This window comes from Rhea americana, unplaced genomic scaffold (assembly GCF_003343005.1).
Source record: "Rhea americana isolate MKP2758 unplaced genomic scaffold, rheAme1 scaffold_231, whole genome shotgun sequence".
NCBI lineage: Eukaryota > Metazoa > Chordata > Aves > Rheiformes > Rheidae > Rhea > Rhea americana.
Window position 1 is genome coordinate 175,927 of NW_028186348.1, and position 70,463 is coordinate 246,389.

Below are 70,463 nucleotides of genomic sequence, written 5' to 3' on the forward strand. Positions count from 1 at the left end.
ATGTGTCACTTGAAGGAAGGTCTTCTCAAAGGGAGTTGGACTGTAAGCCCAAAGGGAGGAGAAGAAAAGTGAGGATGTGGCTCTGAGCTCTATAAAAACCAAGAGACTGTCCATCCCAAGCAGGAAGGGCTGTGCAGTACTCACAGCCTGGGCTGGGAGCTCCTCACCACCCTCCAAGCACATCCACACAGGCTCTCAAAGCAAAGAGGTTCCCTGGCAAGAGGTAGTAGCACGACTAATTTTCAAGTTACAAACAGTGGTAGAAAAATCTGTCCTTACAGCCTGCTCACCCAGCTCACTCTTACTCTTCCTCCCCCCCCCCCAAACCAAAGCAGCAAAGAGAAATGCCCCCGAACACTTAGAAAGGGAAATGCTCAGACCAGGCCTGCCTACTTCTTCAGTCCGCGAAGTTATCCTTCCACCTGCACAGTGCACCATAGAAGCGGTCTGACTCATGCTTCCTGGTATACCACACCCCTGCGAAGGGGACTCTCCCCTCCAGGGCCTGCCCACATCACTTTGGAGGGATGTTTCGGGGCTCCTGTCAAAAAGCACAGAGCAGCCTGGTACTGCGCACTGTCCAGCACCACTCTCCCTACCTGTATGAAGTGCCCCATTGGCACTTGATTTCCCAGCACAGCACACGAGAGCTTAGTTTGAAGAGCTGGAGCACCAGTTGATGTCAACTGGTATCACTCCACTGACTCCAATGCAGTGATGCTAACTAGCCCCAGCCCAGGGTCTCACTGATCACTGGTTATTTACTGTGGAGGCAACATCTTTCATAGTAACTCTTTTACACCTATATTTGAACATGATTTTTCTGCCTTTCGCTGGATAGCCACCAACCGCAGATCCGTGAGCTTCACAACAGGAGTTATTCCTGAGCTACCTCAGCCCACACCTCCTGCACTTCTCCTTTTTGAAGGCGCACGACCTAAATGGGATGCAACCTGAAAGCTGCTTGTATAACACTGTGTGAAGGGAAAGATGTGAATTAAGAAAAGATCCAAAGGAAATGAGATTTACAACGGAAGATTGTTTCCTGTGTTACTGTAGTTAATATAGAAGCAAAAGAGTCAGTATTAGGTAAGAACAGTAGATAACTTCATTTTCTCAGCGGTCAACTGAGCTATAAAAGTCTCTCACCACTTCCTGTTTTCAGTATTAAGTGATTCATCTTCTACTTTCTTTTGATAACAGATTCAATCCTCGTTTTTAGAGAATAGCAGTGGTGAAGTTGAATATTGTCAAGTGAAGGATGTCAGGTCGCTTGCCTTTGCCATGCGGCACAGGGAGGAAAGTAACAGAGCGCCCTCAACACATTTGTTTGGGAAGAGGGGAACTGTCCTTGACAGCAGCTTCCTCGAAGAGAAAAGCTTGACTTTCCTAACTGTCCTTTGAGTGCATTGGCAAAAGGCCATCTGTAGTCATTGGCCTTATTTCCTCATGCACATGCATTTACCCGCAGGAATACTGTAAAACAGCCAAGGTCAGCAAAGACCCACATGAACGTATTTATAGAACGGGGCTGTTGTCTGCAGCCCCATACGCAAGGGGTTTTGGATTGCAAATACTGCGCGGCTGCAGCTGAAAGGTGGTTTGGGTTTAGAGCAGCTGCTGTTGTTTTAGTGGGAGCAGCCTTACAGAAACACACAGATCTTCCCATCTTCTCCTACACTGTATTAATGACTCATTCTTTTCAGACTCCCAGGTTCTTCCTGGTCAGGTGATACTGTGTGGTACCAAAGGCGAAGGCGTAAGCACGGAAGAGCCTGTCTTGACACGGATGGGGAGAAGCAGAGGTGGCAGGTGCACAGCACTGGAAGGTAGCTATGAAGGACCATCTACCTCAGACTCTTAAGTACTGTTGGCAGCTGGGAAAGATTCAAGCAAGAGCTTCAGCTTTTTAAGGAGACAGATGGAATCTGAAAGGGAAGATGTATAAAAGCTACATTTTTGATTTAATACTTCTGAATCAGAGGGAGCAGATCCATTCAGTATTTAAGTGGAAGGCAGTAAGCAAGTTACCTTACTGTGCTACATGGATTTTAGGAGTATTGCATTCATAGGTGGAATTAAACTTGAAAACTGATGGATTTTAAGAGAAACACAAAAGAAGAAAAAAGAAAACTTCGTTCAGAGTTCCTATAACTGTACCCAGGCACAGTTGAACTAAACATGCTCTTTTGGAGGACACAGAAATCCTTCCGACTGTAATGGGCTCAGAAACCCGAAACTGAGGCAACAATTGCTAGAACATTCCTCTTTGAGCATAAAAAATACAGCAAGAATCAAGGAGAATCTGCAGAACATAGATGAGACAGGCTGCAAGGTTTGGGTAGGAAAACAGGGAGCTATCACAGCAGACCAGTAGAGAAACCACAGGCCACAGCAACATGCCAAAACAAGACAGAAATCAGAGCTCCACAGAAGCAACTGCAAAATCCAAACCAAGCAGAGAGCAGGAAACAGTATGAAGGCATGCACAGATTGGGGGGAGTGGGGGGAAGAAGGGGAGGGAGAAAGAAACGGGGGGGGGAAGCACAGATCCAACCCAGCATCCTACCTGTGAAAACACTTGCTGAAATTGCATGAATAAAAATCCATTTGCAGAGGTACAAGAAGAGACAAAGACTTTTTCTGCAGAGAAATAAAGTACATGTACTTTGCACAGTGGAGTTCAGCAGTACTCTGTACAGAGAGGGCCAAATGAATAAAGTTGTCTTAACAACAGCAAGAGACATTTCCATATGAAATTCACTCAAGGGATAGTTGCTTCCTTCAACTAGATTTCTGCCCTGACCAACACAACAGCATGAAGCTACAGCAAGGTGTAGGAGAAAATGCCAGTGAGTAATCCTCAGACTGTGTAGTGGGGAAATAATTTGTATTGAGGCCATATGATAGCAGAGGGTGAGCTGAGCTTGAGTAAAGAGTAACTTCTGAGAAGAAGGTTTGATGCTGAGGAAGTGCTTTAACCCTGATGGAAACCCCTGCCTCACTGCTATCCCAGCTGGAAATCAGGTGGTGCAGCTTTCAAATCCAAGGTATCTTTAGTAAAGCAGCAAGCTGCAAAGTCCTAACCACTGTCACACATGCACCAGAAGATATCCTGCTGGCACTTGGACATATTGTGAAGTTAAAGTGCACAGCTAAAGGAAAATGAGAGACAACAGACAAGGTTCATTTTCTACAGAATAATTTCCCATCTCCAAGCCCAGAAGAGCTAAACAAGCATACAAGTATACAAAGAGAGAGAAGGGAAAAAAAAAAAAAAAGAAAAAGAAAAAAACCACTTTCCTCATGTTTGAAAAAAAATTTATCTTTAATGAAGGGACAGATGCCAGACCATTTCTCACACTAGGGTCTTCAGCTGTCCTCCTCCAATGATGGAAGCAAACTTTAGCTCTCCAGTCTTTGCAAGTATTGCCTTGCCTTTCTGACTGCACCTGAAACAGGTCATAGAAGGATGAACACCAGAAGCCTTAAGATTTGAAATGGTGATAAACAGTAGAAGAACCAAACCAAGACTTCAACAGACTTATGGAACACCTCTTCTAGTTTAAAACTCACACAGAAGTTTATCAGCTTTCCTAGAAAAATAAAAGAACTGACAAATGACTACAGATAAATTCCAGCCTGTTACAAGGAGTTACTGATAGTTCTTCACCTACAAGGACAAGCTTACTGGGAGCATTAAGTTTTACTATAAGACGCAAAATGCACAGTCTCTCTACTAAAACTGCTAACTTATGGCTTCCATGCATAAAACAAGATAACAATAGAAAATACCATTAGCTTCTCCCACAAGAGAAAAGAAACAGAAATCAGATTCTTGAACTCTGAAACAGAAGAGGCTGTGAAGGAGCCATGAGTCAGACAGCAAGAGTGGAACAAACTAAGCTGAGCAAATATTGAGATTAAAATCTACCATAAGCAATAGAAACTAACTCACAGACTGACTTGGGAAGCTTCCTGAAACACCACAGCTTGCAACCCCTCTTTCAAGAAAAGGGCAAGAGACTTCCTAAGCCCAAAATTGGGCTGGCATACAGCTCTAATGTAGGCAAGATGCTCTAATGTAGATGAGCTACAGCTGAGACAGTTTCCCCACATATTCCTTTACCACTTGTTTTCACTAGTGTTTTCTAACCCACCTGTCAATTAAATCTCATCATACGTAGAGTCTTCGACCACAGACCTACTGGTAGCTGTAACAGCTAATTGATGTTGTCCTCCAACATCAGCAGTGGAAAACATCCCAAAATGTTTCTGGAATCATGTTTGGCTTAGGACAGACAGAAAATGAGAAACTATGAATATATAGAAGATGGAAAAAACAACAAACATGAGATGAACCATGTAGGACATGACAAGAAGAATGACAAACACATTTGGAGAAGCTGTATCATAGAGCTGAAAGAAGATGTCTTCTGGGCAATGCAACACAGTCAGTTCTCCTTTGAAAAGGATGCAAGAAATCTCCCTAAAGATAACAGAGCCACTCTAGGAAACAGCAGAGCCAGCCTCCATTAGCCTGCACTGTAAAGGGACCTATACATCCTGCCTGAAATGTGAGGGGTTTACTGAAGGAAGAGAGAAAAAGAGAGCCATTTTGGTTAATGGTAATCTCAGTCTTAGAGAAATGCTTATGCTGAGCAATATCACTGGGGATACTCTTTTTCTTCCTCTAAATTTCAGAAAGTTAGAAACATTCTGCATTTTAAAGTTACCAGTAATGCAGCCTGAGCACATGGACCCAAAGGACAGGGAAGACTGCTAAATGTTGCCTCCTGAATTACAAAATACTGTCGAGGTAGAAAACATCTTGTGGGAATGGTGGCAGGGTCTGCTGGGGAAACATCATAACATTTTTAATTGAACCATAAAGCAACACATCATAAAAGCCACAATCACTAACAAACACATGCTGAGGCATGCACAGCTTAAGATACTGATTTTCTACATTTCAAAAATTAGCATAAAAATGATAGAGGCATAAAGTCAATTATCTTCTGGGGTATTAAAAAGGCACCATGCAGTGAGAGGAGGGTGGGGGCCCTGGTGACAAAGGATACAGAGAAGGCAGAGTTACTGAATGCCTTCTTTGCTTCAGTCTTCACTGATAAGATTGGCCCTGAGGAATCCCAGAGTTTGGAGATGAGAGAGAAAGTCTGGAGAAGGGAAGACTTTCCTTTGGTCGAGGAGGACTGAGCTAGAGATCTTTTAGGCAGGCTTGACACCCACAGATCCATGGGCACTGATGGGATGCACCCATGAGTGCTGAGGGAGCTGGCAGATGTTATTGCTAGGCCGCTATCCCTCATCTTTGAAAAGTCATGGAGAACAGGAGAGGTGTCTGAGGACTGGGAGAAAGCCAGTGTCACTCCAGTCTCCAAAAGGGTCAAGAAGGAGGACCCAGGCAACTACAGGCTGGTCAGCTTCACCTCCATCCCTGGAAAGCTGGAGGACTGAGCTCATTCTGAGCTCATTCTGGATGTCATCTCCAAGAATATGGAGGAAAAGAAGGTGATCAGGAGTAGTCAGCATGGATTCACCAAGGGGAAATCCTGCTTGACCAATCTGAGAGCCTTCTGTGATGGAATGACTGGTTGGGTGGATGAGGGGAGAGTAGTGGGTGTTGTCTACCTTGACCCTAGCAAGGCTTTCGACACTGTCTCCCTTAACATCCTTATAAGTAAGCTCAGAAAGTGGAGCTGGAGGTGGATTGAGAACTGGTTGAAAGGCAGAGCTCAGAGGGTTGTGATCAGTGGTGCAGAGTCTAGTTAGATGCCTGTAGCTAGTGATGTCCCCCCGGGAGTCAGTACTGGGTTCAGTCTTCAACTTATTCATCACTGACCTGGATGAAGGGACAGGGTGCACACTCAGCAAGTTTGCTGATGACACCAAGCTGGGAGGAGTGGCTGACACACCAGAGGGCTGTGCTGCCATTCAGAGAGACCTGCACAGGCTGGAGAGCTGGGTGGAGAGGAACCTCCTGAGGTTCAACAAGGGCAAGTGTGGAGTCCTGCACCTGGGGAGGAATAACCCCATGCACCAGTACAGGCTGGGGGTTGACCTATCAGAAGAAGCTCTGCAGAGAAGGGCCTGGGAGTGCTGGTGGACAAGTTAACCAGGAGTCAGCAATGTGCCCTTGGAGCCAAGAAAGCCAATGGTATCTTGGGATGCGTTAGGAAGAGTGTTGCCAGGAGGTTGAGGGAGGTGATTCTGCCCCTGTACTGAGCTCTGGTGAGGCCTCATCTCGTACTGTGTCCAGTTCTGGGCTCCCCAGTACAAGAAAGACATGCAGAGAGTCCAGCGTACAGCTACGAAGATGATTAGAGGATGGAAACATCTCTCTTATGAGGAAAGACTGCAAGAGCTGGACCTATTTAGCCCGCAGAAGAGTAGGAGACAAAGCAAGCCCAGGAACAAAAGGAGGAGGAGAGTGAGAGATGACAAAGCCACTAAGCACAAAAGCTGCCTGATTATCTCCGATAAACATATGTTGACATTTGCAGGCTCATCACAAACTAAAATGGCAAAGCTGCAAGAAATTATTTATGGTTCAGTCTAATGAAAATATTTGCAGAGACAAAGCTGAGTGAAAACAAACAGAAAGGCTATAGTCTGGGGCCAGATCCTGCCCCGTGTACTGCTCAGGCCGGCATATGGCCCGCACGGATCATTCCTGTGTCCTGCAGCTGCTGTGGAAGAGCAGAACCCGCTGGGAACCAGCAATTCCCATGCCCGCAGCGGTGCTGCCCTTCCTTCCCCACTTGCTCTGCTACGAGGATGGTCCAACCCGGTGGTTTCTGCAGCTTTCCTCCAGTTAGGCAGTGCAGGATGCCGCGGAGTGAGGGGTTCAGACAGCAGAGACATCACGGACCTCAGGGCAAAACCACACAGCTGAGAAGTTTGCTGGATGGTTTCCCTGCTGAGAGAGGTGATGGGCTGAGAAAGAGCCCAGCTGTTGGCATGCCCTCCCCAAAATAACGTAATGATGCAAATACTGATTTCTCCCTAGGATCAGCAGTCTTGGTCAGACACACGAACTGGTTTTTGCCCTGACTCGCATTGAATTACAAATTTACATTGAATTATACGTTTTATCCGGGGCCATTTCTGTTCCCAGACTAAAGGTATTTGGGTGTTTTTCATGCTGAATGCACATGTCACACCTTAGTTTGATTTTTGGAATTTCCTTCATTTTTCCTCTTTGGTTGTGCAAAAGGCCCCCTCTTCTCCTTGCCTCCTTTTTTTTTTTTTTTTTTCTTTTTTTTTTCCTATCAGAAAGATTCTCTATACCCATCTCAAGCAATGAGCCAGCAGCACGCTTCACTGACAGAGTCTTAAGGATGCAAACATATACAAAGTCAAAAAAGAGAAGCATTTGGGGGAATTTTCAGTAAAGCAGCTATGTGTAGCTATTGCAGAAAGAAGCAGCTGAGATTCTTTTTGTGTGTGTGTTTTTCTCCTTGCTATTCAGAGGACCTCTGTGTTATCTGAGAAGAGAGACAGCAGGGAGCTGGTACTAGCTTGCCAAAGCAACAGGAAGGAATAATCTCTGCTAAAGACACCAGTCTCATAGCGATTATAAACGTAAAAAGAGATGAATTTATACAGTTGAACCCAATCCATAGAAAACATTGCAAAGAGGAGCAGGAGAGCAAGCCGGATGGCTAGCTGTAGGCAATTGGCCAGGTGGTGACATATGAATCACGTTAAAAACCTACAGAGGAGCACCAGAAAAGGCCTTTTAATGCAGAAGTGCTTGCTTTCTGGGCTGTCCAGCTCCACAGCTTTTGTCGAGGGCCTTTCTCATCGCCTCGGGACTGAGGGCAGGGAGGCCCACAGCTGCCAGCCGGCCCTGGTGTTCACAGCACCGTCCCCATCCCTGTGTTGTCCTCCCCAGCAAGCGCCTCTTGCAAACACTCCTTTCTCGACAGCGGCCAAGGCGAGAGCGAGGCAGCTCATCCTTGCAGAGTTTGCACCTCTGTGGCAATGCAGTTAAAGTGACGAGGCCCTAATACTACTCCCTGGCACCTTTGGGACCGTACAGCATCACAGCTGCTCACACATACGCTTGTTTCCTGAGCTCTGTATCCTGCTTGTCTCTTCATCCCTTTATTTGGGGAGAGGAGGAAAAAAAATTATCCATACCTACAGTCCAGGTTAAGCTCTTCTACTTAGGAAAATCTACATACTCGTTTGCCAACAGCAGCCTTCAGGAATAATTTTGAGGTGGTCTTCCTAACTTTCAAAAGTTACAAAAGGTGCGGGTGCAGTAGTTAACACATACAACCAGATGTTCATGGCACCCACTTTTACCCAGCCTACACCAGCAGATAACTGGTCTTTTAGCATGGGCTTGGGTCTCTGCAAACACAAAAAGCTGCATGTTTTGCACGTGCATTTGCAGAGGCTTTTCGAAACAAGGCTTTTTAAAACATGAGGTATTGTAGCAGCAAGAAGCATGGTCTCTGCTGAGGGCTTGAGTTGCAAACACCCAGGAGAAGCCCACGAGGGCTCTGCTTGTAGCTGAGGCTGCTAAGTGTAGCTCACTCCGGCAAATGCATGCTTTGAATGCAGCACTCGTTATATTCGACGCAAGTTGTTCGGCATTTCTGCGGTGACACTGCACGAGGACCCAAGCCTGCTCTCGTCTGCCACACCGCGTCCTCCATCTGGTGCTTGAGCATCTTGGCAGAGGCAGCGCAAGACGCTGCAATGCAGCCGAAAACAAGCCCTGCCATGGTGACCTGCCTCTGGGGCTGGGAGACTGGAAGATGGTTTCCAAAGCTGGAAAAATATAAAATATTGTGATAGCTAAAAATGAACTGTCATGGGCTTTCAAATGAAAGGGAGGCAAAGCGCATAGCAGAGGCAAAGTAATTTAATTCCAGAAAAAAACAATTTACTGCTAAAACCAGTCACAGTGTGGTTTTGGCCGTTACATCAGAAGAACAAGCACTTATGATGTCTTTAATTACTCATTTTTTAAGACTTGTACTAGCTCTGCAACAACCATAAATGCATTCTACTAAATATAAGCAAACACCCATTGAAAGGGCCATCGACGTATCATTCTGTGCAACTTCCCAAAGAGCATTTTGTGCTCATTTACACTCCGACAGGCCCAAAGGAAAAAACATATAGTAATCACTTTTGGTCAAGTTTACAGTTTCTTGATGAAATATGCATTATTCATACTCCACAATAATATTTCATTTTATGGAGAACGTAACATACATAGTAGCTTTAATTAATCACGTCCTTGCTTTCAAGTGATTCAATTTTGTAAATGATGGGAGAAACAGAAGCTGTTACCCTTTAGCACTTTACTTGTATTTTGAAGTAAAAGACTATTGGAATTTCTTAAATTACTAGGCTGGAGTGGAGACGTATGTTACAAAGGAGTTAGTGGCACATGCCAGCTTTGCAGTGGTGGTCTCCTGGCATATCCATATGCCCAACTAGATATGTACGTTCATCATAGTGCTAAATTAGCCACATCACTCACAAAACACAGGTCATCTGCAAGGAAGCGGCAGCTGAGCGAGCCTGGGAGCCCTGGAGGTGCCACCTCGGGTGGCCGTGGTGGGCCTTTGCTCACAGCGGCGCGCAGCAGCCCCCGCGTCTCGTGGAAGGACGAGCAGGTGAGGGTCTGCTTTCCCTCGTCAAGCCCGGGCTGCCGCCCTTCCAAGAGCTCTCCCGGAGGCAGCAGCGCCTCCTGGGGAGAGCTGGGCAGCCGGCACATCTCGCCTCCTGGAAGCCAGGCGTTCGCATCGGTTCCCGCAAGGGCTGCTTCGCAGGCTCCTTGCCTTCCAGGAGGCTTTCAGAGCTGCCCCAGGGCTGCGCCCGGGCAGACCTGCAAGAACCGGCATCGTAAAAGCTCCATCGATCGCTCTGCAAAAAGCAGGGAGCCAGCTGCTTCCAGGCAGAGCTTACTGGGAACTGCTCGCTTTGGATCAATACTAGAGTCAACGGAGGACCCACGACGGAGGACCCACGACGGAGGACCCACGTCTCCCGGGACGCTCGTGCAGGTCAGCGTAGCCTCCCGTGCTCGCGCTAATTCTGAGCTGCCTTGGGGCGGTTTTTGCATCCAAGGCACTTCCTCAGCTTGCGGATCCTCCTCCTGCGCATACCTTGCCCCATCGCCGGGGCCCCGCCAAAGCTATTTTCGTCACAGGCCGTTTGTCCGCCCCGGCCGCGCTCCGAGCGGGCGGCAGCGCGCCAACTCGGACACGGACAAGGGGCGTTTCGGAGCTCGCCTAACCCGGCGCCGCCGAAGCGCTGCGGCGCCCCGGCGGGCACGGGCCCAGGGGGCCGGCTCACGCCAGGAGCACGGTCCCGCTGGCTGTGAAGCCAGCAGCCCCCGGCACTTCGGGGGGCCGGTGGGTTTCTTGCTTTCGAGTTTCCGTTTCCTGACGCGGCACGGCCAAATATTGGATTTGGCTGCAGTTCTTTCATCTGCGTTTTGCAATTTAGGAAGGGTGTCCGCTCCCCTTTCCCGTCAGACCTCGGCAAGCGCAGCCTCTCGGCACACGCTGCTCTTCCCGGCAACACCTCCGCCCCGAGCCGGGAGCACCGCGCAGGGGCTCTAGGAGCCGAGCGCCTCGCGGGGAAGCGGTGACGAGGCCGCGCGGCCAGCGCGGGACCTGCCGCTTCCGTCCCCCAGCGGCTCGGCCGCGAAAGACGGGCCACCGGCTCCCACGTGTTTCTGTCCCTCAGTCACGCTGCACCAAGGCAGCAAAGGCCCCACCAAAACCCTACCTGCTTATTTTCCTTTGTATTTTAGGCTTCATCAAATCTCCGCTCCTGCGCACAGCACAGTGCCACAAACAGACGGGGAAAGGGACACGGCAGGACCGAGCAGGCGGAAAACGCAGGAGACCTTCTGCCAACGCTGCCATCGAAAGCCGACTACGTTCCCGATGTCTCGAGACCCCAGCAGGAAACCAGCATGCAAACGCCCGCTGCTCCGCTGAGTACGCCGCTCTTCCAGGGGGAGGATGGCTGCAAAATAGATCCGAACGTACAAAAAGAGGTTTCTGGTAGAGAAACGCTCGTTAGAGAAGCGGTAAGCTCAGGGCTGAACGAGCCGAGAGGCCCAGGGCCTCGCTCAGCGCCGAGGCGGGCTCTCGGGAAAGCGGCAGCGGCCGCAGCCGCGGCGGGGACGCCGTTAGCACCATCTATCGTCGGGACCCGCTGAGCCGGCTAGCGTGGGAACTCACTGGCGCAAAGAGGCCAGCTGTTCTCCACGTTTAAATTACTCAGACGCGCTCTCTCGATCAATAACGCGCTTACTTTTGAGGACGCTTTTCAGTGCACGCAGACAGACCTCAGGCGACCGCGCGGTTACCTGCCGCTCCGGCCGCGGCACCCGAAGCGGCCCCGCCGGGCGCCCGGGGATGGCTGGGGAACCGCCTCTCGCGGCTCCCACGGGAAAGGCGAGCTCGCCCGGAGAAGCGGCGGCTGGCGACGGAGCTCCCACCAGGGCTGTTTGGGGGGAGTTCTCCGCACACCAGGTCCTCGAGGTTTTCGCCCTCTTCCCCGCCCCGTCCCCCCCTATGCCGAACCCCCCGCAACACGCCGGCTCCTCGGCCCGCCTGTCTGTGGGAAACGGGCTGAGAAATCAGTAACTTGGCTCAAAAGCACCAAAACCGCACGGCCAGCCCGACCTGGGCAACCGCACAGCCTCCCCGGGAACAGCACGCTCCCGCCGCCTCGGGCCAGCGCGGAGCGCGCCGGCGCTCGTAGAGCACAGCCCGGGCAGCCAGCGGCTCCTGCTTTACTTTAATCCTGTTTATAGACAGCTAAATGCAATGTTCTGCTTATTTTTATTCACAGTGAAAACCGGGATCCATCTTTGCATTTGGATGAGGCCCAGGAGAGAAAACCAGGTCAGGCTCACCCAGGGATTTCTGGCACCGCTTCCCGCGCTGTCGGCCTGCTGCGTGCAGTGTAAAGAGGAAAAGGCATTTCAGGAATTAATAATCATCGTTTAGGTGGCCGCTTTCCATGCCGAAAAGACCCCCAGCCCTGGTCAGAGCACCCACCTCGGAGAAGCACCGCGTGGGCGGATACCGCGGGCCTCGTCCCAGTCCGGGACGACTTTTTGAAAAGAAAAAAAAAAAGTTCAAATTTCAGCTGCAGGCGCCCACTCCCCCGCCGGTTCCTCCGGAGACAGCACGCCGCGGCACGGGAGAGGAGCGAGAGGCGGTTTTGGCGGCGCGCCGCGGGCTCTGCCCCGGCAGCGGGGCCCCGGGGAGGCCGCGCGGAGCTGGGCCGGCAGCGGGGCGGGCGGCCGGCCCCGGCGCGCCCCGGGAGCGGGGCCGGCGAAGCCGCTGCTCTGCACGCCGCAGTCGTCTCGTGCTAGCGGGCCGAGCACGCTGCGCAAGCTGCAGCGCGCTACGCTTACAAGAAAACCGCAGGTCCGGCTAGATCCCCATCCCCTTCTACCGGGGCTCCACGAGGGAGCTTTAAGTCTCAGTATTGCCTGGAAAAAACACTGTCAAGAGGCAGGTGCGGGGTGGGGGGGCAGAAAGAAAAAGCAGCAAATTCTCCAAATGCTGGACTAACAGCTTGACCAAAATAAGGGGGGGAAAGCAGCTATTTTACTGCTCCTCCCTTTCTCATTCTCCTCCTCCACACTTTATAAATCTACCCTTGCTGACTCCCAGCTGAACCTAGAGGAAACTATTTATGCATTTATTTAAACTTCATTTTATTCCTTCTGGATAGCCAGTTCTTTACGACACTTCAGTAGTTCGGGACACTGTCCCGTTAACTGGATGAATTTCTGCCACTCCCGAGGACTGCCCCTCGGGTCAGCATTAACTCACGCTGGTGCAGAAGCGCCCCCACATCCCTTCCTGCACAGAGTAACTGCTCTCATCCAATTTTAACGTGAGAGGTTTGTCTAGGGTTCATCTGGTTAACTCGGACCTGCGCTGGAACGATCAGAGAGGAAAGCCTAGGAAAACCTCCTCTAGGTTAGGTTTAGGTTCAACATCCTGCAGCTTCCAGTTTGGAAGGCAAGATGCCCAGCAAAAAAGGAAAAAAAAAAAAAAAAAAAAAAGAATTACTTAGACTTACTTTGTTTTGGCCTAAAGCCAGAATTTGTGATAGGTTGAAAACCGTCCCTGGGCTAAAATTACTCTGAACATTTACCATAGCAGGCACACGCGCCAGTCGCTCACAAGCACAAAGCTGTCTGGCTTGTTTAAAGCGAAATTCTCGGCCCCAGCAGCACTGCCCCTTTCCGCGGGCAATTCCCTTCTTTGGTGGCGGGGCCGGGAGCCGCTGCGCGCTCCTCCGCGCTGCAACGGCTCGCGCTGTTAAGAGAGAAGCAAAAGCGTCTCACACAATAATTCATTTACCGACACACTGGGGGGGGGGGACACCCACACTCAAACGCATTAGTGCAAATCTGCAGACACTTTCTCCAGCCACTGCTAACAAAGTTTCCCAATTTACACTGAGCTGCAGCTTGTTCAGAGGGGATTGCCAAAGTCAAGCCCTAGACAACCCAGCTTTCAAACGCAGACTCTTCTAACATCCCATTTCTGCCTTGGTTCGTTTCAGATTTCCAAACCACTATTTTCTTCCCCTTTAAGGATATCTTTCAAGCTCTCACTTTGTGACTGGATTTTACATAAATGGTCCTAAACTAAATGAGGGCCAGGAAAAATTAATGGGAAATCCCAACTTTTAAATCGGCATGCGCAATAGCAAATGGAAAACGCAGGGTCTTAGCTGACGGTCCTCGTGCCCTTAGGGACAGCGATGCAGTAGCAGGACTTCATTTCCAAAGAGACTGCAGCAAGCCAACTAGGACTGCAAACAGCTGGTAAGCATGACTTTTTTTTCCCTTAAGTTCTGTTTTCTCTTCTTTTGGGCTGAATCATACAGACTTTTCTGTTCACAGGAAGTTTTCTTTATCAGAGTTATTCTCAGAATAGCTAGCAACTATTTTAAACCAAGAGCAGCAGATCTTGTTTAGGTTTATACTCCTGCTTAGAGATCAAAATACCTAAATCAAAAGCAGTCAGGAACACATGGCATTTACTGTAAATAGCAGAGTGCGACCTTTGGATTCACTTCTTCCCTAGAAGAATCCCAGGACGATCAGTTTGGGTCCAGATCTCACGGAATTGGCTCCGCTCATAGCCAGAACCTTGTGCTCCACAGGTTGCAGTTGGGAGCCCCGTGGAGCAAGTCACCTCTGCAGCTCCAGCAGAAAGCGTGCTACTAACGACGTAGAAACGATTGCAGAGAGGAGAGAGATCACTGTGATCCAAGCCCCTGGTTAGTTCCCTTTGCCAGGGAGCACCGGAGTAGGAAAACAGCTTGATTTTTTTGCTGCGCTTTGTGGAAAGCGCTCTCTCATATATATGCATGTATGTACAGTGTTATACGAAATTTTAATTCTGAATCACAAGCTGAGTCACCATGTAGCACTTCATTAACAGTTTTGCTCTTACGGATGATACTGCTGCTGATAAATAAACAAATTTATATAATGCACGGGAGCTTTTATGCCCTTGGTAGCTTCTATATCGACTGAAGTGCACGGGAAGTGCTTAGTTTATCTATCCCTTGTCCAAAAAGATACAACCGACATTCAGACATAACCACATCTGCAGACCATTTCATATTACGTTAATGTGCATCAGACTGAAGCACAGACAGAAACAGCAAAGGCTTTGTAATGGGTTATTATGGCTATAGTTACGTTCTAACCCAGCCCTAGCAAACACAGCCTAAAACTTCTCTTAGGTGAGACACGCTTACACCAGAGAATTTAGTTTCTCAAGTAAGCACACCGCTTACGATTAGAGTCAAGTACAGCAGTTTCTCCTGGAAATCACTCTGCATTTGCGTATCACTGGTCTTCGTATTAGAAGGGAGAGAAACAGATAGCGTAGCCTGACCACAGCGAGAAACCGCGGAGGGACGGCACGGCGCGGGCCGGGCGCCGGCGCGGAGGGGGCGGCGGGCGCTGCCGGCGCGGAGACCACCGCCCGCGCGGAGACCACCGCCGGCGCGGAGACCACGGCCCGCGGCCGGGCAGAAGGCTCCGCGGCACCCTCGCCCCGGAGGAACGAAGGGCTTTCGCCGATTGCCAAAGCCCCAAGACACCACGGCAACGCTGACGCGCCGCGGGCTGCAGCGGCCAGCCCGGCCTGCGAGCGCCCAGGCATCGCGCCCCTCGGCCCCGACACCGCCTGCAGGCAGGGGCGACGGCCCCGGCGCCGCAGCACCGGGGTGGCTACCAGAGGGCAGAGCCCAGCTGGACCGGCTTGGCGTTAGGACTCCCCGTTTCCATCGGTTTGTTACTGCCTGCCGGAGCCTTAGCATGCAGAGCACCCCCCACACCCTGCACAAACCCAAACGGTGTCAGCCTCTGTTATTTAACTTCCTTGGAAGCCTGCATGCCAGAGCTAATAACACACTATTTAAAATACGACATTTAAATAGCTTTCATAAGGAAAATCAACCCATCGAAGGAGTTATTCTGAAATGCTGCTTTTCTTGGAAATTACAAAGCTAAGGGACTCTCGTGGCCACGCTTTTACTCCCTCCTTCATCGCCCATTATACCCCTCAGCCCCGCAGCAGGGCACCCTTCTGCTCCCGGGTACAGTCTCTGCCCAGGGAGCGGTATCACGCAGCAGTAGTCATTTTAAAGTACCTGCTTCCTAAAAGCCTCATCCAAACCCCACAGAAGGTCCCGCTAACCTCTGCGAGCCTTAAAGCAAAGCCTCAAGCTGGCCATCGCGTATTGCCAAGCAGCCCGTTTCCAGAAGCTGCCTCGATTGCTTTGGGTAGCAAAGCAACTGGTTCGAAGGGAGAGCGAGACTCTACAGGTCCAGGGCGCTTTGCAAATTGTGTCGTTTTAGCCCCCAAACGTAACTCCAGTGGAAAAAAAGGTATTTTTACCACTCAGAAGTGATTTGAAACCGAGCGTACTTTCTGCTAACGCTAAACAGAGCGAGGTTAGCAAACTCTGAACGTAGCAGGAAAGCACCCGCTCAGCACAGAGGCGGTGGGACGCGACCCGCGTGCCGCAGGCCCGGACCTCCGACCGGCCGGCGCGGAGGAGCTCTGCGAGCGCCGGGGGAGCAGGCACCTCGGGCCCGCTCCTCCCCGCGCCGGCCTTCCTCCAGGGCCGAGGTCAGCCGCTGCTCCCGCGGCCCCATCCCGACCTCGCGCGCTGGAGCTCGCAGCAGAAGAGCGCTGAACGCGGAGGGCTGTGCCGGCACACAGAATTGCTCTCCGTCGGGCACGTCGATTCAGACCTCAGCCTCTCTGTTTATTATTACGTGTCTCTTCGTTATTCCATTGCCTCTCTTCTCTCTCTCTCTCAAAAAAAAACCTTTAAAGGTAAGGAAGCCGTTGTGCCTTTCGGGACCCACGATGCGGGGTGCAGCCCACATCCTCCTGTGCTCGCTGCTGCTGGTGGCCCTCCGCAGCAGAGAGACAGCCGCGCAGGAGGGCCAGCCCGACCCCAAAGCACCGTGCGCCAACTGGATGGGGGGAGCACCCGGCTACCCCGGCCACAACGGGCTCCCCGGCCGGGACGGGAAGGACGGCAAAGACGGACAAAAGGGAGAGAAAGGCGAGCAAGGTTGGTGAGGAGCTTTGGCAATGTCACCACTGGAGCCCACGACAGTCTCGAGCCTCGTGCCCCCCACGAGCCGGGAGCCCCGAGCAGGTGGTCACAGCGTGTCCCCCTCCCCAAAACCTAACCACGGGAAAACACAGGAGGAGAGGCTCGAGACGTGAAGCACCTCAAGCACTGGGCTCAGCCCTGTCCTCCTTTTTCAGGGAAATGCCCATCTACCCCAAACTTGAAACCCAGCCTCCAAAAGCCTCTCCTGAGCTTCAGGGTAGAAAGACACCTTAATAGAAACCAGATGAAATATTTATGGGGGTCAACAGAAAGACTACCACTGATTTCCCTGAGTGCCCAGTAAACTCCGTATCTCTCAGCTGTCTTCAGATAAACAACATATTTCTTATTAAACAAGGGAGAGCACAAGACAGCAAAGAAAGAGGCCAAAGAACAAACACACGCTGTGGCTGGGAGTAACCAAGCACTCTTCTCAAGAACGGCATGGGGGAAGAAATGCCTTCTTTGCTGCACAGTCTGTGCTTCGGCTGCTCTCAGCAAGTCAAAGGGTTTAGTTGGTTGGTTTGGTTGTTTTTAATTAACAAGGTTTTCCAAATGCTTGCTCTCAGCAGCTCTGCACACACAAAACACAGTAGTGTCTGCAGAAGTGCTTGCCACACCATCCCAGAGAGGATCCACGGTGTAGAGCAGGTTTTAAACGTGCTGTCTCTGGTCCTGGGGATATTGAACTTATCTGGCCTCTCCTAAACAGTCCTACAAAATTCCTGCCTGCAGGTAACTCTGCCATTTGCCCCCTCTTCCTGCCAAGCATCAGGCACACACTCCTGACATCTCAGCAGATACAACGTCCCTATGCCTCCTCACGCAACTGCGCCCTCCCGTAGGGGACGCAGCCCTCATTTCACAAAGTTGAGCTGTTCCTTCAGTATTTTGGGGCAGTGCGTAGCAGCTGCCAGCACAGTGCAAACAACCTCATCAACTACCACTCTGTCCCCCAGGTGAGCAAGGCCCCAAAGGTGACAAGGGCGAAATAGGAAGCCATGGAATCGAAGGCCCAAGAGGATTTCCAGGAAACCCAGGGATGAAAGGGGAGAAGGGAGAAGGTGCCTACATTTACCGCTCCGCCTTCAGCGTAGGGCTCGCGGGGAGAGCTCCTCACCCCAACGTCCCCATCCGATTCAGCAAGATCTTCTACAACGAGCAGAGCCACTACGACGCGAGCACAGGCAAGTTCCACTGCAGCATCCCCGGCATGTATTATTTCGCCTACCACCTCACAGTGTACCTGTCGGATGTCAAGGTCAGCCTGTACAAGAAGGACAAGGCGGTGCTCTTCACCTACGACCAGTTCCAGAAGAACAACGTTGACCAAGCCAGCGGCTCTGTGCTGCTCCATCTCAGTGCTGGGGAAGAAGTCTGGCTTCAAGTGTACGGGGAAGGGGAAAACAACGGTGTCTACGCTGACAACATCAACGATTCCACTTTCATGGGATTCCTCCTTTACCCAGATTTGGATGTCCATTAAAGCAGGAGGCTGTACTCGGTAGAGGACACAGTGGCTTAACCCCAGAACTGAGTTCTGGGGCACTATACGTATAGAATATTTCTTGGAAAACTCTTTCGCGTGTACTACAATTGCCAGGGGTGGAATTCTATCTCCCGAGAAAGCAGTAATTTTATACAAATGACTTCAGTGGGACCAAGAGTTCACTCACACCCTGCTCTTGTTCTCCTTGCAAAAACCTGGGCCCAAGTTAAACACCTTTCACCTTTCCTTCACGAAACAGTAACTCCTGAGATAAATTGGCTTAAAAAAATGTAAAACAACTGTCACTTTTATATTTAAAATTTAAAACAGCCACTTAAAAATTCATTCAAAAAATCACATAATTCAGCCAACATTTTACAATTTGAGTAGAACAGGGAGAAAGCTACTCCTGAAAACTGTATCTGTTCTTGTTCTCAAGTGGCAACAGATGGCTTGCTTTTGCTACTGAAACCCCCATCTTATTAGGGTCTTCGACTTCCACCCATGGTTTGTTGTTACCCTTCTTCAGCTCAGATCCCTCCATGTATTCAGATTTTTACCTCTCACTGATTTTAATGCTTTGTTTTTCCTTTTATGTTTATCCCCCAACATTATCTCTAATTCATACAGCATACTCAGGGCAGGGATCTTCTCTTTCAGTTTGTCTGAAAAGCCTTCCGAACACCCATGAGGCTACATAACAAACATTACCCTGTGACTACATGGCTTTGGGCATCCTGAAGGGGTTACAGATGTGTTGGTCTCAGAGATGACAACAGCTGGAAATGAGAGCAGTTCCCCTACAAACATCATGCCCGAACCAGAGACAGAAGGCCCCTCGAGGTTCGCAGGCAGATAAGGCATCAGTGTGGAGGTGGCCCTTCCAAAATCACTGTCCTGGCTCTGGAAGCAATGTCATCCCATTCAGCCTAGAGGCTGTATGGAGCAAGATAGAAGAGATCTTGTTCCATCTCCTACCTGAATAGCTCCCAAGCGCAGTCAAAAGTTGAGGACAAACTGTCCTCACTAAGCATGTCGTTAGTAAAGGTTAGCATGTCAGTTGGGCACAACTTCAGGTGGTGCAGCCTCACACACTGAAACGGCTGCCAGGATCAACAGCTGGGATCTGCCCCGGCTCTCTGCAAGGTTAGCTCAACACTGTGTACTAAGGCTGGGACTAGTGACAGTACTGCCACAAACTCCTTTCCCAAGGAGGTTTGTCAACTTTAAGCTAAAAGATGATTTGATACCTTCTCAGATATGTACAAAGAAGAGTCCTGTTAAGCTTCAGAACATGCTAACGCACATCTGACAATGTATTATTACAAGCACAGAACAGCACGAAGAGCTTCAGATGGAAGTATTTCCAACAGCAGCACGTTCTACACTCCAGTGAATTAACACATTACAAATAGTAACAATAAAAAAAAAAAAACACACAGTAACAATGTCGTATTTTATACGCGTCGTTGGGAAGGGTTTAAAGAAAAGGACAATTTTCTAGCTTCACCAGGCAGCTCGGGGGGGGGGGGGGGGGGATTCTAGTAGGGAAACCAGAAAAATCATCTGTTCACTGAAAAAGTAACAGAAGAACTAAAACTTTCCCAAATGCATTGGGCTCCCATGGACTCCAGACTCAGCAACAGAGAAATGTGCAGCCACAAAGTTCGGTCCATTGTGGCCAAATTCACAAAAGAAAGTGTTTAAGAGAAAGCTTTACTGACAGCACTGGCCAGGTTTCCATGCACTCAGTTTTAAGATACATATCCTCCCTCCTGATGAGAAATTTTCTCCTTTCTCACGAGAAGTTTTCTCTAGGCGGAATTTGGAAACTTTCGGCATTTGTACAGATTTGGAAACATGGCAGAAGCAGAAGGAAGCTCTGCAGAGTCCTGGAGGCACATGTGGGATATCAGCCCTGCATCCCAAAGCTAGGAAGCGTGACATGTCCCAGAAGCACAGAGACATGTCTGGAAGCCTCAGAGAAACAGGACAGCCCGAGAAAAGCAGCTTATTTGATTTATGTGAACTAATACAAAGATTTTGTGGAAATAATTGTAGTATCTAAACACACTTTGACTACCTTCGGAATGTGCTCCACAACATCTCCCTCACAGAATTATCCTTTCCTTCAGGTGACTGAATCCTCATTAAGCAAGTCAAGACAGTTTGTGTGTTTCAGCAAAAGTACTGAACTTAAGGTGGGTTTCTCTTTTTTTTTTAAAAAAAAAAAAGCTTTGAATTTTGATATTTCTATCATCAGCCAGCCACATACTGACTAGAACATTTTGAGGAATGCAGTTCGCCTGTCTCTGGCCAGATGCAGCAATAAACAAGGTTATCCAGCAATACATTTGCAAGCATTAGCTTTGCAAATGGATCTCAAAATTCACTCCTATCCTCAGATTACATAAAGACTAAATCCAGAGTCTTTATCCAGATAAAGGTTTTCATGCCTATTTTACTGCTCCAGATTTACAAAATATATCTGCACAATGTGCATGAATAACTCAGCTGCTTGCACAGAGTAATAAATTCTAATTTAAGACTAAACCTCTCCTAGCAGAGACTCATGACAGCAGCTGCCCAAGCCCCGGGAGAGCCCCAGCACTGCAGTGGGAGCCGGCAGACTAAAGCACAGTGCCCACCCAGATGACAAGGCAGTGGCACCCTGAGGTAGTAGGCACACAGATAGTTCCCTCTGGCTTTCCTCAGAAACTGCTCATCTTCCTAGCTTTCACTGAGGCTTTACCGTCTCACCACCTTATGCTGTACTGCCTCCTACTTGAATAAGATGAACTCTGGTTTCCAGACTGTTTACTCAAAAATGTCTAGTCTGAATTCATCATGACTGGTCAGCCAAAGATGACCTGTAGCCCAGGAGACACTGAATATCAAAATGCCCATACTAGATTTAGCAAGGACTAAACAAACGCTTAAGCCGATCGTGTTGAATTCAGACAACTGCGAAAACCTCAGCCTCTATTGTGTGAAATAACGGCGGTAGTGGTGGGGGAACTAATCCACAAACAAAAGGTGATTTAACAATGCAGCAATTCCTGGATCAAATGCCGTAAGAGGCTTAAATCTAAAGGAGCAAGTTAGAGCTTTTGCAGTGGTTTTTTGAATGTATTTAGATAGATTTTCTGAAATGACCAAAGAATGGCCAAAGCACTAAAAGACATTCAGGATAAACACTAGGAAAACACTAGTTTAAAGACTGGTTCCTAAAGAAGCAGCCAAAATGAATTTTTGCTTTCCTGGCCACCACACAGCAGGAGCATATATGCTTACAGCTTTATTCCATGCACTAAGATTTGAGACTTAAATACAGCTTTTCACACTGCCACATACATCTGATGTTGCATATTTGTACGTTTAAAGCTAGAGAAACCAGGATCTCTCATCCATGCTGTCCAACAGCTCCATCATCTGTGTGATGTCTATCAATACAACTTCCACTCACACCAACACCCTCTCCCACCTGAAATTATCATGGCCATAGTGTCACGAGTGCAGTAGGAACTCAGGACCGGGTCTATACCATCCCTCAGAGCAGTCCCTCCAAATCCCAGAGCGTTGCTTGCCCTCTGCATCATCCCACTCCAGCAGCCAGAATTTGCCCCACCTGGGATGTTTGCAGATGTCATTGGATCTTGCATGATGATCCACCACGTGGAAGAGGTCTGGAGTCACCACTGTCCCCCAGTCAGCCTCCTTGCCACCGTGACAGCAGGACAGCCAGGGGCTGCACAACGAACTGCAGCACTGGCCTCAGGGCTACTAAGCCCTGCAGGAGGGCCTCAGCCTGTGCATCCTTGTTTCAAAGTCTGGCTCTGGTTTGGGTTCCAGGTTTAGCACCATCCTGGTTCCAGTGTCCCAGCTGTAGATGTGCTCAGAGGCTGTGTATCCAGAAATAGTCATAAAGATGTCATAAGTGATGGCAATACGTTTATAAGACATACACTCTATTGTGTGTGTATGTATGTGTGTGTGTATATATATATATATATATATACACACACACACACATACATACACACACACACACACGAAATCATGGATACAATAAAGCCCCACAATAACACTGAATATTCATACATGTAACGTGTTATCTATTTCATTAAGTGTTTAGCCTCTTTATGGCCCTGTGGTTGTTTTTTTCCAAACTGTTCTATAAACTGCAGCCTCCCATGCAGGATTGCCTCCTTGCAGGCTGCCTGGGGACATCAGAACGAAGGTCCCCATGATCTGCATCGCTCTGCTCACAGAGAGCAACCAAGCATGAATTCAGGACCTGAGAGACTAGGGAACTTTGAGTCCAGAGCAGGGAACCACAGGGCTGACAAACTTGCCATCAGGAGAGGTGACCATCAGAGCCAATCTTCAGCCGTTTCCAGACGGGGAGAGTGAAGCAGCAAGGCAGCCATACCCAAAGCACATCAGCCTGCTCAGTGGTACTGCTGCCACACAGGGCCACCAGCAGACCCGGGCTGTGGGGCTGACCAAGGGACACTGGCCAGCTGTGGCAGGAGCCCAGGCTGGTACCCCTTGGCCCAGGCTTGAGCTTGGCCACAAAGCATCTGCAGAGACCTTCATCCCCACTGAAGTGTGAGGCGAGTTGCCAGGACGAGGGCAGCACCAGCGAGAGCGAGGGCCGGGTGCTGCTCACGCTGGCTGCCGTACACCCCGTGCCAGCTCACAGGCTGGGCTCACCAGCAGCCAGCGTGGCTAGCATTGCGCCAGGTCTCACCCTTTCTCCTCTTGCTTCTGACTTGCACCGCTTTCTCCTCTTAACTGGGCTTCCTCCATACATGAGGCCAGGTCACTGTTGCTTTCCCAAAAGCAAATACCAAACGAAAGGCACACAATTCCCCTGCCTTAGCAATACCCCAGCTCCTCGCAAGCTGTGCTTACGCTGCTCTGCAGCACCCCTGCAGTCACGAGCAGCCCTATACTCCCAGGCTGTCCACACTGTTGATTCCTGCCAGAGACACCTTAATTCCCCTCATACTTCTCCCAATTTCTCATACAGCATATTGTTTCCAATTTGCAGCAGGGCTCTCCTGTAGTTACGCTTAACCAGCAAACTCTCCCAAGTGCAGCATGGCACTCCAAACATAACGGTGCTTACGCGCAAAGAGTGCGTAAAATACACACAATTACAAGCACAAACACTGTTGCCTCTGTAAGCAGTAAGCATGCATAAAAAAAAAAAGAGGGCAGTGCTAAAGACAGAGCTGGGTTAATGCACAGTCTGCCTTCTAAAAGTATTTACCTATTCAGTAATCCAGGGCACAGCGGTAACAGGGCAGCAGGACAGCAAAGCAATTCTGTTACAAGCCTTCTCTCAGCTTCCTTCTTGAAGCACAGATCCATCTTTACAGGACATTTTCCAAAGCATTTGACAGAATTAAACCTCAAGGTTTAAGTTGCAGGCTAAAATCCTGAACGAGTATGGACCTTCCAGTTCCATTTAAAGAGAGAATAGTAGAGTTGCTATGTTAACTGTATGTTTTATCAAGAAAGAAAACACTAAATACAGTCAAGATGAAACACTTCAGATCTAAGGTGTAAGCGAAAGACATTAAAAGTACTGGTGTTTTTTATATTGAGTTTTCCACATTGTTAAACTGTAAATACACAGATATGATTTCACCAGAATACTTGCCCTTTGGCATGTCAGCAGAGATGTGTGTTTCACCCACACCCCCAGAAACAACTGCTTGCTCTCTGCTGCGTGACAGGGATGTGCCATGCAGGCTGTGCCACCCCTTGTCACCCCTCCAGGCACCTCGGAAACCAGCACCAAACTGACGTGCCCGAAAGCCCCTCTGCGCCTCCAGAAGGGGCAGCCACCCCGTCCCAGCTCTCCTGCCAGGGGCTCACCCCATCAAGCAGGGCAAACCCAGCCACAGCCTGCACTGAGCAGGGCAGGTGCAGAAACACCTCTGCTCCACCGCAGCTGGAGTCAAGCCCTACAGCTGCCCTTAGCCCCGCCGCTACCACGTCCTGGTGCAGGGCCAGGAGGGGCCCGTGGGACGCTGGGTGCAGAGGCAGCTCTTGTGGGCACTCAGCCGGGCTGACAGCAGCAGGGACAGGGAGCTGCCCCCAGCCCCATGCTGCACTTGGGGGAGAGCTGCCCATGGGATTTGGGAGGATAACGATGTTACGGTCAAAGAGCTCTGGGTTGTGGGTTTTTCTTTGTTTTGTTTTTAAATGAAGTCAATCTTTTCCATTACTAAGGCAGTGTGTACGTATATTCACCCTCCATAATCCTGTATGGTGTCAAACCTGGCCAAAACAAGTACTGTCATCCCCAGCACAGGCTGGCTCCTCTGGACTGTCGTGCTTTGAACAGCTGATTAAAATATAACAAAACAGCTGAGAATGACATTAGCATATGGAAAGAACCATCTGCTCCCTGACAACATTTTCTTACAAAAAACAAAACAAAACAAAAAACTACAAACTCCTACAATAGATGAAAAGCACAAAATTAGGTCTCACTATTTTGCCATTCTAGCTGTAGCAGATTTAAACAGCAGGTTTTGTCTTGGAAATTAATGTATTGCTACAGGAACACAAACCAGACTGTTCTTGGTGTAAATGCTGCCAGCAGCTCCTATTAGATCACAAATAATATGACTAAGACACCAAGAATGACATCTTATATGTCAGTTGTAAAGAGGGCAGGTTATAAAAAGCGCACTCAGATCCTTTGATCATAATGTTTCTGTTTGACCCTTTCCTCTCTGCCTTGCTGCTCGGAACCAGCACTGTACTGCAAGTCCATGAACAGCACGACCCTACGGACCACAGAGAGAAGGAGCAGGATTAGAAAATTCTTGCAAGAACACTAATAAAAGTTGCCGCGCTAGCAGCCAGTGAGAAGTAACATGTTTACAGCTGGCATGAAAAAGGAGAGTCTGGCTAGGAGTCTCTCATTCCAGCAGGGAAACCATCTGTGAAAACATCCATGCCCCCTTCAGACATAATTATAAGCTGATCATAATTGTGCCTCAACCCCGTGTAATCACTTGTGCCAGTAATTACTAGGAATACAAACAGGCACGGCACATGTAACCTTTCACGGAACCGTGAACAGCTACAAGAGACATAAATGTTTTTTTTCTAAGACTGCATCGTACTTACTTGCCAAACGTAAACTCACTAGAGGCACTTAGGCATGGCAGAAGACAAAGCAACTAGAATAAAGTCCTACATTAACCTAATCAATCATTGCACTTTCATGCCATCAAACTTAAGTTTACTCTTTGAATACTTAGGATGAAATCAATCCTCAGTGCACCCCGATCAGGAGCAAGACTGCCACATTTTTATGGCATGTGTTTGTGTTAGATGTAGGTATATGACGAAAAGATTTTTCAGTCTGATAACTGCTGAGACTGTAAGTCAGCAGATCCCATCATCAGTTCATCCTTAGGCTCATGCCAGGATACCAGTTCTACGTAACACAGTTGCTTTTTCAGGACAGCTGTGCAATTTTCTTACACATATGACAGGACTGCAGGATCAGCTTTTTAAATCTTCCACCATTCCAGTGGGGAGGAAAAAAGGTTTATCCCAAATGAAAAGGAAGCATTAAACAGAACCAACCCACCACTTGGCATCTCCTCTGTGTGGTGTACCAGACAATTCCCTCCCCAAACGAATTCCGTGGGATCCTTCCCATACAGCCATAAAAGGGCACCAGGGAGGGAAGAAAAGGGGTAGATCCCACTTGAAGTCTATCTCTAAATCCCCTTATAGAATCAGGAATGGGAAAGAAAAGGGGCTATGAACCAACACACATCTGTTCTTAGGCCAGCAAAACTTTCTCCGCTTCCTTGAAAAGCCATTGTTCAGAGACGCTATTTTAAATGTGCACCATATGTTGTTAAACTGTAAGGCAAAGGCAAATCTGTCGTCATGAGAACAGAGAGACATTCCCACACCACAGGACCTGTACCACAGCGATGCAGAAACCATTGCAAAGCAGTAAGAGACCACATATAGTCAGCTTAGGAGTGTCATCCGTAACACCCAGAGGGGAAAAGTAATCAACTTGAAGGTGAGTGCATGGAGAGTCCTTCCAGGTTTCAAGGGCAAGTTTCAAGGCAAGGCCAGATATCTCTTGCCCCTCAGCACAGAGGGGCAGGAGACAGATCCCACAGACAGAACATGCTAGCTGAAAGACTACAGCAGCATGTTGCTAAACAAGCTGTGTTGGGATTTGCGAATCAGGCGCACACTGATGAGAAAGCTCTCGAACAGGACAGCTAGTGTCCACGGCCTGGATCCCCCCGGCAAGCACCCTCACGGCAGTATCTTTGGCTGGGTCAGGGAGACTCCCCAGACACTGCTGCAGGCAACTCCTCTCTGTACCAGGAACGCTTTGTACATCATTATCTGCTTGGTCAAAGCTTTGATACATTTCTTGACACAGTCCCTCACCTGCAGTCACCCAACCTGTATGTAACACTGAACTGTATGACTGTTTACTCACAGTGATATACAAACCAGGGTCTTTTTCTCTCAAAAAAACCCTCACACAGTTACACAAAGTTCATACATGCATGCCACAACTGCAGATTAACTACGGTGACCACCGCTAAAACTACAGGTGACCGAAAACTTGCTACATGCAAACTGAAGCTTCCATAAACAGGAAAAAAATATTCACAAAAAGAAGTTCCTATTTGCTGGTTTAAGAAGCTTTAGAAGGCACGATCTTGCTCTCCTTGTGCTCTGAAATCCCTGTAGTACCTTAAGAGCCCTAATTTGTATTGCAGTTCTGACTCTACTGCTTAGCAAAGACAGACATCTGAGAGAATAAAAAAGCAGCTGGTAAGAGAGGAAAGAAGCTAGAAGTAGTAGTATAGAAGCACATCCTTTCCCTCAAACCCATCCCTCCTGCCAAGGACTTCAACTTGTGCTGTGCTAGTGCTTTTTCAGAAGGGCCTTGACATTAGGGTCACATTCCTCTTCACTGCAAAGGGTGGGGGCTTGCAGAGAACAGTGCTACACTGTCATCTAGGAAGCTTGTTTTGACACGTGGAACAACTGCGCATTTAGAAGAGGAAGATGACTGCCAGCCTCCCAGCTGACTCTGTTCAAAGAACTAAACTTACTCATCTTAAATCAATTCCTTCTTTACTGAGAAAAATATTTACTACTGTTATTCAAGTAAAATATTGAAAGGAAATCCTTTTCCTTCCCTAGAAGTTAACTACAAAAAGCCCCAAACAAAGCAACTCGGAAAACCCAGTATCACACTAGGTCTGAGCTTGTCTGTTCTTCTCAGAACACACGAAGAACACTTAAGCTTCAGGTTCTCCTGATAGTCTGGCAGCTAGTTCAGGAAAAACACTACACAAATAGAATTCACAGAGCCTTTAACCATATAACTCTCTTAAAAACAACCCTCACAATGACTTGATTATTTTCAGTTGGAGGTGAACTGCACGTTAAGTATAACACTTAGCAGTCACCCGCAAATGGAGAATCAGTTTTGTGAGACTATCAAAAAAAAAAAAATGTTTCACAGCCATTTCTCTCATCTGTGCTGCAAAACTAGCTGTGCCCATTCTGAAGTATTTTATCACTTAGGGCTTCATCCTGCCAAGATTCATGCAGACCCTCAGCTTCACACACTGCAAGCTGTCCCACAGGAGTCAGCGGCACAACTCATGACACTAAACTCACTACCCCCACAAACCTTTTCAGTCTAGATTTACTGAGCACCCAGCAGCCTGTGAAGTAACAAACACCAGACTACATGTGTGTTGAATGCTGTTAAGTCAGATTCATTCTCCTACTCAAACACATACGATAAGGGTTGGCAATCACTAAAAGCATAGCAACAAAAGCGCAATAACTGAAACGCTTAAGGCAGACAAATACCCTTTAAATCAATTTTTATTGGAGATTCTGACACCTTGTAATTATTTCCTGACAACAGGCTAACTGCATGCAGGCTAATTAGACTGAAAGACTTGACAAATGATAACTGAGAAGCAATTCAATGCTCAAGGGCATTCTGTTCTTTAGATTGGGTACTTCTTGGAGTCCTGTTAAAATGGAATGGCCAAACAAATCACACTTCCTAATGAAAATTCTTACAAATGTACAATCTTTTTTAGAAAAAGGAAACTATTTACACACACACTGCACTCACCCATTCTCACTGAAAGGGAGAGTGCTTTAGCATACGAAGAGAGCTAGAAACACAAAACAACACACTTTTCTCAAAGGGCCAGTAGAGGTGCTCACAGTATACCCTGCACGTGCTTTCCCTGCTTGCCTCCTGGCGTTTCACTGACAGCCAGTGCCTCGGCCAACCCTTGGTATTAGGCTGTTCTGACTTTGAAGAACGTTCACACTCATTTCACTTCGTGCTGACAGAGGGGAAGTAAGGTATGCGACCTTAAGTGTGAGCTCAGTATCTGTGGTATGATGTGAAAGAATTAACTAGAATTCACAGTATCTACAGTGCTATCAGTGCACACTAGAACAGCTCATGAAATTCAGCAGCATTCTTCCTAAGAGATTTTACTACTCTAGAACTTTAACACATGGTATAGAATTTCCTTCCCTACAGAGAGCGTACATCCCAGGTCCTAAGTGCCAGCAGTACTTCTTACACTGTTTTTAGCACGACAGACAGATTCTGGAGGCAGAGGGAACAAAGTAGCAGGGAGTTATAGATACAAAAACCTACTTGGAACAAAAACTCTTCAGTTTAGATTGTGCTGGACCCACAAGGATTACTTGCATACTATCCAGATTCATAAGGATAGGTCCCATGTTTTGATCAAGCAAAACCAGTATTAGCACTTTCAAATCAGTTCTCTGCTGAAGTTTTCAACTTCTCTAAGAAGATGATAGAATAAAATGAAAAACGGTTCATGAATGAATTGACTATTCAGGATGGATTGATATAATGCCAACTGTGAGCAAACTTATAGCTTGGGCTTCTCACAGTTTAACAAATATAAATGAAAAAAAGTATAAATATATGTTAACCTAGGACAAGGAAGTGTTCTAAAACAAAAACAGTATCTATCTTGAAGAAACTGGGCATCAGCAAAAGTAAGCAACTAAAAAAGAGAGAGAGGCAACATTTGTTTCATAATTAAAACTTTTTCATCTTTGGTGCCTGCTCCCGCCTCCATTTACTGGTAATGGCTCATTTCTCCAAACCTAGTTTCAAGGTGTAAAACCGGAACAGTCCAAATGAAGCTGTTACCACTCAACAAAAACGTTTACATAGGCTTTGACACAGAAAGTTCAACTCGTCAAGCAACCATGCACTCAAAATGAAGACGACTGCATCAGCAACAGTATTCCAGAGCGACACGCAGTAATGTCACACACTAAGCTGCCTTTAGCATCATCTGAATGATGAAACGAGACATTAAGAAATCCACAGGAACAGACTAAGACAACTTCCTGCGCAACAACACAGTTCTACTAAACAAAGCACAGTAAAACTAGTTTTGTCATGTTTGGATTTTTAAGTCTACAGGTCAGCATACTATTAAAGTTTTTTTAAGGGGATACATAGCTTTAAATAAAAGAACAAGCAAAGAAAGTACGTGAAAAGCTTTGGAAGGGAAAGGCTTCATTGTTGATTTTTTAAATTGTTTAGTACAGAGAGCTACCAGCGATCCAGGTAAAAAGTGTGAAGTTCAACAGTTTGAAAGGGCACAACCTAAAGAGAAGTCAAACTGCAGAGGAAATGGAGTTTTTTTTTAAAAAAAAAAAAAAAAAAAAGAAGAAGAAGAAAAAAAGAAAGAAAGAAAGAAAACTTCCCTATTCCTTTCCCTCCCTCAAATTCAGATGCAAAATTCAGATAAACAGCTAAAGCTAACACTGACAAACTGACAACTGTTTTTCTTATCGAAAAGGAGGATCTAAGAATTACTTAAACTTGCTGATGACTTATATTATTTAAGAATTATCTGAATTTGAGTAATTTATATACTCTACTCAAATAAGGATAAACTCAGTGGGCTAAGTCTGCTAAAACAGTCAACAGCATTTTGGTACACTATCCACTTAAAAAGGACAACCTTGGACGTTAAATATAGATCCTAAGAAAGATCAGCCATAAGGGTCATTTCTCTGATGGAACGGTATGGAATATAGTGCTAACTTAAGACAAAATAGGATAAAGTTCTTCAGTATGAAACAAAACATTAAGAACTCCCTTGTTCCTTTCATTCTGAAAGTCACTAGTCACTGAAGGGTGCAATATCAAACACGTGCTTTTCTTCTACAAATGAAAACCTGCGTCAAAGCATGCAGAACAAAATTCATCTGATACAAAGATTCATAGACACTGCAGACCTGAATACAAATACAATTACATTACCTGCTGTCTGAAAGAGGAATTCGAAAATGCATACTCTGCAGAATGAAGAAAAGAATCAATTTCAAGAATTAAACTAGATGTTTAAATCCAATGCATTTCCATTGTCCAGGGTCATAACATTTTTTACTCCTTAAAAAGTCATGACAAAATTACTACTGTTTATTCTTGTACTTCCTAGGTGGAGCTGGAGTATCTACACTCAATGAATATCTAACTTGAAACTGGAGAAAACACACAGTCTTCTTAGCAGTGTTGGTAAATATATGAATCAAAGACACTACTCAGAAAAAGCAACGTTCTTAGTCCTAGATAATGCTATACTGTGGGACGAATAAGACTTTTCTAAGCAGTGATATGTCTTGCCACGTATCTTTGTATAATATGTAAAAGCACCACTGAATGATTTCATAAAAGTAACAATCTTGTATCGAAGTTCAGAACACAGCAATATCCACTACTTTCACAGTACACTCCAGAAGGAGATTTTGTCAAGATTTTATTAAATGAGCACATTAGCAAATAAAGTTAAAAAGAAACAAACTCAAAAAAAACCCACCACCACCAACAAAAAAAACCTTACACAGTTTCCTAGAGGTAGCAGTCCACAATTCCTTTTATAGTTATCTTTAACAATCTGTTTTTCATATTACCGAGAAGCTTACATGTTTTTTTTCCTCTCTGTGGTTTTTCAGTTTTGACTATTTTAATAAATAATGGACACCATAGGTGATCCTAGAGCAGAATTCCACACCTCAGCGCCACATAGCTGGAAGACTAAGTTCACTGGATGTCATCATCATCAAAGAGATCTTCAAAATCTAGTCAGAAAAATAAAATAAGGTAAATTAATCTTAAAAAATATATAAACTGCTTTATATATACACACCATATACATATTATTCAAGTACATTTTTTCCCTTATTGGGATTAAAGACAGAAAAAAGTGTGAATTGAGTATGTAACAGTTACCGCACCATCAGTTACCAGAAGTGTTCCATCGGGATAGGGGAAGAGACCCAAGTACATAATCTGTACCCCAAATCAAACAAACAAGCTACTTCGCTTCTACCATAAAAGCTTTGGAATTAAATTCATGAAAGCAAAGTAAAACTTGAAAAACTTTGTTTGTTTGTTTGTTTGAACTAGATGCATTAAGTAGCTATCACATTCAGAATGGTTTAGCCATGAAACCTAGACTCCAGAACTAAACAAGTGTCAACTGCATGGGACAGGTCTCAGATGCATGCACTTTTGCAGAATTTTGGCTTTAGTTCATAGCATCTCAGTGTACATGCTTATGAACTTCACAGATAGATAGTTTCTGGTTTCATATTTATGATTTATTATTAAAAAAAAAACACTTTCTTAAAAAAATTATTTAAGAGAGCATCAAACTGGAAAAGCATTGGGATATAATCTGCCAACCTTAAAGCAAAACTTCAAGAAAGTACTTGTTCCTGAATATGCTGGCTCTTACAAAAAGAGAGGTGCCTCTCAATTGTATAAACTATATCAAAACTAAAGTCATTTTTTTGGTGTAATTTTTTGGCTGTGTTTTTCCACCCGTATTCTAAGCTATTTAATCTCAGAAGGAACACCACTGTTTGTGATATCATCACCACAACAGTAAACATTTAATAACATACCTCAGTCAGACACTCAGTCTTGAGCTGCGAAAGAGTACTTTTTTAAAGCTTTTATTGACCAGACACAAGATGACCTACATGGCTGGATGGCTGCTTCCATCTACAACTGAACCCAGCTGAACAACTACAGGAGTATGCATGCATGAGCGTGAGCAGGGCTGACTTTCAATTGCAGAAAACATAGCAAAGCCAAAGTTTCATTAGACCTTAAACGCACAGAAACATGCACACGTCCTGCGAGATACCCGTTTACCCACAAAGCATCCACACCTGAAGCCAGTGCAAAGCCCTATCGTGCGCGTAACAGATTTTGCTCGTAGGAACAGCTCGTTCGCCAGGCCGCGAGAGAAGAGGCGAGGCGAGGCGAGGCGGGCAGCACTTCCCCCCGCGCGCAGGCGGGGCCGCGGGGAGGCCCGGTACGAGCAGCGCCCACGAGCGGCGCCGGGCGGCCTGCACCGCCGAAGAAGTCGGCGCGCACCGCGGCGCCGGGCGGCCCTTACCGTTGAAGAAGTCGGCGTGCACCGCTTTCTCGTTGGCGGCGAGGTCCATCAGCAGGCCCGTGCTTCCCCCTGCCTGGAAACGCAGCCGCTGAGGACCCGCCACAGCGCGGCGCGGCGCGGCCCCGCGGCCCCCCCGGCCCCGCTCCCCTCCCCGCTCGCGCCCGCACCTCGTCGAGGTCCACGTACGGCCCGGCGCCCTCCGGGAACATCTCGTCCACGGCCGGCTTCATGGCGCAGCCGCCCTCCTCCTCCTGCTCGCCCCCACGGCCCCGCTTCCGGCCGCCCGCCGCTCAGCTTCCGCTTTACGGCGCCGTCGAGCAGCTGCGTGGCCGCTCTACACGCGGGGCGAGGCCTCCTCTCTATGGTGTCCCCCGTCACCCGCGGCGGGCCGCGGCCATCTTGGCGGCTGGCGGGTGGGTGCGGCGGGGCAGCGCGGGCTGCCCGGCGGCGCTGGAGCGCGGGCTGCCCGGCGGGGCAGCGCGGCCCGCAGCGCTCAGGAGGCAGGAAGCCTCCCTCGCTGCTGGGCGGTGGCTGGCGTGGCGTGAGGCTGCTCGGAGCGGAGGACGGCTGTCGCCGCGTGGCAGCAGCCCCGTGGGCGCGCAGCGCGGGAGAGGCAGGCGCGCCCTTGGCAGCCGCTGGAGACGGGGCAGGAAGGGCTGCGGCCCCCTCTTGCTGGCGGGGGGAGGAAGAGAAGGGGGGAAACGCGAGCAGGACACAGGGAACGTCCTCTGATTTATTTTTGTCCTGACAGAAGAGCCCCAGGAAGAGCAGCGGGCAGAGGTGTTGCTGTGCCGAACCCCCCCGGTGAGGGGCCTGTCGTGGCGGCAGGGCCAGCAGCAGAAATAGCAGACAAACCGAGCGCGGCGGGGCGCAGCCTGCGTTTGGAGGCGCTGGCACTAAGGGCAAGAGATCTGGCCGCACACCATCAGAGCTCAGCATCTTCAGACACGTCTGCAAGAGCACTCTGCATTTAACGATCTCAAAAAACTCACAAAAATCAAAAATCAGTTTATTGGCTTTGCACAAAAGCAAAAAACAGAAAGCTAATTTTGTCTGTGGTTATATCTACTTCCTGCTTTATAAGACTAACACGGGATTTAAAGAGCACTGAAAATAATGCAAGCATCTGAACTGGCCGCGCAGGTGGGTTCAGTGGCAGCCACAGATTCCCTTAAAATCTCGGCAGCAGCTTCAGCAGAGATGAGCAAAGTGATTAATGCTCATGGCTTGGGACGTTATAACCAAAATGACTTCCAAAAGGGAATTGAGCAAACAAGGTTTTGGCCATTTCATTGATCCTGTTGTAGGCTCCCAGGGTCCGGAAATACTCCACATATGACCAGAAGTCACTGGCTGAGAAAGGCCAGTATGGCATGGCTACAGATTCCTGGTAGAAATCTACAATGAAAAATTGCAGAATCAGATTAATAAAACACAAAGCATTTCTGTTAAAGCTCAGGCCTCGGAGCCGACATGGTTTAGGGATCTCAGACTTACTGGGAGGCTAGTGACTTCCTCAGGCCTGTGCTCTTTTACATGCTTCAGCCCTTAGTGCCCCCTCTCAAAAAATTGTTCTGATGGAGCTGTTATCCTCTGCTCCAGCTGCAACAGGAATGACAGACACTGCAGAGAGCAGTGACGTGAATGAGACACTAGACCCTTACATATGGCTCTCAGCAACTGGAGCAATTGAGTAATTCCTGAGGCTTCCCAATTTCCAGCAAGGCACCTGACTGTTGAAAAGAAGCAATTGCAATTTAAAGTCACTTCCCGCCGACCACCACCATTCCTCCTCTACTATATTTCTTCTGCCACCAAAAATAGGAGGCAAGAAGAAGAGGTTATCATCAATGCTCTGCAGCTGCCTGCAGGCAGGTCGTCCCTCTGACCGCAGAGGGAGAGCACGGAGCCAGGGAGCTGTTCCCCATCCGTCTCAATGCAAAGGCAGCCGGCAGACTGCGGTGCCAGCTGGGGCTGCCCAGGGCTCAGGTCTGCGCTGCCCTGCATCACCTGGGACTTCAGATTGTTCTCAGCAGACAGCAAATGAAGGGCATTGCCACTTTGAAGACTGCCACATGCGTGCCTATTCTAGGAATATCTGAGGCAAACTGAGATACTCTTTGAAATCAGATTTCAAATTCAGTAGGAAAAGGAAAGCAAAACAATTCCAAAAAACACCAAGAGCTGGGTCCCGATCCCGCCAAGCACAGAAGCATATTCAAAATGTAAATAATGGCTGAAACCATAGTTATAAATGTCTGTTACAAAACTTATCCCATTATTCTGATTTAAATTAAAGTCTATTTAAATAAATGGGAGTCATTTCGTTAATTAGACTCCCCTTTGGACCAAGGTCCCTAGTGGGAATTAAGACCCTTCAACAATCCTATCAGACCTTAATTTCGTAGAAGTAAAATTTGCAGTGCACAAGCACAGATGGCATATAACAAATCAAATGAACCAGTCAAATGCTGTCTGCAGAGCAGAATTCACTGTTTGTGTCAGCTGACCTTAAATTCACTTTGCAGTCTGCTGACTGACCCAGTATGAAAGAAAAACTGTAAATGATGATAATGAGTAACAGAATACTACCTGGAGGTTTTATTTTTTGATTGACCTGTGACTTGGTAACCACAAGAAATATTTGCTGTACAAAAAATATAATAGTGCCCTCTGTGTCTTGTATTTGTGAAAACACAAGTGATATATTCAACAGATGTTTAGAGATATAAGGAAAGACAATGGAGCAGACGAAAAATGTTTTTTTGAAAGTAATCAAATTAAGATTCTACTCTGCTGTTCTACATACATTTCTGTTTTACGTATCTGTTACGATACTCTTGACATTTATATCTATGTACTCAGGATGCTACTGGCTATCATGCCATTTATGTGGAGATGCACACCAGCAATAGGACTTCACTGCATTGTCACTGCTGCATCTGTGCAACTTTGAGGGAATTATTCCAATATTTTTTGGTTGGATTTGCAGCAACTTGTAATTTTTAACATTTTTGTTGTGGAACTTCTGGCCAATAAGCAAACACACATCTAGCATTAAGGTTCAGGACAGTGCAGCTAGAAATCTAGTGGTTTTTGAAGTGACACTTGCATAAAGCAGATAATGACTTCACCCTAACCTCCTTGAGGATTTGCCTTTGAAGAATCACATTTGCTGCAAGTTTCTTCATTTTAAGATTGCAAATACATTAGCTCTATCATTATGCCTACTAATACAGTAGCTTTTAAGTGATTTTCTAAAGAAATTTCTTAGAATTCCCTCTCCTCTTTCTCTAGCAGAACTAGATGAGAACACTGAGAGTCTGAATCTCAGCCCACGGAGGTTAGTAAGCCTTCCTGCCAAAATCACTGGTAGGGATCAGGTTTGGGAGTTACAAATGACTCTAATTGTTAGTGAAACAAAGGAAAAAAACATTAAGAATTACCATCGTCATCCTGGATTGACTGGGCATCTGTAAACAAAAGGAAAACTCATCAGCACCACTTCTCATCCAGAAGTATTTTCTGGTTACAAAAGGTTTGCTGCATAGCTAGAAGCTGGCGAGTTCTTTAAAGCACAAGTAGGTCCCTACTTGTAGCCAAACCTTTCGTTTCTTGAAACAGCTGAATAAAGAATTCCTTGTTTGCAGTCATTCACTAGCGTAAACCAAACACTGTTCAATACACAAGCAATATTTGATACTAATTATTTTTCTATTTAGTAACAAATTATTTCTGGCTTCTTGAAAAAACAAACAAGAGTTAACACAGCAGTAGTCTTACCTGTTGGCATGTTCATCAGCATACAGAAGAAAAATAAGCCAATAAACTTCATCTTTTTGTCAGTTACTATTTGTTTCTGGCAAATAAGCTGAAATAACAGATTTATTGTAGAAGATCAGTATTTATTCAAAGCATATTATTTATTTATTAGAAGAATCCATTCTAGAATAGATTCTAATTAACAGCTTTGGCATAACAAGATCCAATTACATTTCCTTACAGTTTCTTAAATGCAAAATAAAATGTTAGAAGAGCTACGCTAATGAGCTATGTACTGTATTTTATTTTTAGGCAGAATAAATCCAGAAAGGTCCTCTGAACTGAGAAGAAAATAAGTTTCTTGGAAATATTTCATTTTGTGGCTAATTTAATTTTACTTTATAAATTACCTATCCCCTTTTCTTCTTAGAGTAGTAAAGGTCTGTAGCTCTGAGTCAGCTACAAAACTCCAGAAGGATTTCTATTGCTGTAAAATAGCAGCACCATTTAAGGAAAAAGGAAAGAAACGTCACCAAGTTACTACCCTAATCTCATTTTGTCACCTTCATCTGAAAACATTTTAACTGCTCACATCTGCGTTATATCGTAAGCCCATCCATATCAAGAGACTACAGAATAAACTTGGGCAGTATTTCTATATTTTGAAGACGGAAGAAAGATCAGAATTAAGTTCAGCAGCAAGTTCAGCCATTACTTTTATCTCCCCATTTTCTTCTCTTCAGACAGACTTTTATGAATTGTTATTTGAGCAAATTGCTAACAGCAGGAAGTTCCTTCCTTAGCTGAAGCACCGAACCATAAATGTTTTACAGTGATTTTGCATTCTTACGTGGAATTGTTAAAATCAAGGTCTTAAGATGTACATAGGGACCAAATGCCCATAGAAATCAATTAGCTTACATTAAATAAGGCCCTAATGAGCTCAGCTATGATGGTGAGCACACCGCAGCCTTCAAGGAGGGTTGATAAGGCATTGTCCTATTATATTGATTTTTCCCCAAAGACAAGCAGGTGCTTTGGGCTCCACCCTTTGCAGGTTGCTTCATGTATTCAGCACTTCAAGAAGCTTGGAGCAGACAAGCAGTTTGGAGGATATTCCAGCAACGTGCACCTCTTGGTTTTCTTTTGTCATGAAACTCCGGACGGCAGCAGCACTACCCGAGGAACAAGGTGCAGCCAGAAGAGCTCTCGCATTCGTGCAGCTGTGGCCAGTTCAGGTCACGTTGTGAAAGTTCGCAGCTGTTGTTCCAGGCAGCTCTGCTCTGGGCAAGGAAAGCGTGAAACACCAGTGCAGAACTAACCACTCACGTTCACCCTACGATGAGCTGATCGCACAGTGCACTCTTTGCTTCCACTGCAGTCACTAAGCCTACGTGTCCCTGCAAGCTGGGAGTTTTCGATTGCCTTTCCTCTAAGTCCACAAAAATAAAAATCACTCTTCTGTCTTGGTCTTAGAGATTTAATACTTGCCCCCAACACGCAGTGTGCTTGTGGGATGGGACATTGCCCCCATGCTCTATTTCACATCCACTTGTCTGTCACCAGAATATCATGCAAGGAAAGTCTGCGTACTCGCAGAAAGGCTGGGAGCAGACAGACCCAAGCAAGTGGCCTGGCAGGAGGCCCCAGCTTTGCTGGAGTTTATTCCTATCCACTTGCAGAATTAAGACAGTCCTGCCAAGAATTAAAGATGTCCCGGGCAAGGGGGGGGGGGRGGGGGAGGAAGAAGTGCTTTGTAGCATACCAAGCTGTGCCAACTCCTGTGGAGACAGGAAAGAAAAATATTATGAAAGCAGAACCTATTCCATCTCTAAAAGGCTTTAATTCCCTCTGTCCATTTTTTTTAAGGCCTGCAGGAGTGGTTCCTGTAGCACCCATGTACAGCCAGCACCCTTGCCCCAATTGCCTGATCTACGGCATCTACCCCAGGAACGAGGTATCCCCTCACTCTGGTGTCCTTCGGTGCAGCCATGCGTTCAGCAAGCTGTGAAGCCAAACCGCGCTTTCCCTTTCACTGCCTAATCCTCAGATAAGCCATGGGAAGCACTGACATATGCTAGGACACACACAAAGTTGTTAGCCATAATTATCATACAGCTGCTTCTGTGTGCATCCATCAGTACTTTTTTTTTTTTATTATTATTATGGCTCTCAATAAGGTAGGCATAATTCCAAATGGGTGGTAAGATAATGTGTTTTGGATGATGACAAAGGAAAATAACATTACTGACCTAGGTGCATCCTGCAACTGTCCCCTTGAGGAATTACTGCTGCTGTAGGAGGATGCAGTACTGAGGTTACCGGGGTCAAGATCACTCAGATCACAACGTGGTCTGCTACAGCTCTGATCTTACTAGGAGAATTCATCTAACTAACTACTGAGCCTCAAGATGACATACATTGGTAGAGTGCCCCACCTCTGCCTCCTTTAGTTTCTTATTTTGTCTTGTGAGACTTGGAATCACCCACTTTCAGTGCTAGGAAGGATCACAGATCTGATGTAGTGTGACAGTTATCTAGCAATTACAGGCTTTCAATAACCGAGTTTTCCATTTATTAAAGCAAAGGTTAGAATTTCAAATAAATTCTTGGATTTTCTATGCTAAAAGCAGCCTAGGAAATAAGCGAATCAGAATTAATATTTATAACAGTTACATCAGGGGATTAAGCCAAGAAATAGTTACTTTAAATGTTAATTTTAATCCCTTTTCTATCAAAGATTCTGTTGCTTTACACGACTATTCCCCACCGGGTCACTGTCTTAAGCACAGCATTGTACTAGGCAGGAAGTAATGAGCCGGGCTGGCTTTTTATTTTAGAAGCTGTTGAAAAGGAGAGCAACTCCAGTTGTTCAGTTGCTTAGTTAAAATACACGTGCATGGCAAGGTCAGCACGTCAAGCAGAGCATCACGTCTTCTGGGGGCTACCAACACGCACGCTGTGCACTAGCATGCTGCATTTTTAATAAGCAGCAACCACGTTCACTCAAAACCCTTCTTCATTCCAGATAGCCTTTCCCCTTTCCAGACTTCATCCAGCAGAAGGCAAGTGAAACACGTCCTAAATAAGTGTCGGCAGAGCCCTTCCTTAGCAGGCGCTGCCTTGCAGGCTCTCGCCCTGCTGAGCAGTGATTGAGAACTTTATAGTGCCCACAAATGCCATTTTAGTGTAGCAGCAATCACATGTTCTGGTAGATACTATAACATTTAACAAAGTAGCTACTAAAAGAGTCCAGTAGTTTTGTTCTGCTTGTTTTGAAAAACTATTGCTTTTTCCAGTAGGTATTTTTGCTCTCTTCTCAGAGCACCTCATTAATTCAAAACACTTACTGGCTGACAGCAAGTTCTTCAGGAACTTATTCCAAAGTTCACAATAAGTGTTTTTTTTTGTTTGTTTTTTTAAGACGAGAGGGCCATTGATTCATAAAAGCTTTGTTACATGAAAAAGGGGCCTATGGTAATGAGTTTATCCCACCAGTCTATCCCAAGACAATCCAATCAATATGTACGTTTTGTAGATGGCTTTCAAAAGCCCGAACTCACACCCATTAGTCAGCTCTGTCAGACAGAAATCAATAGGAGCATTCAGGAAGCTCCCTGGGGAAGAGGGGAATGCGGTTTGGGCAGCGTAGTTGTTTGTGTGACTTGCCCCCTGATGGGGAACAGTCCTGAAATTGCCAATGCTGGAAACCTGCCGTTACGTGGACCCATTTCTAATGGGCTGTTCTGCACACAGCCAGCCACTGTGTAGCAAAGTCAGCTCTCCTCGACTAACTACAAGGATAAAAGAAAAATAAAAGGCAAGTTTAGGGATACCTTTGCTTCCATATAGCTATATTAGACTGCTATTACATGACACATCCCATAAACCTGCATAATTCCCCAGAGTTTGAAAGGAACTGTATTTTGTTTCGAAGAAACAATATTTATTTACTTATTAGCCAAAAGTGCATGCATAGCTCTAGGAATCTCTTATTTAAATAAATGGCACTTTACAGTTGCATCTGAAGCATTTGGCCTTTGGTATGAGCAGACAAAAATGTCCTCTGCAGGGTTATATCACTTTGGTACCATAGATGAAGTCCATGAAGATGATAATAAAATATTGGTTTCTTGAGAAAACAAATTATCTATTTCCTCCAGTTATTTGGTCCCAAACCTGCTGTGATGTGATCCTGTCTAACGTGCTCTAGGTGACCCTGCTTGACCAGGGAGGTTGGACTAGATGATCTCCAGAGGCCCCTTCCAACCTCAACCATTCTGTGATTCTGTAAAATGAGACAGGCCGAAGAAATTCATGTGGATAAAATAGCCTCTGCTTACAGATCTGAACTGGCCTAGAGCTTTCAGGCATTGACAACCTAATTTTCTTCCCTTTGACTCTGCTTCTTTTTCCAAATACTGGGGCAACAAAGTCTGATGATGATACTGCATTATTGAGAACAATGAAGACCAAGGCTGATGAGGAGGAATTGCATGAGGACCTCATGCAACAGAACTATGTACCTGGGGAAATATCCGTTCAAATTTAAACGCCCACATTAACCGACTGTTCCTAGTCAGAACTGAGATTAGGGGCTACAATACATAGTTCTCAAAATGTTGTTTAGCATTCAGCCAAAGAGGCAAATTAAATAGGGAAGATGGTGAGAAATTCAATCATTGTATGTTTTTTTTTGATCACTCCCATTTTGTATATTATATATACACGCACATTTTGCTTTCTTCATCAGAGGAGGATGTTATGGAACTAAAAAGGTACAGACAAGGGAAGGAAGGGGGTTCAAGCCATGAACCACCTAAAGCAGACTGAGACTCTTCAGCCTGGCAAGGAGATGAAGACACTGATCTCTATGAATAGAAGCAAATTGAACTAGCAAAGCTGGTTCAAAACAAAAGGTAGTGGCTTGATACAGTTAACACCAGAGGAACACCTTGCCACAGGACATTGGGGACACTGAATTAGTCCATCATGTGTTATTAACTTCATGATACCTATCTGGCTCAGAAAGGTGGAACTTGAGCTGCAAGAGTAGTCTGACAAAGCAGCACCGTATGCTTGCCCTGTGCCTTATTCTCCTCTTTCAAGCATCCTGTTGCTAGAGGTTGGATGAACTCCTTGGCTGACTCTATGGCTGTTAGGGTCTGCTTTAGAAAAATACTGCACGTTTCCACTTCTTGAAGAGACATGTTTCCTGCTGGCAAGTGACTTTCAATACTTACAAGACAACAGAATAACCACAGTGGAATTAGAAATAGCCAGGTTAGAAAGAACTACTTCCATATGCATTAGGGCTGATAGTTGTCAAAGTAAAGGTCAGGATTTACAAACTGTATGGTTGAGGAGTAGCTTTATGCTTATCATGCAAGTTAGACAATAGAGCAAGGAAGAGCATATCCACATCCATTTCAACATAGCATTTTAACTCTTAGCTGAAGAAAGATTAGCTTTGCAGATATGAGCAAGTTTTCAGGTGTCCACAGATAGCAGGAGGTGCCATATGCAGCAGATTATCAAACTCAAAAAAGCAGCTTGTCAAGCAGAACTAGTGCAGCTTCACTCCCCACAATGTGATACTCTCAGTTATCCCAGCGCTACTTCCCAGAGGAGCTATGATATCCTCCGCACTTCCTTGGGACTCAGCTCTCCTCTGCTGTCCCTTTCACTCTCAGGCAGAACCATCAGCTCCAAGCAGCAGGTTTGGCTTTTCAGCCCACCCGCGCCAAGCTGAATCTGTGGTGCTGGAGGCTGCTCACCAGCCAAGCAAGCTGCTGGGGCCAAAGAGAACAGCTAAGGGCCAAGTTCTCCCTCCCTATCACCACTGACGTAAGTGTTTTCTCCACTACCTGCCAAGCTTCATGCAAGTTATAGGAATTTAGTAGCTAGGCTCTCATCTTTCGCAAAGTTGGTTGGAATTTGCTAATGGTTTCAAATGCTATCAGCAAAATGGAAGACTAGATTTAAAAGATCCACCTGGTTGCCTATATCCCCTTTCCACAAGGAGTCAGGCTGGAAATGCCAGTAAGGATCACATAAGGTGTAGTGCAGTGAAAAGTCACACTCCCCCTTTCCCACAACAGGGACAGCTTTGCTGCTCACCCAACTTCATTTCAATCACAGGGTGACAGAACTTACTTAGGCCTAGCCTGGCTCTTCCCACACAAGCCAAAGCTCTACAGTTCTTCTGGGCCAGAAAGCCAGACACTGGTGTGTCCTTCCAACGCTTGCTGGACTGAGCTACTCAGAGCAAGGGTCAGATACCACCTTTATATAGCTGTCACCATTAAGAGCATTTTTCTTCAAGCTGCTCTGCTTGCAGGGGGGACTGGAGGTTGTAGCACCCGTGGTCTGGTAGGAGAGCCTCCAGGACTTGTCCTCTCCCTTTGTGCACTCACACCAGGTCTCAGTTTCCAAGGCACCTCTTTGGTTAAGTTGGTCAGTTCTTTGCTCAGTTCTTCCCCACAGCCTAGCATTACCTTGGCAGGGCATCTGACAGACTGGCCACTCAGCACTTCTACAGCTCTCGGGAGAATTTATATTTTCCCCTTGCCATTATGGTTAGATGCATCATAGCAATATCCTCCACAGTTTTGAAATATAAATTGCTTTTCAGATTGATTGGATGCCCCAGCTGCACTTAAGCTATTAAGCAATCAGCAATTGTTTATTATTTTCATTCTACAAGCACAGGTTTAAGTACAAAACCATATTAAGTATTTTAAATGTTAAGATTTTAGTAGGATGAACAGAACCTTCTTTACATCCAGGGCTTCTTTTTCCCTTGGATTCGTACTCCAAGGCTACCTCAATATCTGTCCACCGGCAGCTCTGTCTTTAACAATAAAATTGACTTAAAGATTGATGAAGAGATTAACTTGATTATAAGAAAATCCACCAAGGAAACCTGAACAAGTTTCTACTGCATTCATTGCCCGTAATCAGATGACTATGGTAGGGGCTGTACCACTGTAGCCATTTCCACGATGGCCGAGCATGAAGACAGAGTAGCTGCATAGGGCCCCATCAGGCCAGATTTGCCAGCTGCACCTGCGACTGCTCCAGGACTAAGGGAGCCCAGCCAGCTATTAGGGGCTTATTTTGGCAGCAGCTGGGGATACACACATTTGGAAGACGGGCTTCTACAGTGATGCAGCTTTTGTCAAGTTAATACATTGATCTGGATATAATTTTCTGATCCAGCTCAACACCAGGAGGTGTTGCTCAGTATTGCAACCGCTCTACCAGCAAGGAGCTGTAGATCTGCCCAGCTTTTTATTTCTAGAAACACATTTAAGCCTTTTCAAGCTGTGTAAGCACTTTAATGTGTTGCGGAAGAACTACACACCAACACAGGAAGCACTTCCATTGGAGAGGACAGTGCCCCTCACACTACTCCAGAAGCTTGTTTGTTCCTCGTTGTCCTGCAAGAGGAAGGGAAGGGCATCTTCAGTCAAGGCTGCAGTAGAGAGTGAAGTTATCACAGCTTTGAATAGTCACTCTGCTCAGCTAGCGGGAAGGAAAATGCAAGCATCAGTCTGGCCTGACTGTGGCACTGCCTCTCCAGGACTGACCAGTACTATAGGTACCACAGACCACACTGCAGTCACGACAGCCTTCCTCCTTGCTTTACCATGGGGAGAGCTGCAGTGCAACCCACCTGCAAGTGGCATTACAGCTGAAAACTCATTCCGCTAGGTTCTGAATAAGAAACATGAAGACAACAAGCCCCCATCTGTGTAATCAGAAACTTTGAGCAAGAGTGGCCACCTTACTCCAAACCCCTGCCACAGCCTGTGCCAGTCGCATGAAGGTGACATACAGCTCCCCAGCTCAGAGCAGCGAGGGTTTGGGAATGCTCGTCTTCTGCACTGTCTAGGTGCCTTTAAGGTTGGCAAAGCAACCAAGGAGGGTCATGGGCTTATCAGGAGAGAATCATTTTGTTTTTCTAACCTGAGAAGGTTTGCACTGTTAAAACAGACCAAAGGGAATGAATACCAAGCACCACAAGATGGAACTACAATCATCTTCCTCCCTCAGTTTTATCAGGGTAACAGTGGTCAGTGCTAATGCTTTGGTTGGAGAAAAAAGCTAAGCCTGCACTTCTCCAGGAGCATGAACATTTCAGTGACTCAAGTAGTTCATGCCTTGAATAGAAGCAGTGCTTAGTCTTGTAGATAGCCTACCTCAGGGGTTTATTTTAATCAGGTTTTTAAGCCTTCTTGGATCCAAGTTATTCATCTGAGATCATCTGCTTTGCTGAAAGACATCTTAGCTTTTATATTGGCCTTTCGGCCTCGACATTCTGAAATAGCTTTGTAATTACTTAAGCACTAGGTGAAGCAGTTCTTGTCTACAGCATGACTTGCTATAGGGTTCAGTTAATGGTTGCCCTGTAACCCAAATCCTAGAGTTATTTTCTATTAATTTCCAGTTGAAATTGACTGACAACTTGGGTTGCAACATAACTCAATATTAGCTATAATGCCAAGTTTTGTCACTATAGACTTAAGACATGCATCTACAAGGCACCTTTAACAGAACAACAGTACGCTGAAGCTTTTCATTGACAGAGCAATGCAATCGGCATGGAGTAGAAGACTTTTGCTGTCAATCTGTTTTCCGCCATTGAGCTCTTCGGTTACGCAGACGAGGTCTGGGGAGCCCTCCCCTACTCTTGTTTTTGGGTGGCAATACATTGCAGCACGCAGCTCCCAAGCAGGCAAAAGCCCAGAGCCCTCAGCCGCCCACGGGAGCTCCAGCCTTGGCCACCGCGGTAGGAAGGTGACCGGCTCCCTCTGCTGTCTGAAGCAGGCATAGGGAGGTCCCTGTCTTTCTAACTGCTGGTATGAGGATAGGATTTCAGGCATTCAAACTTGTTTTTCACAGAGATTTAAGCTAGCCACCTGCCTTGACTACAGTCAAGACATAGCAGATCAGCAAAAAGCAGTTTTAAAACCACAGCAGTGAAAACTATCTCAGAAAGGAAAAAGGAACATTATCTCAAGACACTTTTACAGCATTAATATTTGCTCAGAAAAGTCTAAATACTTATTCCCGATTTTCCTTCTCATCCTGAAGGAAAGGTAGTACAACCTTCAAGTTGCTCCTGTTGTTACCATCACTTCTCTCCTTAATGGTTTTCAGTAGTGAATGAGAACTATTTGGGTCAATACTCCATTTAAAACCTCCAGCTGTGCAACAGAAAAACAGTTTCCAGCTTTAGTCTCTCCAACACAGTTCGTTGCCAGTGAGCTGGTACTCACCACTTTTAGCATTAACTAGCTCAGTTATTATGCCAAGAAAGGATGCACTGGACACTGAAAAGGTGGATGTAATTTCTTTCTACAGGTTTATGATTGTCTATGTCACCGCTTTTAAGTTGATGCAAATTAATTTCTATTGCTTCAATAGGCAAAAATTCCCTTTTCTGTAAAACTAGTATAAAGATCCTTCTCTAGAGAGACTCATATCTCTCAAAGCTATCTCAGACAACACAACCAATACAGACAGGACTAGTCAGAGTAAATAAGTCAGCAAAAAACAATCCAGATCTTGATTGCAATTTAGCCCTGCCTGCTCAGTAAAAAGCCTACAAGGTACAAGACATCAGCACAGTGATGTTGCTGAAGAGCAGGGCTGCACACACAGTGAAAAAGCAGGCATTGCTTGTGCATGGCCCGACTGAGCCAAGAACAAGACACCAAGAACACCATGCAACATCTTCTCAGTACTGAGGTGCCTACTGGAGCAAAGGTGCCTCTGGGGATATGCAGAAAGCCAGAGTTAAAGCACTAGGGAGAGGATAAGAGCCAAGCTGACAGTCATCAATGGAGTTGAGGCACCTGTAGATTTGGAGCAGATACTCCAGCATCATGATTTCAGCTTCCCTCAACAGCTTTCCCTCCCTGAGCCTGGCCCAAGATCAATGCCTGCCTCCTCACCTAGTGCTTATAGCACCTCTCCTTGAGCCCTGTCTATAGGGCAAAGACCTGGGAGGCCTTATTAGCAAGGACCAGGCAGAGAAGGGCCACCTACACCATGCCTGCTTGCTTTGGAGCTCAATCATGAGATCTCTGCCTAGCCAAGCAAATCTCCCAAGACATACCCTTACTTCTCCAAACACACTTTCCCAGGCCTTCCCCCCAGCTCCCCACGGCTGTGCACTAACCAGTGACTGATCCCAGCCAGCCCTAAGGAGGACTCCAGCACACTGAGGATCCCAGAAACACAGGCACAGTCAGACAGGGGCACAGCTATGGCTGCTCTAGAGCCCAGCACTCCTCCAGGACAGCTCAGACAAGGAGGGAGGGCTCTGGGCTGAGCTTAAATAGGCTCCTGGGCCCATGGGCAGCAGGGAGGTGGGGGCCCCAGGTGAGGGTAGTCAGGGCCATTAGGGCTATAACTGCCCTCAGGGCCCTGACAACAGGGAAAGGAAAAAAAAAAAAAAAAAGGGGGGGGGGGGAAGCAAATTTTTGATGTTTTTTCTGAAGGAGTTTGTGATCGTGTTAGGAGAAAAGGGTGATCTCACTGGCAAGACCCTCAGTCATTGCTCAGTAAATGTGGGTTCAGTTCCTGGTACTGCTAAAGCTTTCCTGTGTGATCTTGGCAAGTCATGAAAACGCATGATCTTGGAAAGTCTTGAAACACTTTATGGACACGTTTAATCTAAAATCATGCTTGAATCTGTTTTTAACATCTTTAAAACATGCTGTAACCCTCCCCTCTCTCTCCGCTGACTTCTAGCTCTTCTGGTGCTGGTGAAGCTCAGGATGGGAACGAAGAAAAAATACATTTTCTAGGCATTCAGCGACCAGGCCCTCTTGTGACAAGGCATCCTAGGAGGGGACGAGATAGCAGGAGCTGTGTTTTGGCAGGGAAGAGGGTGGTGGAAGGTACCTGTACTTCTAGAGGACAGCACACAAGCATTACTTGCTTGTTTTTGAAAGCTGCCCACGCTCAAGATCCAGCAGAGAGGGGGTATTTGTGGCAAAGGAACAGGGAGAGGGAACCCATCCCTTACAATACTTCTTAATAAAGGGGAGAGAGGGGAGAGAGCACAGAAAGTCCCGCCACCTCCTCAGCCGGCGCAGTTTCTAATCCCTCCGAAACCGCCGTGGCAGCCGGCGCCTGACACACGTAATCAACCCCAGCCCTCATCAAAACACCGTAAACATGATTTACTGCTCCCACCACGCGCACCTCCCTTCCCCGCCCCGCAGCTCAGTTACAGCCAGCAACGGTCTTCAGCAAGCGACTCCCGTTCCCGTAGCTTCGCCATCATCTCGGTAATGCGGGACCACCCTCACTCCAGGTTTTTTCCTCTTTGCTTTCAGTCCGGCCCACCTCTCTCCCTCGCTCTGCCTTGTTCGCACGTACTTCCAGGGCTTTTATCAGCACGCTGGTGATAAAATGCCTGTTTTCATCTGCATGGAACAGGAGGTTCCAGAAAGAAAGACTATAAATCCTTCTACGTGAACTGTTTTCCAGTTGGGGCACGTGTGTGTGTGCACGTGTGAGCTTGTTTGCCTGTTTTTCCTTCCTGTCTGGCATTTTTGTACTGGCTCTGAAGCAGCTAATATTTTAAATACAGCTTATAAAAAAAAAAAAAAGTGCTTTTCCCCCGCCCTCGATAGTATTTCCAAATCTAGCGTGTCTCTCACGGTTACATTTTAAGGAGGTGGATCTGTATATAAACGTATGGCTCCTTCCCACAGCCCTGCCCTTCCTCTGCAGACCTCGGGGTGCTTTAAAGGTATGGGAGGGGCTCAGGCTCCAGGGTGCTGAGTACTTGGACCTTGCTCCAGCAAAGCACTTTTGCACATGCTTAACTTTAAACACATGCATAGGGATGCACTGAAATCAACGGGACTACTCGCATGCGTAAAGATAAACACGGAGTTTAAGTGCTCTGCTGGACCGGGGCCAGAGGCCCGGTGCGGGTCAGGATGGAGTCCTAATTAATTCCGGCTTACAATGCCCCTTTGAGGTAAGTATTGCTATGGGAGCTGCTCAAAATGTGGAAATGCCATTCCGTGGGAAATTCTGTTATTGGAAAATTTTTGCTAAAGGCTAAGTGAATACGGGCTTTAAATAAAATAAAAGCCTCATTTAAAGCTTTAAATTACAAATGATGTAAATGCACTCTCCCTCCTTCCGACTCCCTGCCTTCTTCTCTTTGTCCTTAACAAAAGATTAAAAGGAAATAATGATGTTTGTTACAATGGAAGGAAACAAAGGATAATGTGAAATCCTTGACCATACTTAACCATTTTGAATCTGTAAGAGTGAACTAAGATTTTGTCAACATACCATCTCTTTCAGACCCAAAACATGTTATAAACACCAGTCTTGCATTTATAACACAGGGGAACTATAGAATGATTTACAGAAAATAAGAAGCAAAAAAGTTAGGAGTTTGTGTGAATTTTAAATTTAAAAGCCTGTTTTTAAACCATGCATTAGCTTACACGTGGATAGTTTACCAGCTGAGAGGCAGATCTGCAAGAGGAATACACAGTCTTTTCTCCCCTGAGGTTAACAAAGTGCCCCCAAATACAGCAGCGGTGACATGGGATTGCTGTGAAGCTGAACCTGTACGTAAAACAGTTCAGCAAGGGCTTTGCAAGGCCGGGGTGAACCCCCCTTCCTGCAAGCTGGGGGAGGCTCAGGAGAAATTTGGACGCGTGCGAGGGTGTGTGGCTGCGACAGACGGGTTGCGGAGCTGGGGGGCTGCTGCTCTGCACTGGGCGCCTGGCTTTAAGGTCACTGCAGAGCGGTGGGACACGTCCCAGCAGCAGCACCTGACTCCCATTCGAGGAGGTTGCCCACGGGCCCGCTTGCACGAGCCCCGCCAAGGGGTCTGTCCCCAGCAGAACGGGGAAATGCCCAGTCCTGCAGGCCGAGAAAGGGCGAGGGGAAGACGCGGTGCGGGGCTGGCGAGAGGGGGCAACTCCTGAGACGCAGTCTTCCTGTTGCAACACAGCCATAAGTTGTAATGCTGGCATTTCTTGTGGAAACAGTGCCACAGTGGTCCAAAGCCAGGCGGAAAGTGTGAGGATTACTTAGCTTTCGATAACAGAGGAATTAACAGATATTTCTGACAATCCTGCAAAGACAGAAAATAAGCTAAACACACATTCACCTGCCTTATTTCCCCAGGAATGGGGTAAGTTGGATGTTTTAATTAAGTACATGCTTTAACGTCTACTGAGTCATGGCTTCTGCTAGAATCAAAACTAGAAACCATTGAAGTCTGTAGGAGTCTTCAGGAAATGCTGGATTTCCCTGTGTGGTATCAAGTAATTCCTCCAGACGACTGGTTTTAAGCCTTCAAGCAATTCTGTTCACTTCAGCTGGGTTGCTCCCGCTGCCTGCAGTCTGCTGCACTAAGTTTCAGGTAAGGAGTCTGGTTAAGAGCCTTTCACTCAGATGATGCTAAGAAAGAAGAAAAAATTAATTCAAATGATTTCCAAGAGACTCAAGCTCTATTTACAGCTCTGCCCCAGCACTTCTGGGTAACCACAGGCAATTCATGCTGTTATTTTGGGCAGTCGTTTCCACACCACTCTAAGTGCTGCGAGATTATGGACACAATGCACTGCAGAAGAACTAGAAATTACCATTAATAAAAGAAGAGGAACACAAACCGAGTAGGAACCAAGGATGGGTGGGATGACTTTAGCCTTTGTTCCAGGGTGGAGGTTGGGTTGACTCAGCAGTCTGTGCTGGTCTGTGAAAACCATACAAGATCATTTCAGTGGATTTTTATGTTGTTTTAGGACAGAGGTTGATGATCTACTGAGAGGAGTTTCCCTAAAGTTCAGCAAGGGCAAGGGAAAGCAAGCAGGAATGTGATAAAAGGCCAAAGAAGGACCAAGCCCCATGCTGGTTTCAAACATAAAATTGTCTATATAAAAATAAGGCCATTTCCTTGAAATTGGAGTGTGCAGGAAGTTTGTTTTTATAAGTAGAAAATAGAACCTGTTCTTAATGAAGAACACTTGCCCATGGTCAAACATCTTGTCAACAACGGTAATTCTTCCATGCTCCTCAGTGCCCGTGACATCCCAAAATAATTATCTTCTAAGAAATATGATCAAAAACGCCATAAAACCCAAATAAGGAATTTACTGGACAAGAGTCTAAGAGCAGGAAATTGAAAAAATGAAAGCACAGTTAAAAAGGAAACGTACCATAAACTCTGCTGAGATATAGCAGCAAAAAGGGACATATTGATTCTGACATCAATTACTCCGGGAAGGCTGGGAAAATCTTCGCAATGGGAAGGCATATGCCTTTCATTATTTGGTTCAGCCATCAGAGAAGACTGAACACCGCTGGGATTACTAGTATCCTCCTGATGCTGATGTGACCAAATTTGGGAAATACGTGGAAAACCAATTTGAATGTGCATCTAGTATCAAAGATAGATAAGAGCAGCCAAAGCAGCACATTGAAAGTTTACAGAAACACAAGCAGGACCTGTGGCAAACAAGGGGTGCAAGATGGAGACCCTGGCCCACCCGATCATCCCGTCTCTCCTCGTCTCCCTCTGGGGAATCACACAACCCGTTCACCACGTTGCCCGAGTTAGCCATACTGCGGGGCCGGGAAGCCGCCTTAGTCCCGTTTCACAGATGTCACCTCTTACGGTCCTTGCGAGGACACTGAGAACGGCAGCCCAAAAGAAATGGACATTAAACTCCTGAGTGCTGGCACAATTTCTCTTTGGGATTCCAACAAATGCCCTCAACCGCCCGATTCCCTGCCTTCCTCATTACAGAGAGGGCATTTCACCCCACTCCCGCCGGGGTCGGCTTTTATTCCCTCCGTGCCCCATCCCGTCTCAGGGCACTGTGGCACGACACCCTGCACCCCACATCCCTGGTGCCCTAGAGCTTCTTTATTCAAATGTCATCTCTCTAGCTTGGACAAGAGACATGAAGCCAATAGAAAAGTGCTAAGAAGCCCAGAACATTTGGTCCTGCAAAATGCCTTAACTTGGTAAGTCAGCACTTTATAGAGGGAGAGAGAAAAAGTATGCGAGCTGAAAAATGCTTCCTGCTGCTCAAAATAAAATGCAACTGGCCTCCTAAGGTCACAAAGACAAAATACACTTGTGTACCATTATTTTCTTCCATGTTGCCCAGAAGCAACAGCTAACTCCATCAAAAAATGTAATATATGAAGTCAGGAGAAATAGAAATAAGTTGCTGAAAGATGGTTGCCAACTGCTTACCAGTGTACGACCAGTTCACAGAGAAAAGTGTGTCTGATATTACAGTAGCAAGGAGCTGTTTCTCTGAAGGAACTAGCTGAATGGAAGAGGGATTATCTGCATGTAACTTTTCACGTTTTCTTTCTGAAAAACTTGTAGCATTTGTTTAGCATTTTTAGAAGCAGTTTTCTATTCTGTATGTGTCAGTTCACTCCAGACAGATCTTCAAAATATTCAACAGTAACATTTGTAGCTTGCTGCCTGGATTGTCTGGGTTAGTGAGATAAAGCACATGGCATTTTCTAAGGTCTGTGATTTCATGGGTGCTGCATATAGAGAAAATGTGAATGTTGTCATCACAGATGTGGGTGAAAATGGCAATGGGCAGAGTACCTCTAGAAACAACGGGCATGGTGTATTCTTGAGACTCAGCACATTGCCATGTTATTCTCATTGAAACCCCCCTTTAGACTTCCACGCTGCATTAACACTCGCAGAAAAAACGTCTCTTGATGCAAAACAAGTGGCTATGTGAAGTTCTCAGGTTTGCTGCCACCGTGTAACTGATTACATTTGGGATCTGTACGCTCAAGACTTAGCACCTTACTATTTTTGTTATTTCCTCCTAATCCCTTCTCTGGAAAATCTTCAGGACGAAGAGAAAGGCCGATCATACTGCTGTCAAAGGGAGATTTGCCGTCAGCTTTGATGGGACTAGTATTTCATCTTCTGTACCGGCCCGGTGCTTAATCCCGGACAAGAGTCAATGGGCAGAAATTGAAGCACAGGCAGTTCCGCCTGACCGTGAGGGGGAATTTCTTCCCTGTGAGAGCGACGGAGCCCTGGGACAGGTTGCCCAGAGAGGCTGTGGAGTCTCCTTCTCTGGAGATCTTCAAGGCCCGCCTGGATGCAACCCTGTCTAACATGCTCTAGGTGACCCTGCTGAGCGGGGAGGTTGGACTAGGTGATCTCCAGAGGTCCCTTCCAACCTTACTGATTCTATGATTCTATGATACGTGTACAACCTGCCTAACACCCCAAGGCGCAATTTTGTCAGCTGAAGCATTATTGCTTCATCAATATTTGCAGAATTTAAATGAGCTCCATAATGTAATTCAGGGTGGGAAAAATAATACGGGTTTAAAGTAGCAGCAACTTCATTCAGGTCGCTACAAATATGACAAATAGCCCCATCTGACTTGGAACTATATGAAAATTGCAGTTCCTTATGTGTTATACTGAAACAGCCTCATTATTGTTTCATAAGCTAGCCTGCTACTGTGTCAATGCAGATAAACAAACATGAGAAAATCAATCTGACCTCAGAATCTTGTGAAGCATTTGTAAATGTAAATACTATGAGTGGGAAAACCTCAAAAGTCTCTGACCCTCATTTCCAGAATCTGGGATCTTGCTAGATCTGATTACATAGTAAGAAATGTGAAACTTTGACAACTTGGCTTGAAAAATATTTTTTTTTGATACATACCATTTTCTCATTACTAAGCAGAAGAGAGAAAAATCTCTTCTCTGAAGCATAGATCAGGATCAAAAAAAGGCCTCTGTGAGGATGAGAAATTGCATACCAAAATATTCTTTTGAGCTGAATAGTAATAACTATAATAATAAAAGATAGAATATGCATTTCAAGTTTAAATCATGTCCCTGGTCTAGGATGCGCCTTATTCCTGCAAACATATTTATGCAGAAACTTAGACGGATTTCCCTGTTATCACTTTAACTGTTCCATTCTACTTCTTTTTCTGTCATTATACTTCTTATTCAACTATTTTGGATAAAAATTACACCCTTCAGTGCAAATCAAACCTTTTGCAGCTTTGCATTTGCTTAAACAAAACCACCAAGAGAAATGGAAAGCTATGGGTGTCATCAGGAACTGGCCGGTCGCCTCAGGCCTCACTGGGATTGGGGCATGTAGCCAGGCGCTGGGACCCTCTTGGGAATGGCGCTTGCCAGGACGGACCGCAGCCGTGATGTGCTCTGTACCTCTCCCTTCATGGGACAGGCACGTTTTTAGGCTGGCCTGTCGTCATACCAAATAGCACAAGCGAACATCCCAGTCCTGAGACGGTTTGAAAGTTGCCAAAATGCACTGAGATCCCTCGATTTCCACAGAAAAGCATTTCCCATCAGTCCTTATGACCTTGTCTAACTGCTCTGATCTCCACAGCTTTGGTTGATATCCACCCTTCTCTGGCTTTCGACTTCAAAACCAGACAACATGTGGCTCAACATGTGGCTCTCTGTAGGTCATAATGAAGATCTTACTGGAAAAGGAAACCATTTCAAGAGGAGGCAGTTCAGAGCAACTAAACCAGCTGGCTGAAGTGCTGTTCAGAGACATTACTTGAATACTTTCAGCTGGTAAGTGAAAAACTGGAATGAAGTCCCTAAACCATATCAAAGGCAAGCTCAAGTTCAGCTTTCCAGGGCCATCATGGCAGGATTTCAGGTAAACATCATTTTTATTGCTACACCAAAGCAAATTTATTTCCTCAGACCAGTTTTAGTTCCACGTAGCAGATCATTTTGGGGAAAAGGTGGAGAAGTAAAGACGGGGTAGTATTAGAATGACTCACAGATAACATAGCAAATCTGTCTGGGCCATAGATGGCCTTGCTGGGATGACAGGGCAGCTGTGTTCACCTTAATCTTGCTCCATTCATGTTTTCCTATTGAGGAGAGCATTTAAGCACATACTAACCTGGAAAAATGTCCTGTTTGGTGAACCCACTCATGGATTTGTGTATTTTTTTCAGTAGGGCTTTCCTGCAGAGGCAGGATTTGTTTCAGAGTTTGCAATGTAGTCACAGATTCTAGTTCTCTCACATCCTCATTTTCCCTCACGTATGGAGGTCCCAAGCCCACTTTCATACATGTAAACCACAGAAAGATAGATAAGTAGATAGATACAGATACCTTTATGCAGTGTAGACAAAAATGACATTAATAGAAGGATCCACAGTCCATAAGTCTTTGCAGGACTGAGATCATTTGGGAGATGCATTCTTGAGCATTTCTTCTGATCTGCTGAGGACCTTGGCATAATACAAGGCAGAAATTTAGAGAATCTTCCAGATGGCTTAAGGCTGTTCATTGAAGAAGCCAGATAACATGTAAATAAATAGCTATAGGGCAGTCCAGCTTCCAGATCTACTGAAATCATATGAGATGATCTGGAGAGAGAAGTGGAAGCTCCACAGCAGCATAATGTTGAACAGCTGTGAACAGAGTCTTATAACTATCAAACTGCATTGAGAAAATGGTCAGGTACTGTCTATCACCTGAGCTATTCTCCTGCTCAGGAATAATCTGCAGATGACAATATTCGAGAGTAAATTGACCCCATATGGGATAATGGCAGTGCATACGCTTTTGTTGTTTCAGTCTGTACGTGCTCCTGTTATGAATGAGCCCCCAGCAACGCAGGGAAGGTCAGGTCGGGCAGGCACTGTTTCATGTTGCTCCAGCACTATATGCAGAGTTATCTTAATTATGTCATACTGAGCAATCCGTGTAGGCAAAATGTTTTAAATAAAAGCTGGAGGCATGAGGCTTGAGTCTTCTCTCACACATATTGGCTTCATACTACTATTGCTTCACTGTTTTCTGTGCAAATTCACACTGATTTATATCAGCATGAATGAGACTGGGAAGTGATTATATTTGCCAAGTGAGCCTGGTCCCCTTTCTCCTCGATGCATCTCAGGTAGCCAGCCTTTCCCTGAGCCTCAGAAAATGTCTGTTTTCCAAGGCAGGGCATGGTGCATGCTGCTGTAGTGCCGTAGCAGGGTGCCGTAGCAGGCACTTCGTGCTTCCCGTCTCGCCTTGCTGGAGGCAAAGGCAGGCATGGCAGGAGTGAAGCTTGCTGCTCCCCTCATGGCCAAGGACCAGTGCGCAGCTAAGGCCTTTACAGGCAGCTGCGTGTGACTGTTACCCCCAGAAGGGCCGAGGATTTCCCCCTTCTGCCAACTTCCCCCAACGCGCCTGCAGAGGGATTTTGCACGCGGGAGCTCCTGCAGCTGAGAGATGCCCTCTACACTGAGCACCCTTGTGGGCCACAGCTTTCCGCTGCCATTTGGCTGGCTTTCCAAAGGCTTGGTGGGTTTCCAGAACGCCCTCACTGGACTCGTCATTCCCAACACTTGCTGCCGCCGAACTCAAAGCGGGAGTGAAACGCGGGGAGGCCGGCTGCCCAAACGCGGCGGGAGCACTCGATCCGGCGGCGCCGGAGCCGCGCTGGGGCCTGAGAGCCCAGCTCCCTTCCTGGCTCTACTTTACACTTCCCCTTCGACTTTCAGCTCACTGTGACCCAGTTCCCCGTCTGAAAAACGGGGATAACAAGTGCTCTGTCTCTGTTTAGACTGCCTGCAAATAACCTTTGAGCAGGAGCTCTGCCTTACAGCTTTTTGGCCATACTCGGTACAGCAGCGTCCAGGGCTTGGTTACAATCGTTCTCCCCAGCCAAACTCAGAGAGGAACGATGAATGACATAAAATAATTTAAACTACAATTTCGGCTCTGTGAACACAGCAAGAATCTCAAGAAGTGCTGCAGATAGATAGTCTGAAATCTGTTAATTTTGTGTACTCTAGAAACACCACACATATTCAGCTCAGCAATACAGGTTTCTGTGAAGACCAGTATTTCTGTTCTCTGCTTTGTTAATTATGACCTGCTGCTGGTATCTGCATAATACAGCAAATTTCCCACAGGATAAAATTGACCTACAAGAAGCTGAGCTCGACTGACCTGGAAATATTTCAGTCATGGTTTTCACAAGCTGCATTGTCAGAATAGGGCAAAGATAATTGCGGCTCAGGCTAAAGGGCAAGGGGGACTGCAAACCGACTGGAAACCATGAGGTTGAGAGCGTAAAAATAAATAGTCCTCTATGACGAGACTAGCCCCATTGAGCGACGCTGCGTTTGAGCAGGAGAAAGAAATCGTTTTGAAAGGACTCTGAATATGTATCAGTTTTCTTCTTCCCATGACCCTTAGAGCTATTCTCTGGGAAACCTCCAGCTCTCCGTCTTCCCTCCCCCTCCGGTCTCTCAGCTGAGACTCAGAAACTCGTGATGATGGTCCCTGTGCCTCCTCAGCACCTGTGCTGGAGCAGGGGAGGACCCAGCAGGCCTCAATTAATCTGAGCAGCCCCACCTGGGACCTACCTACATCCACGTGCTCAGGAGGGAATTTAAGCTCTGGCCAGCACCTGCCATCTCTTTAAGCTTTCTGGAGGGTTTCTAACTCTACCTCCTCCTTAGGCTTCTTCTCCCTGGTGGGATGTGGTTCCTTGCTGGCTGTGGGAGTGCACTGAGGGTGATGCTTATTGCCCTCAGCCCACAAAAACAAGAGTAGCAGGAAGAGGGGTTATGCTCCTGCCTGTGGGGTTTCATCTGTGGCATGTGAGTATGGAAGAGAGGCTTCTCCCCAAAGTTCTGAACTCTGAAGCATCAAAAGCTTGAATTATGTTTTTCTGTTGGTTTTGACTGCTCTTTTTTGTTGGGGTATGGTCAGGTCTTTCCCCTGTGCCCTGGGTGTGGAGTGAGCAGGACAAGGAGGAATTTGCCTGTTGCTTGGGAGTATTTTCAGGCAGGAAGCTTCTTGAATGTGACTTTCTTTCAGATATTTGTTGTTGTGGAGGGTTTTCTTAAAAAAAAAAAAAAAAAAAAAGAGAGAGAGAGAGAGAGATACACTATACCAGTATACCAGTACTGCTGATGCCAGTAGTAATGTCTGCCTCTGCTTTGCAAATGGTTTGTGTTAAAAAGCATGGGCATGTTTCTTTGAATTTGAAGAGCAGTGTTTAGTATGACTATCCTGAAGGGGTGATTACTTTCCCTTGCTGCTGGAGAGCTAAGCTGGCTAGGAGTCAGGGAGACCAGCAGGGAAAACTAAAGGGGATGCTTTGCCCATGAGCTTTCACTTCTGGGGAAGCACTGTACTTCATACTGGTAGCTCTGGCAGATGGCTCCTCAAAGTTAGCTGTCTGAACCTTTCAAATTAAAACTTGCTGGCTAAAAATGACACTTGAATTAGCATTTTGGTTGTGGAAGCGCCTTTCCTTTGAGAGGAAGGAACAAGTAAGTTTTTGCATTTAATGGTACTTGCTTTTGACCAAAGATAAAATGGAAAAATGAAGGAAGAGTTGTGAGTGAAGAAAGGAAAGTAGAAATGCAGTGGTTTTATTTAGATGCCAACTTCTTTAGGGGGAGTGGGAAGCAAACAAGAATACTTTCAGCACTTTGGGGGGGGGGAAATGTTCATTGTATATCTGTGCCATATAGCTATTTCTGGTTGTTCTAGAGACCTAAGGCTAATAGCAAATATAGGCACATTTAATTCTCCTCACAGACCTAAGTCCTTTTGACCCAATGAACCCCTGAGTTGTAAACTCAGGCATCTGTGTAACTGTTTGCAGCATTGTGTGAATGAAGTTACAGCTCCTCTTTGGGAGGGTCAGCAGTTCTGGATCACTGAGTCATCTTGAAAGGACTACATCTGGGTCTGGGCAAAAGTGCTATTGCTTTAAGTATCCATAATGAAAGATGAGAGGTATGTTTGCAATTAAACTGTATTTTTAAGAAACTTTTTCATTGATGACTTTCAATGCTTGACACCTTTTTGTTTAGACATATGAGCAGTTAATACAAACCTCATGTACCACCTACTTGCATTCCAGCCTGTCTTGATTTCCAGGGTGTGAGAGAGGGCTCCCTCAGATGTTAAGTTGAGGGACCGAAGTACACAGACAGAAATGTTTTTTTTTGGTGGAGAGTAATGGAGTGACTCTTATTATAGAAACTTGCAGTAAAAACATGGGAGGTCTGGCATTTGTGCTCTGAGACTTTGGCAGTAACTCCCATTCCAATATTTTAACCCCTTCACCAGGCTGCAGCAAGGCCCTTCACCAAGGTCCTCAGCAGATCAGAAGTCCTCCATGTTTATTGAGCATTCTTTAATAAATATCTCCTGCTGCATCAGTCAAGGAGGGTGGTCTTAAAGTATGTATTGATGCTTGATTTCTAAGACAAGAAAGAAAAATGTTGTACTCAGCCAGGTTTTCTGAAATTGCAGGCCAACCTCTTTCCTCTCCTGGTAGGGAACTGCCACAGCACTGCAGCCCCATTTCTGCTGGGCTTACAGGGATCAGCTGTGGGTGATGTCTAGTTTCCCTTAAGCAGGGGTGGTCCTGGCTGAGTTTCATGGTCCTGGCACTAGGCACCTCACTGTAAGGTGTGGTGGTTCTTCCTTTTTTTTCCACTCTAATTTTCCCTTGCTGTGTGCTGGTAGAAGGGAGGGCTGGGTTGAAGGATAGCTGGCTTCAGCCATGTGTCCCCTGATTTAAGTGTTGTAGATTTAATATAGAACTTGCATGAACAGTCCTGTCTAAACCAAGCCCAAGCTGTGCTGTTTCTAGGGCTGCCCAGAATTCAGTGAGATTAGTGAGCACTTCTGTGCCTGTTCTGGTGGGCTCTGAATGGGCCAGGTCCTTTGACTTTGGTTTTAGGCCATCTTGGGTTGAATTGTGCTTGAATGTACTGGGGCTCTTCACACTTATTGTGTACATTCTGACTTAGAAGCAGGGTATCTGTAAGAAGATGCTTCCTTAAACCTTTTTTTTTGTTTTTGTACTTGGAGATCTGCAGGTTTAAGAACAAGTTTAGGTTTCTACCCCTTGTTCATCCCGGGGGGGGGAGGGGGGTCAAGTGCAATACAGAAATGAGCACAGTCACGTTGCTTGAATGCTGTAACCCATCATAACCCCGAACTGGCCTTCCTTTCGAAGGATATGTCGGATAGAGGAAGGCAGTGTGTTTTGGCCAAAGGGAAGTTATCAGTGGCAGGCATGCTTGAGAGAAGAAAAGACTCGGAGCTGGTTGAATGAGCACCCGATTTCTGTAAGGATTCAGTCTGGGGAACTGATCAGAGACTGACTCCTGGGAAGAAAATGACCTAACAAGCTGATGGTGTAAAAAGTACCCAAGGCTGAATCTTGGTCTAGCTTGCAAAAACCGAGTCAAACCCTCACAGTGCCTTGGGAACGTGGATGACTTTCCTGAAGTGCCTTCAGTGCCAAGTGCGGTCCGGGGCTCTCGCTACTGTAGTGGTTGGGCCTGAGATAAAGGCGGGTTTGATAAGAGAAATGCTGCTGAAAGTAAGTTAGTGAAGGGTGTAATGATGTAACGTTAGGAGGCTTGCCTGTAAAAGGCTTTAAGCTCTGGCTTCACTAGCTTGCCTGTTTGTACAGGGTCTGCCCGGAGGGATCCCGGATCGTGGTGAAGGCTGCTGGGTGGTGTTACAAAGCGTGGACTAACGGGAAAGCCCAAGAAAAACCAGCTGGACTGGGTCCGTGGGCAGTCCAGATCTCTGTATCCCGCACTGTCAGGGTGGGTGTTTGGGAAGCAGCTGGATACAAGGATATCTGCTATACAGTGTGTGGAAATAGTAGCTTTCTTTCCAGCTTTGGTTAGAAGCTGATTTTGGTGTGAAGCATGAACAGTTCTCTAAGAACTCACTTTAATTTTAAAATGTACCTGTGTAAGTATAGATATCTGTTAACTGTACTGGTGCCTAATCCCTTTTGGTGAAGCTCTTTATTGTGGCAGTGGCTAATTGCTGATTGCTTGAAATACAATTTTACTGATTTTGAGTTTGCCATGTTTTTCCATCCAATGATTTTTTTGTTCATGAACACATTTGAAGTGTGTGCTAGTGATCTAGATTATCAGAATCTCTTTTCCAATAATTGTATGCAAGAGCCTTATGAAATTCTGCACTGGGGTGAAGACTTGCTTCCAGTTTGCAGTGTGGTTTTAATATTCTCTAGCTCAGCTGGGGAGCTAATTTGTAAATAATGTCCATATAATTCATAGCAGAGGGGCTAATGATGAGTAGACTGCTCTAAAATGTTGCTAATTCCTTTCTTAAAAAGGAGACTTGTATCTGTTTTAGATTGGCACGACTGTATAGATGAGAAGCATTATATTCCTTGAGCACTAAATCTGAGCTACTTTTGTACCTTTCAATCTAGGATTTTGTTGAGGGTGGAGATCAACTGGTCGTGTATAAGTATGTGGTAAAATTGCAGTCCAACTTCTGTGCGGATTATAAACTGGAAAAAAATCAATATGAGGAAATACCTGTCTTTTCTAGGTTTGTTTTTAAATTAAAAATTATTGTTTTTGCACCTACTTAAATATTGAAGTGCTCAAGGTTGAATTTCTATTGCTGGGGTAAATTGTTCAGCTAAAACTTTTAACTGAACCTACCATGGAGAGCAGTTTTTGTGGGCTGTGGAGACTTTATTCACACGACTCTTCTTCCAGGAGTTCTTAAGTATGAATAGTCAAAAATTGCAAGCAAATATTTGAGTTTTATCTTTAGGATAAAAGATAAATTAAAAATACACAAGCCATTTCTTTGGGGGCAGGAAGCTCTTGTTTTTTACCAAAATGCTAATTTAACAAAACCTTCTATACTAAGGAAATGGAAAAAGCAGTTATCCTTCTGGATCTTATAATTTAAAGGCTAATCTGATTTGAAATCATCGTTATTAGTTTTTTAACCAATTTCTGCCTGCAGTGAATCTTTGGGACCGGGTGGAAACCTTGATCGTCTTACCCAAGCGGTCAGGGTTTACCCCAAGTGTCACTGTTAGTACCGGGAGAGGGCACCAGACAGCAGTGACAGCAGCACGTCTGACCGGGAGCCTTAATTGCAGAGGCTCTTGTTACTCCTCTTAGTTACCTTTAAGGAATAAACTTTCCTGTTACAGCAGCTGCTTGTGGAGAACGGCTGTACATGTAACCAGAAAATCTCTTTGTGCTTATGTATTATGTCGGAGTTATGGTCCCAGGAGACTGAACATGCTGATCAACATAGATTGAGGAAGCCAGTGTCTGCCTATGAGGGAGTGACACAATGCTGAGGAGTCGAAGTCAGATTTCCAAAGAAATCTGAGTTTAGGAGTCAAGGTCCGCCTGGTAGCGAGGGGATCTCTGTGCCACAAGGCACTCTGCAGCCCCGGGCCGAAATGCAGTCGTGCATAGGTACAGCCTTTTGCAGTGAGAGTTTAGAGCGAAGTCCCTTCTGTGTGGAGAGCTGGCCCGTCCGCCCGAGGTGGGGGAGCACGGGGCGTGCGGAAAGCTGGACCTCAGCGGTGGTGGTGCAGGGCGCTGGGGAGCCGCGGGGCGCGGGGCGCTCGCTGCTGCTGGCGTGGGCTGCTGCTCACCGGGCTGTGCGGCAGCTTGGTGGGCTCTCCCTGTATTGCAACTGGCATCTTTTTGAATGAAACTGAATATATCTTTAGAGCTTTATGAATAATTAAACCCTAATTCTGAGTGATCTGTTATTAATGGAAAATAAATTTCCCCAGAGACATGTCACAACTGAGCTTTAATTGTTCCAGCTAGAGAATATTTAGATGAAGTTGTCTGACTTTTTGCTGCTTGCCTATTTAGAAACAGACAATAGGCTGAAATAGTTTGCATCTAGTTTTCATTTTAATTTTATGGGGTGAACTATTAACTCAAATTATTGGTTGCCTTCCAGCTTTGCAGAAGTATTACTGACTGAACGCATCAGAATTGCAGTAATGTTTTCATCTGTTCAAATATAGTCCAGTCCTGTGCCTTTATGGATGTTTCTGACTCCTGACTTCACTGGGAATTGAGGGTAGTAACTGCTCTTCAGAGTTGACCTTGCAGTTCATTTGCATGCTGAACTCAGCATTTTAATTTAATTTAAAAAACCCTCAGGGTTGCCTCAGATCTGTAGAATTTCCTGCACCATAAGCAGAGCTCTGAATCAGCTGCAGGACTGATCTGTCTTGAATTGAGCTGAAAAAGCCTAAAAATGCATTTGGACCTTCTAATCCAGAGATGTCAAACTCATAGCCAGCTGTTAAAATACCATTCTGAACATGTTAGTCTCTTTTGGAATACTTAAATTTCTATATACAATTTCAAGTTATGGCCTTAAATAGTTCTTACAATATTTTTGAGCTCAGAGGTAATCTGTATTTTAGCGGCTTGTCTTGCTTCCTCTGACTTATGCTCCCTGTTGTACCTTCCACATACCCCTGGCCACATACCTGCAGCCCTGTGAATGTTTTCCAGACAGGCGGCAGCAGCATTTTGCATTTCTGCGGCTACAGAGCTCGTCTCTGCCTCCCAGCCCTCGGTAAGGACGACAACTGTGATCTCTTTTGCTGCTTGAAGTACTGACATGATTTCTACTAATGCATTTCTCCAATGGTTTCTATACTAGCTGAAGTAAGCTGATGGTCTTTCGTTCTTTCAAATTAATGTCAAATTAGTTTCACACTGGTAGGTAATTATTCCCAATACCAGGAGTAAATAGCTATATTAATTCCTGTTCCTCAGGATCTTTTGAGAATTGAGAGCTGCACTGAGTCTATTAGAAGGAAAATCCACACCATAGATGCTGTTTGTTCATCTTAGGAATCAAAATCAGTGGCACCATTTCCCCAACCTTGGCTGTGTGCATTCTTAGTTTGAAATAAGAGGACTATGTACTTGGCTATCAGCTTGGTGTGGTAGAGTGGTGTCTCTGATTTCCTTTCATCCTCAAACCTGGAGGAGCACTCCCTGCCAGCCTCCCTCCTTTGCCTTCCACTTGCTCTTTTGTCATCTGGAATTTCTGTAGTAGTTAGATCAAACATAGGCTGAGCAATAGCACTACCCATGAATCCTCTTGTATGGAACTAATAAAATATTCCTGACCACAAGTTGCATGAAATATTGCAGAGCACCTGTGGAAGGAGATTAAATTAACCCCTCCTGATTTGTGGTTCTTCTATTAATCTTTACACTGGGCACATATATCAATAGCATAGTTCATACAAGGTGACAAATGCTAAAAAATGGGAAGAAAGTTAGAACTAGAGCTGGACTTAGTTTTTATAAAGAAGAGCAAAGCCAACTTGAATATTTACTTGCTCTTTTATATAGAGCCCAAGCGTGGCCCGAACCTTGAATGGCTCCATGGTAGCAGTGATCCTTCTGTCGGATCGAAACCTCAGCTTTTGCTGGAAAGCTTGAGAAAGATGCCAATAGGAAGTATTTCAGTCATCTGTCTTCCCAGTCTTCTGAAATGGTTGTCTTTCATACCTTCATGACTATTATTAGCTGCAAGATCCTAGGTGTCAAATGCTTGTGCTGCTGCTGGACTGTGCCTTTAACTATGGCAGGGCAAAAGCACTGCCAAATGCACAAATGTGTGGTGCTACATGCTTTAGTGGTCTTGGAAATGTAAAACTAGTAGACTATGAAGAGCTGTGAAGTTTACTGACTGTATGTTGCTAAATAAAGAGGGAGAAGACACATTGCCTCAAACCTTGCAGGCCTTACTCAATTGCTGGGTCTTTCATCAGGTTCTTCTCCTGACTCCTTACTGTAGATGTCAGAGGGGCTTCTGGCCACTGAGGGTAGAGATGACTCTTGATTCTATTGGAGATGACAGTCATTGTGAGGATGACACCCTTGTTCAGTGACAAATTGAGGTAGATCCACTGGATCATGTGGCTTTGTTCATAGGCGTAAGGGCTTTAGGACTTTTTTTTGCCCAGCCTGTCCTCCTGAAGGACTTGTGTGTTTTATCTGGATCTTGTGTAGAGTAGAAGTTTTATCTTCACTTTTGAGCATGTTCTAACCTGAAATATTCAGGGAATATATTATGCAAGCCGGTACCCCAGGGTGGTAACCTAGTTATGCAAGTACCTGGGAGGAAGGCAATCCCAAGAATGGCCCGATTTCCCTGAAGAGAGGGAGAGCCTTCCCTTTGTTTCCAGGTTGCCTAAGGCCCATCTTATACTTAGCTTTATCACTGTTTTAGAGGCTGTAGGACCAGGAAAGGTTCATTATCCTACTTGTTAACCTCCTTGCAACAGCAGAATGTGACTAACAGTAAAGAGCATGACTTTCTTGTAGGTCAACAGTTTGAATACACAGGGCGAAGCAGTATTTGAGCTCAAACACCAGATCAAAATAGACGTCACCTGAACTGTGAAGACTAAGTCTCTAGTTCTGGTGCACCTAACTGCAGCCTTAATGTGGAATTACCTACTTTCTGTATGTATGTGTTTTCAGAAATATACACAACTCATTAGGCTTTATCCATCCCTTTAAAGTCTGTCCTTTCACTCTTCGTGGCAGAATTCATTCCTCATTGACCTCATGAAAGCTTCATTCTCAAGCTGGCCATATGCTCTGTGATTATCCAAACTACCTATGTAACTCCCACATGTTTTTGCCTGGCCTGGTTGCTTGTTACTGCTCCCTCTGCTATGCTAATGAGGCCATCCTTAACGCTCCTATTAATCTTTTCCTCCACAAGTGTCACTAGTCCTGTCCTCGTACTTCTCATGTGAGATGCTCCCTTAAGTCATTCCCTTCACCATCAGAATACTTTCTCTGATTGTTGTCAGTAATGCTGAATCACTCTTGTGTGTGCATGCAGGTGGGATGGCATATGTCACCCAGAAACATGACATCAGGTGAATCTCCAACTTGTAGCTCTGCAAAGCAGAATTGTTCCTAGTGTTACACTACTGAACTTGCTTCTGCAGCCCATGTCTGTATTTGCCTGTGGCATGTGCAGAGCTGTACTGACCTTGTCCTCTGAGGTATGTGGCATTCCTACATTCCCCAGAATAGCAGTCCTAGGAAGAAACGGAGTCATTGATTGCAGTGGTTTGTCAGAGTGGAAGTGCTGGAAGGTAACTGAAGATCATGAGCACTTCTGCAGCAGAGCTTAATGTTAATATCTTGTCCTGACATTTGATTTTCAGCTAAAGAGGAAAATTATCTGAAACTGGAGATTGTGATAAAGTGGTTGTGGTGGGGGGGAACAGATGGTAGAAAGAAACCTGCTAAGCTGATTTAAGGTCCTCAGCTGAAGGTCGGTATAGCTCATTGACATTTGTGAACCTTCTCTGCTGCAAAGGGGTCTGGAGGTTCTGTCTACTTACATGGAGATGAAGGACAAAGTATCTTTAATGACGTGCCACGCTCCTTGGGGAGTGTGAGACAATGACGGAGACAAGAGCTGAATGAATATCATCGGAGTGCTGTCCTGGTAAACCAGTGCCCATATTCTGCCTTGTCTTAATGTGACTGCAGCTGGCCAAACACTGCTGTATGTGAAGGGCTCCCACCTGCTAATGGGCAGTGGGTTACCAGACTTGAGATGCAAGGATGCCTGTTTTTGAGGGAAAGCTGGTGGTGAGAGAGAACTGCGGTTATCTGAGAAATGCTATCTGCAGCTTTGTTTCTGTCCTTGAGAGGCTGACTGGGAAACTAACCTTTTTACAGTTGGTTGAAAATTGCATTGCGTCAGAAAAATGTCTGGATGTGCTTTGTACTATCCTGGGGGAAGGAAAGTCAATTAGGCAGTAATAAAATAAATGTGGAGTACTTTGATCAGTCTAGCATGAAACGGGAGCTACCAAAGTAATGTCTGACAGTGTCTCACCAACAGCGTTAACAATGTGTGGCACTGGAGGCACTAGCATTTGTGGGGGGGATGGATGGGCTAATGCTGTCAGTCTGGTGTTTGTCCAGCCTGCAGCGCTGAAGGCAGATTCCAGGTTTGGTACGGGAGAAGGCTGCTTTGCAATTCCCTTTCACAGATGGTCCTGCAGCATACATGCGGGCAGTCTGCAAGCTCACTGTAAGACTATTTTGAGTATATTGCCCATGGTTTTAGTTTCACGGATAATTTTAGAAAGCGTATGTCTGGGTCTCCAATTTCCTCATTACTGCTGCTGTTTCATGTGTCAGATAGCATCAGCTCTTTCCTAATGAAACTTTCTCATCATCATTACTGACACTTGATGCTCTTGCGCTGGTGGTGCTACTTTTAGTTGTTAGGAAAGTTGCGGTACTTGTGTTACTGTTTCTGATGTGCGCGTGGTAATGAACGTGGCAGTTAGAGTGGGAGTATTCCTGCATGTTCGTTACTCTTTGCCTATTTATATTACAGAACCCACATCCACACTTCAGAAAATGATTCCGATGGGGTTCTGGAAATGTCAAACTGGGTTAAAGCTTGTAAATGCTGTTTTAGATTCATAGTAGACAAAAAGTCCCTTGAGATCTCTGTGCTCTTGATTTCAGTTGCTCACAACCCATGAAGATGTTAATTTGAGCTCATGTCTTTTCAGTAATAACTCATCAAGTACTTACTAGTTCAGCTGATGGTTTCTTCCTTCTAAACCCTCTTGCCTCATAATGTTGACATCCCATCGCTTCCATAGCAACAACAGGGTTCTGGTAACACTCTCACCGGTCCGCCTAACGCTGAGCTGGTAGCCTGAGTTCAGAGGAGGGCAGAGCTCTGGCAATACTCCAGTTTACCCAGTTCTGACTGTTAAAACAGCTGGAGGTCTCAGAAAGCCATCTGCCTTTAGTTCTTTTCGTTTGATTGATCTAAAGGAGCTGCTTTAAACCTGTTATCACTGTAATTACAGGCAGAGCTGGAGCTACAAAGTGGTGTTGCACCTTTTTCTTCTAAACTTAACTTTATCCGACTTCACTGGGAGTAAAACTTTCCACGTTGAATATCTGCATCAAGCTGAATTTTTTGTGAAGCTTCAGCAAATGAGTTCATCTATTCTACTTATAAAGGTATTGTGATAAAGATAGTCTTATAAATTGGTCTTTGTAAAAGTCTAAGACCTATTTCTGTTGGGCTATGGACTATCATTTCCAGTACAAAGTGCCCTTATTTAAGGGGATACTTCTGTTCGCTTGGGAATAGCCATCGAAATTTGATCAAGTGATAGGACTTCATACTCTCCATTCTCACAGGCTCTGAGAGGACTTAAGTTTGGTAGCTGTTTTGCAGTCTGTCCTGGGTGTGCCAGAGCTTGGCTTCTGGCATACACAGGCATTTCCCTGAAACTGCTGCCTTCTGCTGCGATGGTAGGGGATACACGAAGTGGGAGCAGAGAATCTCCTATGTGCTTCCCACATCTGCCTCCTGGGTACTGTGTGGCAGCTAGAAAATGAGGAACTGTGGAGGATAAAGTGGGAAGAGGAAAATGGGAGTGAAGAAGGTACTGGGATATTGAAGAAATTAATTCATGCGGTGTAGGGGACAGGATGAGGGAAGATGTTACTGCTCCCACAGGATAAGGGAGAAAAACAGCAAGTTAGTCCTTTGCCCCGAAGACTGAGGCCAGGTTTTGAGTAAAACCGTTTGTAGCTGTACCTGCTAAGCGTGCTCTGGTTTTCCACATGAAAAAGGGCACTTTCTTGCCACTTCTATGGCTATCTCTTGGCTCAAGTGGTAGGAGTCTGCTGTGGATTGGAAGTCCCTGACCCTCATGACAAATTGTGGAGTGATCGGCACAATACTCCACAATTGCTTCTGTTTTTTGATGTGTTTTAAAGCACAAACACAGAAATGTTGATCTCAAGGGGAAGCATGACACAATGTGCAATGATGGGACAAGCATTGCCTCGGGAGCCTCTGCTGGCCCTGTGAGGATGTGACCACGGTGAACCCTTTCAACCCGGGTTTTCACCTCCTTCACAGCACCTGGATTGTGCTCAGGCGGTGAATTGCTGTCCTGCAACAAGGAGTCCCTCCAGATCTGAGCCTCAGTGCTTGGAAATGTTGAAAGGGAAGTAAAAGATGAAGTAGAGGATTACAAGAAGCAAAAAAGCTTTGTGGAAGAGGCATTTCAGCCTTGTTTTTTCAAATGTTATCTGTGCTCACCATAGGTTCCTGTGAGAATGAGTCTTTTCACCAGTAGTTGCCAGTCATATATTCTTTATTTTTGGAGTTCAATTTGCTTAGTGCCAGAGTCCTAATCACAGCTTCCTAAGCAAGTGATAGATCTGTTTTGGGTATACCAAAAATGAAATAGTGTTTAGAGTTTTGAGAACTTAGTCTTAGCTGGCTGAGATTAAGGTCTGAAGTGCCTTATCTTAGGTGCCCAGTCTGTATTTTGTGTATGTATAATAGAAGCACCTCATTTCCCGGTCTTATTGTGAAAAGATTCATTAATGTTTAAAGCATTTGGATGCAAGAGTGCGAGTTATCAGAAAGAGCCATAAAGAAATATTTTTTTCCTCAGTTCATGCTTTGAGCAGTGAGCAGTAAATAGGACCTTTGGGGTAAGCACTGGTCACAGAAGATAAAACAATCTCAATGAGTACCTTCTGCTTTGTGTTTTGAATGAGGCAGGGAACTTTTGGAAAAAATAGAATGTGATCATGTAATTAGCTATTGTAATGAAGGCTCTTCAAGAAGCGGCACAAAAGCTGATCAGTCTTCTGAACTTTTGAACACCTGGCTTTGCAACCTTCATCAAGTTCTCAATAGCTGTATTATATAATACCTTGTACTTAAACAGCTCTAGGTGCCAGGTTCAGCCTTTTCATTACTCGTTCAGCACCCTTGTGTTAGTTGAGCATGTGGTGCATTTATAGCAAGATTAAAAGAGTGAGGAAGCAATTTCTAGATGACAGGAAGGATTTTAAGGATTTTTTGATGGGACTGTACCTCATTCCTTAAATGTTTCTGAAAAATCCTATTAAATATTCTTGGTCTCATGTTTGCAAACATCATAAAGCTTCTGCATTATGGAGCAATTAATCACAATAACCTACCCTGAAATAACTTAAATCCTCAGTCATACAGAACCTTGCTGGAAATTTTCCTTTATGCAAACTCTTAAGTGGTTTGGAGGAAGCTGTGGAGCTTAGGGCATCCCAGCATGGACTACTGTTCAACTGCAGTGATTAAAGATCAGGAGGGGAGTTACAGATGCTTTACAGCTGAACAGTCTGACTGCATAGCATGCACCTGTTTGGATGCTGCAGGAACCTCCTGAGATGAGATAAGAGGGAAGAGGTGGTCTGAGTTGAGAAAATTGAGCAAGGCTCTGTCCTTTCTTCCTCAGCTTGGCTGCTCTGAAACTAGTAGCAACCAGCAGTTTAAACTTTGCCTCTGTAAGAAAGGGTTCCTGCTCTGGTCTGGTAACCTGCTTCAAATGCCAGTGAATTGTAGATCTGGGACTAGTTTCAGCTGCTACTCTCAGTAGTCAAGGGGGGAGGGAGCAGGGAGAGTTCAGTAGGATCGGCTCAGAGGAAGATGTATGCAGTGCACCAGAAATGGGTTCCTTGCCGGGGAAGAACGACAGCCAACTGGTTCAGTAGGGCTGTACCCCTCCAGTAGGGAGGTGGAGGGATTTTTTTTTTTTGCCCTTGTTTGAATAGCCACTATGATTTGGCTTTGTGGGGAAATCTAAAGCGTATTTGAAGGGAGATTGTTGCAAAAAGTGGTTTACACCTTTGTGTTTTTGAGTCCTCTAAAGGTATGTTGAAAGTAGGCTTTTAAATGGTGTTGGTGCTCAGATATTGATGCACATTCCTTGTAATCATTACAAAGAAAAGCTTGTTGTAGTTTATTTTTCAAATGAATAACACTGGAGGCTGACAATGTTGTAATTGCACAAAGCCTATTATTTCTAATGTTTTCATTTGCTCCCTTTGAAGTTGTCTCATGTTGCAGTGTAATGTAGCGCTCATTCCGATGCTCAGCTTTGTCCACTGTCTTCAGAGACGACGCTCTTCCCAGACCTATGTATCTCACTGCTGTTCTGGAGCCATAATTAGCATCCTGTAATACATGGTAATGGGATGAGTCATCCTTCAGGGTTGTGTTGCTGGCTTGCTATGCTCTGAGGTGCTAGGGCCACATAGCT

General features: G+C 45.9%; 3 protein-coding genes and 1 long non-coding RNA gene across 5 annotated transcripts; 2 read left to right on the plus strand and 2 right to left on the minus strand.

The window, feature by feature from the left end:
• The first annotated feature begins 13,699 nt into the window (after window positions 1–13,699).
• Window positions 13,700–19,623, plus strand: ADIPOQ (adiponectin, C1Q and collagen domain containing). The gene is made up of 3 exons (XM_085306083.1): window positions 13,700–13,861; window positions 16,398–16,641; window positions 17,646–19,623. The coding sequence occupies exons 2-3, from the start codon at window positions 16,431–16,433 to the stop codon at window positions 18,170–18,172; spliced, it is 738 nt and encodes a 245-aa protein (XP_085162209.1). The 5' UTR covers window positions 13,700–13,861; window positions 16,398–16,430; the 3' UTR covers window positions 18,173–19,623.
• An 11,389-nt stretch (window positions 19,624–31,012) lies between these two features.
• Window positions 31,013–32,990, minus strand: COPS9 (COP9 signalosome subunit 9). Its single transcript, XM_085306086.1, has 3 exons — window positions 32,868–32,990; window positions 32,701–32,773; window positions 31,013–31,372 (listed from the first exon to the last, which is right to left on the minus strand). Exons 1-3 carry the CDS (start codon window positions 32,928–32,930, stop codon window positions 31,335–31,337), a joined length of 174 nt encoding a protein of 57 aa, XP_085162212.1. The 5' UTR covers window positions 32,931–32,990; the 3' UTR covers window positions 31,013–31,334.
• A 79-nt stretch (window positions 32,991–33,069) lies between these two features.
• On the plus strand, window positions 33,070–35,013 carry LOC146595239 (uncharacterized). Its single transcript, XR_014895971.1, has 2 exons — window positions 33,070–33,113; window positions 33,452–35,013. It is a non-coding gene; the product is annotated as an uncharacterized LOC146595239 (long non-coding RNA).
• On the minus strand, window positions 33,694–37,456 carry OTOS (otospiralin). 2 transcript variants are annotated; one of them, XM_085306085.1, is made up of 4 exons: window positions 37,384–37,456; window positions 36,484–36,571; window positions 36,147–36,173; window positions 33,694–34,098 (listed from the first exon to the last, which is right to left on the minus strand). In XM_085306085.1, exons 2-4 carry the CDS (start codon window positions 36,533–36,535, stop codon window positions 33,914–33,916), a joined length of 264 nt encoding a protein of 87 aa, XP_085162211.1. In that variant the 5' UTR covers window positions 36,536–36,571; window positions 37,384–37,456; the 3' UTR covers window positions 33,694–33,913. The 2 variants fall into 2 exon arrangements, with proteins under 2 accessions (XP_085162211.1, XP_085162210.1); XM_085306084.1 differs by lacking the exon at window positions 37,384–37,456 and adding an exon at window positions 36,873–36,924.
• Between the last annotated feature and the right edge of the window lie 33,007 nt (window positions 37,457–70,463).

What these genes read in the sequence shown, in the direction of transcription:
- ADIPOQ (XM_085306083.1), top strand. Translation starts at nt 16,431, where the DNA reads ATGCGGGGTGCAGCCCACATCCTCCTGTGCTCGCTGCTGCTGGTGGCC. An exon ending in GGGAGAGAAAGGCGAGCAAG is followed by an intron (nt 16,642 to 17,645) that starts GTTGGTGAGGAG and finishes TCTGTCCCCCAG; the next exon opens with GTGAGCAAGGCCCCAAAGGT.
- COPS9 (XM_085306086.1), bottom strand. Translation starts at nt 32,930, where the DNA reads ATGAAGCCGGCCGTGGACGAGATGTTCCCGGAGGGCGCCGGGCCGTAC. An exon ending in CGTACGTGGACCTCGACGAG is followed by an intron (nt 32,774 to 32,867) that starts GTGCGGGCGCGA and finishes CTGCGTTTCCAG; the next exon opens with GCAGGGGGAAGCACGGGCCT. An exon ending in GCACGCCGACTTCTTCAACG is followed by an intron (nt 31,373 to 32,700) that starts GTAAGGGCCGCC and finishes TTTTCTGACTAG; the next exon opens with ATTTTGAAGATCTCTTTGAT.
- OTOS (XM_085306085.1), bottom strand. Translation starts at nt 36,535, where the DNA reads ATGAAGTTTATTGGCTTATTTTTCTTCTGTATGCTGATGAACATGCCA. An exon ending in GCTGATGAACATGCCAACAG is followed by an intron (nt 36,174 to 36,483) that starts GTAAGACTACTG and finishes TTTTGTTTACAG; the next exon opens with ATGCCCAGTCAATCCAGGAT. An exon ending in GTCAATCCAGGATGACGATG is followed by an intron (nt 34,099 to 36,146) that starts GTAATTCTTAAT and finishes TTTTCATTGTAG; the next exon opens with ATTTCTACCAGGAATCTGTA.